General features: G+C 30.5%; 3 protein-coding genes across 3 annotated transcripts in view; all 3 read right to left on the bottom strand.

The window, feature by feature from the left end:
* Nucleotides 1-10,822: 10,822 nt before the first annotated feature.
* Nucleotides 10,823-15,895, bottom strand: LOC137806478 (probable alpha,alpha-trehalose-phosphate synthase [UDP-forming] 10). Its single transcript, XM_068606617.1, has 4 exons — nt 15,654-15,895; nt 12,064-14,093; nt 11,671-11,944; nt 10,823-11,581 (listed from the first exon to the last, which is right to left on the bottom strand). Exons 2-4 carry the CDS (start codon nt 14,049-14,051, stop codon nt 11,270-11,272), a joined length of 2,574 nt encoding a protein of 857 aa, XP_068462718.1. The 5' UTR covers nt 14,052-14,093; nt 15,654-15,895; the 3' UTR covers nt 10,823-11,269.
* A 22,056-nt stretch (nt 15,896-37,951) lies between these two features.
* LOC137806477 (potassium transporter 6-like) lies at nt 37,952-44,391 on the bottom strand. The gene is made up of 8 exons (XM_068606615.1): nt 43,834-44,391; nt 43,235-43,727; nt 43,093-43,146; nt 41,891-42,151; nt 41,756-41,808; nt 39,713-39,836; nt 39,365-39,619; nt 37,952-39,063 (listed from the first exon to the last, which is right to left on the bottom strand). The coding sequence occupies exons 1-8, from the start codon at nt 43,870-43,872 to the stop codon at nt 38,024-38,026; spliced, it is 2,319 nt and encodes a 772-aa protein (XP_068462716.1). The 5' UTR covers nt 43,873-44,391; the 3' UTR covers nt 37,952-38,023.
* A 23,990-nt stretch (nt 44,392-68,381) lies between these two features.
* Nucleotides 68,382-72,089, bottom strand: part of LOC137806476 (putative potassium transporter 12) — a 5,872-nt gene continuing 2,164 nt past the window's right edge. Inside the window, exons 5-9 of the mRNA XM_068606614.1 lie at nt 71,618-71,878; nt 70,898-70,950; nt 70,676-70,790; nt 70,290-70,544; nt 68,382-69,530 (exon numbers count right to left, since the gene is read on the bottom strand). Of these exons, the coding sequence (XP_068462715.1) occupies nt 68,476-69,530; nt 70,290-70,544; nt 70,676-70,790; nt 70,898-70,950; nt 71,618-71,878 (1,739 nt within the window). The 3' untranslated portion in view covers nt 68,382-68,475. The remainder of the gene's footprint in view (nt 69,531-70,289; nt 70,545-70,675; nt 70,791-70,897; nt 70,951-71,617; nt 71,879-72,089) is intronic.

Here is a 72,089-nt window from a genome sequence, read left to right as displayed (position 1 = left end):
ATTGCTATTACTCAAGTATCGTTCGACTCTTAAGTGATATATGCAGGAAACCAAAAAATGTTATGACACTAAATGGTCTAGTAACCATTAGATGGTTTACCACTCATTAGATAGTCTCGTGATACAAGATTCTATGAGTTTTAATAATAGCAAACATTATAAGATGTGTTAAGTATTTCAACAAAGCTCACTAATGCGCAGAACAAGTTAAAGACATGTCAGACGGTCTATTAAGGTAAAACCTGTTAGACAGTCTTGCAATGTTAAAACTCTTAGACAGTCTCTCAGTGTTAAACTCATTAGAAAATCTCTGAACGTTTTTGTGTTAATGAAAGAATAGTCAAACTAGAAAATGCTGACCAATTAAATAGTCCAATTATAAATAGACGCACTAGACAGTCTCACAGTGCATGGACGTGCCAGAAAATCTCATCAGACAGTCTCTAAATGGAAAAGTTTGTCGATACAATGCTCATAGACACACTAGATGGTCTTTGGAACTTGTACATGAAATATGATCATTTCGTCTTCTACACGTTAGACAATCTTACATATTAGGGAGTGTCTAACTTGAATTTTACATTCTAAGACTTTTGACAATGCATTAACGTTTCTTAACCTTATTTGGTGACCTTCGTTCATATAAAACAAAGTTTGAAAATAGATAATTGATGGAATGAGTTTGGAAAGTTTTCATAGTTGTGAACGTAAAATAGGGTATATCAAAAACTCCAAATATTAAGTTTCTTAATGATTTACGAATGAAATGCACTTTCTATATTGATTAAGAACTATTTCAAGTACAATTATGCCTTAAGGATTAAGTTTAATTTGAGATTGTATTAGAAAGTTTTCAAAATGAAAAATTTATTATTGCAAAGATTTCAAAAATAGAGGCACACATATTCACTACATTAAAGATTTTTTCAAAAAATATATTGTGAAAATATATCCAAGTTAAAATCTATGTCTCAATGTTTAAATCTGAAGATGAGGACCTTGAAGATGAAGAATCATATATATTACAAAGTGGACTTTAAGCCTAACTCAACCCCATAAAACCGACTCATCAGGTTGAGGTTTGCACCCACTTATATACAATGAAAGGCTCTAATCTCTAGTCGATGTGGGATCTCCAACACCCCCCTCACGCCGAGACTGCCAACTCGTGCATGGGACTATATATTATGGGTGGTCCGATAGCAAGTGACACAATAGGCCCAACACAAACACTCATTAGGATAGACTCGAAATGACTCTAATACCATATTACAAAGTGGACTTTAAACCTAACTCAACCCCATAAAACTGGTTCATGAGGTTGAGGTTTGCACTCACTTATATACAATGAAAGGCTTTAATCTCTAGTCGATGTGGGATCTCTAAAAATATACAGACCTACGAAATGCAGAAAATTAAATTGAAAGAAATATAATCATGTGTGAAAGAGTTGTGCCTTGTAAAGATTGTGCTGCTTTATAGAGCATTTAGTGAGTTGTGTTGTGTGCTAAACCTTTGTAAATCCAACACTTTGTGAAGTATATTTTGTGTTTCCATTGTTCTCTATGTAAAGAGTGTTTTCTCATATCTTTGAGAAGTCTTAATCTTAGGGAGAGATTATAAATGGTTTGCTGGAGAGGTGTTGAATACTCATTCTTGGAGAGGTGCTAAAACTTGTGTGTTAGAGATATGTTGAATACTCATTCATGAAGAGGTGTTAAAACTCGTGTGCCTAGAGAGTTGTTGAATACCCATTCCTGGAGAGGTGTTAAAACATGTTGTACTTTGAGAGGTGTAAGAATACTTGTCATGGAGAGGTGTTAAAACTCGTGTGCCTGGAGAGGTATTGAATACTCGTTCCTAGAGAGGTGTTAAAACTCGTTGTACTTGGAAAGGTGTAAGAATACTTGTCATAGAGAGGTGTTAAAACTCGTTTAGTGAAAAACTCTTAAGTGATTTACTTAAGGGATTGGACATAACCCAAGTTGTAGGCTGAACCAATATAAATTTGTGTCTACTTCTCTTTACTTTATACGCTTTTAAACACTGAATTTGTTTGTTTGTTAATTTGCAAATTAAGTTCATGCTCCATTCAATCCCCTTCCATTCTGAAACCAGTTGCACCTTCAAAAAATAATAAAGTCATGGGAGAATTACACCATCAAAACATTCAAATTCTAACTTGTCTAATACATTTTAAACATCACTATAAACATTTTTTCCACTCTAGCTTGCATATATAATATGTCAATCAAATTATGACACTGAAAGTAAGTCAAAAATAAGATAAAAGAGATCAATAATAACACCATCAATTCCAATATTATAATTTTTAAAAGTACCAATCCAAATTCACAATAGTCAATAAATTTCCAATATATAAAAAAAATCATAATTATAAGTTATTTTCCTTGTATGAAGGTTAGCTTGATGCTTAAGAAATCTTGAAAATAATAAAAATCTCCCATTATACACACTATTCTTAAAAAAAATTATGATAGTCTTTCAAAAACTTCAACTAATAAACACTTTATACTTATTCATATATAAGAAGATATTGTTTGTCAATTGATTCACATAAAATGAGTATAACATTATCATATAAAAAAAAGAGCAACAAAAATAAAAACCAACTATATGGTAAATGGAAAGCTTATTTAGATTAAAATTTTAACTAGTACAACTTAATTTATTATGGACCATCTCCTCAAATATGTGATCTAGGGATGGTAAAGCGGGACAGAGTGTGCGGCCGACCCGCTGCCCGCTGAGAGAAACACGGGATAGGCTAACTATTTCAACCTCCTGGCTTGAGTAGGTCCGCCTCACATAACCCTCAGTCCACACAGGCTAAGTGCGGGATAGGGCGGGCTGACCTGCATAACTTAAAAGTTAAAAAAAAAAATTTTGTACCCCCATATTTTCTTCATGCAGCCTCATATTTCACATTCTGAAAATTTTACTCACATCTTATTACGCATGTGTCATGAGAATAGTATTGTGAGACCATTTACCTAATGCATCTAAATAAAAAAAAGAATTAAATTTATTCAAAATTTATTTTATTTGTTTTATTAATTTTTTTTAAAAAAGTATTTTTTATGCAGGTTGGCTCGCGGGCCAACCCTTATGCGGGACATGCTAGTAAAATTAGTCCGCATATTCTATACAGGACAGACCAACCCGACCCACATTTTGCGGGCCAAATACGAGATGAGCCTATGCAGAACGGACCAACTCGCATTATCATCCCTAGATCTAAATGAAAAATGGTAAATTGTCCATCGAGAAACTAAAGTTATATAGAATTTATATTTCTAGAAAAATAGAATTTGATAATAAATAAAGAATGAAAAAACATTTTAAATCTATTATTTATAGTTGTGTTTAAAAGTCATTTTTTCCTACATTTAATTGTAACTTTATTCTCTAAACTGAAAAAAAGTGGTTCTTACATTTAGTTATACATTGATTTTTGTTTTCATACAAAAACTCTAAATGCATTTTAACAAACAATTTAAATTGAAGGTATAATTATAGTTTCTTTTGGATCTTTTATGTTGGAGATAAATGCTGGTAGCCAAAATTGCACTTGCAAAGATCTCAAACATCTTGATATTGTGATTGAACTGGCAGTTCAAACCATGATTATATGATCATGTTATATGAACACCAACATGATCATATATGATATATAACATGAAAACATTTTCATATACCATCCAGGCTTTGAATAATGGTTTGAACATAATCTAAGCATTTCTGGGAGCTAAGATTTTACCCGACAACAAATTGATTCAATTCAAATATTCAGTTATAATATGATAAATGAAGTTGGTTAAATTTGTGGTGCCACCAACACATTCCTTCATTAATTTCAGCCTCTGATTGCAGTTGTGACATCATTAGGATTATGATTAATTTGTAGGATGAAATGAAGATGCAGATATGCCATGCAATACCATCCAACAAAATTCCTCTGCACAGTGGTGGGATGTGTAAGAGGGTACAACCAGGCACCAGCAAAACAAAACAAAACAACCACACTGGTTTAGGACAAACACCAATAATTATAATAAAAAACCATGAAACATTATTATTGTTATTGTTTTGAAGGTCAGACTGCACCTGACACTATGTATTGGTTAGTATTATCTAACTCTATTCACCAGAGCAAGCTGACAATGATGCCATGCCATGTGATGACAGTGTTAGCTTTGCATCTAGATATATATAACTGTTTCTTCTTATTTTCTCATAATTATATTAGTGTTAAGGAACATCAACTGTGGATTAATCTCCATTGAAATCTCACTAATCTTTATTTTTTATAAAGTCTCTTCTCTAAATTATAGCTTTCAATTTACAAAACCTCAAACTTACAAATCCCTAAGAAAACAAAGAGTTTACAGTACCTCAAGACAAGCGTGGCCTATTTTATATTCCTCTCTCACAAAAGCATATCTTTCATGTTAGCTGAGGGATGTCCACTGAATCATATGGAAGAAAACAAGACAGAAAAAGTTGTTTGCATGTTTTGTACAGATAAGTTTCTACATTGCTTGATTATGACTTAGTTTTGATAATGGTTTTAATCTACTCTTGTAGAAGAACTAACTAGATCAAATAGATCACTTTTTGTTTAGATTAAAATAAGTTTTTTGAGCTATGTATTATTTTTCCTTTTGAATAGAATCATTAATCCAAATTGAACTTATGAGTAATACTATGGAGATATGTTTAGATACAACAAGCTGTATTATCTTTCTGCAGGAAATTTATGAGGTTGGGGCCATTTGTTCAGGGTTTTTGGATGCATTTGTAGGTGTCAAAAGCTGCAGCCCTATCATCAATAGGTTGCTTTGTCACAAGCATTCATCATATCTTGTAGACAACACATTCCATCTGATATATTCTGCAGCTAAATTTGGAAAAACAAAGATGTTGATGACAAATGCTCAACCTTCTAATTAGCAGTAGCAGACAAATAGTAGGCCATGATTTATTTGTTTTCCCAAAAAATCTTAAGAGTGAGGGAGGAGTGTGTACTCCTTTGCACAAAGGGAATTTCCTATTATGTCTCTTGTTTCCATTGGCTCATTCACTCTTCGTTTCCTATGCAACCAACTTCAAAATTTAATGAAAATAAAAAATGCCACCAATCTATCAGTATACACCAGATTTAGTTCATTAGAAAAAGTACAAAATTCACTTAACCTAGTGCCTATAATTTATCTTATGTGTAGCATACTTTAATGGTGATTGGTAATGTAAGCTACTTCATCAATATATTTTTACTTATTTTTATTTTGTTTCTTCATTTCTTCTTTATTTTTTTAATCCAGCACTTCAGTTTGTTTTCCCACTTACATTCCCTCTTCCCTTTTATGCTCATCTAATTTTCTCTCTCTCTCTCTCCTTTCTAACATAATTTTTTTTTCTTTTGTAGTTCCTTCGGGGGTTTAAGACTACTAATGTTATAAGATTTTCTAGTAGTTATTTCGATAAGTTTTTTTAATTTTATATTTATTTATTTGTGTATATTATACTTATGTAAATTTACATTAATAATGATATTTTCAATAACTCTATGTAATATGTAATCTTTTACAATTTGATTATTGTTCTCGAACGATGTTGGAACTAAGAGAATGATTCATATCATATTTTGATCAGTTGGTCTACACTTCCTTCCTCCTTCTCCTAATGGGTCCATCTCTCCTCCGTTACTCTCCCTCTTGGCCTCACGATCCCCAGACTCGGATGATACCTGCAAAAGGCACTCTGATGCTTAAGAGAGAATTCGGTATTCGACACTCAACGCTATTAATATTGTGAAGTGACGTACCTGATTCTTGGAATCTGTACCTATTTATATTATTATCATGGGCCCTCTATTATTGGACCAGATTAGGGAGTTGGGTCATGCTTAGGAATGCATTACCTAGTGTTTGATCGCTAATTAGGCTCATTAATCCTATTTAGGCGTAATGGTCTTTGTGGTTTTGGTTAGCACGCACCGGGTGCCGAGTCATGAACTCGGTCATTCCGACCCTACCAATACAATTATTGAATTATAATTATCTACTATCTTAATTGTAATTGTATGCTATATTTTAGAAAAATTAATAAAATGAGATCATTAGTTCATATTTTTTATATTTTGAGAATTATATATTATGCCAATTTTAATGAATATAAATAGGCTTTTCAAAATAATTATAGATTAGTATAACTTTTTTAACTTTACTTAAATGATGACAACTTTTAATATGAGAATAAATTATTTAATTAAAACTATTGAATGTTATAATTAATGTAATTTACACTATTAACAAGAAAACATTCATCTAAAAATATCCCACTAAGAAACAACACAACACAATAAGAGTATGCATGATAGTTAACAGTCAAGATAAAAGTTTCTACATAATCAAGACCATATTCTTGAGAGAATCTTTTAGCGACTAAATGAACTTTGTAATGCTTAATAGACTCATATGACTTTGTTTTAATTTTATAGATCCACCAAGAGCCAATAACTTGTTTCTTGGAGGAATAGATAATGAGTCCCAAGTAGTTGTCTTATAATATGCAGAAATTTTCTCTTATATATTTTGTTGCCAAAGTGGATCAAGGACAACCTATTGATAGGAAGAAGACTTAGAAAAAATATGAATTGTGATCAGTAAGCAATCAAAGGAAGAAGAATAAAGAGAATAAATAAAATTTGGTGATTGGGTGGACCTATGAACATATGGAGGATAACGAGGAGATGAAGGATCAACAATCGCATGACGTGCTTAGGAAGTCGTGAGGACATCCTAAGTCGTAGTAGTATCAATAACATCGATGCAATTCTCAATTTTAGGATTATTTACATTATCAACATTTTTTGGAAAGAGAATCAATATAAAAATAACATTAGACTGTGCAAGATTGTGGGAGTTAAAAGAGAGCGAATAGAATGAGATGTGCTCAAGAAAAACAACATGATGAGAAGTATAGAGTTTGTGATTGGTAGGACCATATCAATGATGACCATTTTGATCATCCCCATAACCAACAAAAACACATGAAGGGAGAGAACAATTTAGTATGTTTTACTTGTGGATGAAGTACAAAACAAGTAGAATGAAAAAATTCAAAAAATAATAATGAGTAACACAATTATACAACTTTTTGAAAGGGAGACATACTTGAGATAACAATAGATTAAATTTGGTTAATAACATGGACAACAATAAAAATAGCTTCACAATAAAATTCATTGGGAACTAAAGAACAATATAAAAGAGAACAAGTAGTATAAAGAATGTGGCGATGTTTTCTTTCATCAACTTCATTGTGTTGAGGAGTGTTAGTACAAGAGTCCAATGAAGAATGTTATCAATGAAAGTAATTCACAAAATTTATTAGAAGTGTACTCACTACCTAAATCATATAAAAAAAAAACATTTAATAACAACATTATCTTGAGTTTTAAGCATAGTAAGAAACATATGATATACATAAAAAAAAGTTGGAATGATGTTTCATAAGATAAACCGAACAATAAAGAATATAACCACTGATAAATGAAATATAATAGCTGGATCCACCTTGATAGGAACAAGTAATGAACCCCATACATCAAAATGAACCAAGTCAAAACGTGCATGCGAGGTGGAATCACTCTTGGTAAAAGATAAAGCAGTACATTTGGCAAGTGTACAATCACAACTGGTTTGTAACTTGCCTAAAACCTAGTGGAGACTAAGTAGTTTAACCTAGAGGAAAAAATATATCTATTGAGTTAATGCCATAAATAGAAACTAGATGATGTGAAATTATAATGAAAATATAATAAATTAGGTCCCAACAACTAGAACCTTTAACTCATCTAACATATAAAGTTTCTATGTCTACAACTTGTCCCGATCAGCTTCGCGGATTAAGGATCATGCACATAAAAATTAGTGGAGAAAAACAAAACAGAGTAACTACAGTCACAAAATTGACCAACTGAGACAATATTTAAAGTTATAATAAACACCTAAAATGGACACAATATATGTGGAGACGAATATAAGGCCTGCTAATGGCATTTAAGAGCCATCAAAAGTCATAACATATATAGATGGGATACAATTTAAGAATACGTGAAAAAAAAAGAGGAACATGATTCCTAATATTAGCAAGAATAGAAGCTAGAATATATAATGTACAACAAGGATATAAATATGACATTATAAAGGTTGTACTACCCTTAACTAATACCTATATAATATTATCTAACAAATAAAAGAACCTTATGCAAACTCATTATAACAACATCTTCCTAGTTAATATATTTCCACACAAATTATTCATCAAAGAGACACAATAATAGATCACACATGGATCTATATAAAACAAAATAATATTCTCTAAGGAATGTTTATTAATGTCTTTAGAAAAACTTATAGTAAGCATGTCCTATTAAAGACTAACACCCAAATTTGTGATCTTAAATAATTCACCGTACACAAAAATATATCATTCACAATCATTTACATTGTATCACCACTTACATAACAATAATAACTCAATCATTTATCAAACCAACAAGTAAAACATTGAATTTGTAGTAATAAGGTGTTGTTTAAGCGATAAACTCGTGCTAGCGAAAATCAAACAAAAAATATGGACTTACTCTCTATTCCATTTTGACTTGGATGAGAAGATCTCACTTAAGTGAGAAAAAATAAAGACAAGATCTAACTCTTTGTCTCATTTTCTCTTAAACAAGAATATCTTTCTTAAATCGAAATCTAACAACTAAAAACTCTTTTCAACAACTAACAATCTTACCAAAATTTAGCTAAAACATATTATATCAACTTTAATAATATTGACAAGTTAAAAAAAGGGTTGATCAACCCTAAATAACTCCATTTTCATGTTTCCAATCCATTTATTTCAAATTCTCATCCAACAATCAAACCAACTTTCAATACTTACTACACTAAGTACATATCTCATTTCAACTAAACTTGCTAGTTTGTCAAGACTCAAAACTCATTTTAGGACATGCACCCAATATTCCATCAAACAAAAATATTCACTTGTTAAAATAATTACCAACTTTATAAGGTTGTACATGCATAATTAACAAATTTTAGATTCAATTTCATCGACTTAAAATTCAATTCATTTTCATACATTGTCAAAATAATCACCAACCAACTTTAAAAGGTTGTACATGCATAATTTATATAACAAAATTTAAATTCAATTTCACCGACGTAAAATTCAATTCATCTACTTCAATTTTCACAAATCAACTAAAAATAACTCTAAAACATCATGTACCAAATTCTTATATTACATGCAATCATTTCCATCAAACCATTATTAAAAGAGTACCCACTCCCTAAGATGTTACATGCATGAACTTAAACATCATCTTCAGCCTCAAATACAAAATTTATTAACGACAGTTTTTCTGCCTCAAAGAAACACAAGAAGAGTTGAAAACTCTTATATTCTAGAGATCTAAACAATACAAATAGAAAATAACCAAACTCCAAAGAACGACTAAATTAATTGAGAACGAAGACTAAATTAATTGAGACAGTCACTTTCTTTTAAGCTAAATCAACCAAAATAAGTTTCTAACATAAGCAAAAACCAATATCAAAAGTTGTTTAGAATAAAAATTAATTTAATCTAAAAGGGAAACCGATCAAATAAACAATAACATCTCATTTAACACTCCAGAGTTTTTAAAAATTGAGTAACTGAACTTTAAATTAAAAACAATGTTATTTTATTCATTAAAACAATAAATTTTATTATATATAATAATAAAGTCTAAATTAAAAAAAATTAAAATTATCTAAATTTATTTTATAAAAAATTAGGTATAAATTATTTAGTGATAATGTGACACAATAAAAATCACAAAATTTAATGAAAAATATAAATTTTATTACAATAAAATAATATAGTTTAGACAAACATAATTTTATATTTTTTCTATTTTTAATAATCATTAAGAAATATATTTTTTCTTTATAATTGTTGTGTAATTATTTGCAGTACACTACCAATATTACTCTTATCAATATAACTCATTTTACCCTTTAAGTTTGGTAGCTGTTTTTTTAAAATTCAATTAACCGCATAATAAAAAAACTACCTATAATAAAATTATAAAAATTATTTATTTTACAATTAATTTTTACGCAAATGGTTTTTTTTATAAATTTAAAATTTTTATTTTAATAATTATGATAAAGAAAATCATAAGAAAAAAATTTACATATACACTCGTGTGTTTCTACTAGTTTCTATAATTTTATTACTTTTATAATTTCATTATGAGTAATTAACTAAAATATAAAATAATGCAATTTAGAAAATATGCAGTGATTATTTTTAAAATGGAGAATTTATTTAATTTCTTTAAAATAATAAATAAATAATTTAGTTATTTATTTTATTGAATAAATAAATTACTTTTATTTATTAAAACGATAAAATTATTCAATTAAAATATAACCGCAAAGAAAGTTAGTAAATAATAAACCATATATTTGTAGGATAGTATAAATTATCAAGGGATACAAAACACTTCTAAGCTAAAATTACCAAAAGATATTTCTAAGTTGAGAACTATAAAGTTAAATATCTGAAATTAGTTAAACTTAATCACACTAAATTGACCAAATTTACGTGTTTGAAAGAATTCACATCAAAACTTCATTGAACAGCTTCACGATAAGACTTGCATGCCCATAAATATCTGTTCAAAAGATGGGGACACACTGATTTAAACACAATATTACTACTTGAAAAATAGTAAAAATCACCATTTTGTCGATAGTGATGGTAGCAGTTATTGCATTCAATTTTCTGCAAATGGATATCCACCATGTTCAAGAGATCTCAAACCAGAAAGGCATTATGTATTGCAACAAAGATATCGTAACTATACAAGTTTGGGTGCCCCATTGTCCAGTGATGACAGCCATAAGATCTAACATTCTAAGCATGACTAAATCTCTTGATGGCACCATGTACAAGAGAAAAATTGGCAGGCATATTCATGAATTGTAGTATTAAACAAAAGCCTTCCACATGCCACGCAAACCGGTTCAGGAGCCCTACAAAGAATTAGATCCGGACAACAAGGTCGCACCATTTGTTTGTCAGGTTAAGATTAATAACCAAAAATTTTATTGATTCACAATCCTTGCAAGAGCAGCACAATGAACCAATAATGCTGTCTTAACTTGTCTATAACTCAAACTGTGCTCTCAAAGGAGACCTGAAAGTGAGCAAGATGCCTGGGTTTTGGATTGGATGAAGCAGCAAGGCCTTGAAGCAACTTTACTACATCACTAGTATCATCAAGAAAATACTTGGCCTTGCTAGGCTTCCTACCTACAGTGCAGGCAAAGATCTCTGGAGCTGATGGCAATGATACCGTCCTCAAAATGGTCTCAAACATGTCCTCATCAGACCTATCATCACCTATGCACAGTACAAAGTCTGGTGGATTACTGTTAACCATGGTCTGAAGAACCTCTTCGGCTACCCAACCCTTGCTTATTCCCTGCACAGAGCAAAGAAATTTTTTGATTTTGTCCACTCCAGCCTGAGTTTCAAGATTAAAGAACAAAGGGGAAAGACTTTGAAATATACCTGTGGCTTAACTTCAACAATATGCTGGCCTCTCGTAACAACTGCTGGTTCATTAGCAAGCACACTTTCCAAGTGATTCAACAATTCCTTGGCTTGGCAAGAACCAAAATCAGGGTCTGCATCTTGATGATGCCACACCAAACCACTTTCCTTAATTTCAATATTAGAACCATCAGTTGCTTCTGTATACAACTGCATGACAGGTTCCACTATCTTTTTCCAATCCAGATCTGCAGACAAGTGACTTGCTTCCCATTCTGAATCTTTGTTCCACCTGCAACCATAAAAAGATGAGGGAAAAAACACTTGTTTAGGCTTTTTTTAGGGAAAGGACAGGGTGGCAGATAGCGAGATATGAAGTAGCACAATCTTCCCTATAATAAAATGACATACCGTAAAAAGTACCCATGTTCTGCTGCAAGTCCCAGCTTTCGGCATGAAGTAAACCAGTCACTCAGTGAATCCCTTCCCCTCCCACTAACAATGAACACAATATTCTTGGGATCATTACAAAGAGCATTTAAGACGGAGATGACTTCAGGGCTGGGGACTTTACTGATGGAAGATTGTGGTACAACAGTACCATCATAATCAAGAAAGATGGCCCTTCTATTGGTTCTCTTGTATGCTGAAACAACATGGTCAATCGTCAACTTCCTAAAACCATGAGAAAGAGAAACAACTCTGAACCCCAAGCCCAAACCAAATCCCCAGCATCTTTTGGTGTAATGATCTGCGCACGCTCTCTCCAAATCCTGCATAAAGCTATTTGCCCAATATGCCACATCATGAGAACTGACATACCTATAGTGCTTCTCGTGGCGCAACTGCTTCTCTGAATCACTCATAGTAAGGGCAGCATACATAGCATCGGCTACGGCATCTATGTCCCAGGGATTGACCCTTATTGCTCCGCTAAGAGAAGGTGAACAACCAATGAACTCAGACACAACAAGCATGCTTGTCCGAGGAGAATCACTTTTTCTACCCAATGATTCATCTAGTCGTGCAGTTCCCTGTCTGCAGACTATATATTTGTATGGAACTAAGTTCATACCATCCCTTACAGCATTCACAATGCAACATTCTGCTACGGCATAATATGCACTCTTCTCAAAGCGAGGAACAGGTCGGTCAATGAGAATAACTGGCTGATAATTATTTTTGCTATATGTATCATTGATCCTCCTGGCAATTAAATATGTTTCATTCTTTGCTTCTTGAACATCCTTCCCAAAGCCCCTTGCAGGATTTACAATTTGAACTAGGACAACTTTGCCCCGCAAATCTGAATTCTGCTGCAGCAGATGTTCCACGGCTAGAAGTTTCAGACTAATACCCTTAAAAATATCCATGTCATCAACACCAAGAATTACTTTCTTACCCTTAAACTCTTCCTGAACCTCTTTCAGTTTAGCAGATGTAGAAGAAAGATTTAATACAGATTCAAGTCTACCCATGTGAATGCCTACAGGTGAAATTTTAATAAAAATAGTGCGGCCAAAGTAATCAAGCCCTATATGTCCTCGCTTAGATTCATAGTCAAGACCTAGCATTCTACTGCAGCAAGAAAGAAAGTGGCGAGCATAATCAAATGTATGAAAGCCAATTAAATCAGAGTTCAACAATCCCCTCAAAATTTCATCCCTTACTGGTAAAGTTCGGTAGATTTCAGATGAAGGGAAAGGACTATGCAGAAAGAATCCAAGTTTAACCTGATTATATCGCTTCCTCAAGAAAGTAGGCAAAACCATTAAGTGATAGTCATGAACCCAAACAAAATCATCATCAGGATTAATTACTTCCATGACCTTGTCTGCAAATATTTTGTTTGCAGAAACATAGGCCTGCCAAAGTGTACGGTCAAAGCGATCACCATGATCTGGACATATGGGTAACATATAATGAAAGAGAGGCCAAAGTTGCTGCTTACAAAAGCCAAGGTAGAACTTCTTCTGGAGATCATGGGGAAGAAAGGTAGGTACACAATTAAATTCATCCAGTAATCTCTGAGCAACTGCATCCTGCTCACAGAGATCTATTTCAATCTTGAGAGAACCCACATAGATTACTTCAGTATCAGAAGAAAAACCATCTTTTAACTGTAATAAAATTGAATCTTCATCCCAACTGAAGACCCATTTAGCAGTTTCTATATCTCTTTTAGCCTGCAACGGCAACATGTTTGCCACAATGATTTTCCGCTCCCTATATCCAGAAGAGCTAACATCTGAATCACCATCATTACAACCATAACCATCCAGGTCAGAAATAATTCCAGGAATGGTCATAACCCTTGGAAGAGCTCTTGGAGTGCGCGGAATATCAAGCAAGTCCCCACTAGCCAAGTCTAGCAGATTAGCATATGATCTTGAAGCCATGACTGGACAAGGGGTACCTTTCTTCAATTCTTTCTAATAGTTCTGCAAAAAAAAAAAGATAATAAATGTGAATATCAAACAAGATTCGCAGTGAGTATCCTACATATGATATAACTAGGGCCTCCAAGTAAATTAAAATGAAAAAGACTGTATTCATATGGTGTCAACAACACTAGACATCTGATGTGAATCTCTTTCTAATTCCTTTCAGGAACATTTACTAGCTTGGTTATTATGTAGTTGCTAGAACAAATTTATTGTACTCAACATCAGCAAACACTTGATAGCATTTATTTTGTCCCAGTCTTAAAAAATAATATAGAAAAAAACAGCAAAAAAGTAGCTATACTTGTGAATCGTTGACAATAAGGCCAAAAAACGGAAAGTGTAGTGAATCACTTATAACACCCAAGATGATATAATTATTTCCAGAAGATAAACATCCTCACTGTGCTATTCTCCCATTTTGGTACACGGCAAACACAGTACCATATGGAGAAAGAGAAGCAGACGTTGCGTATTTAATACTAACCCAACACAAGAAAGATAAATAAAAAATATTCATAATGCATTGTATATCTAAAAAGTTTCTGGGTATACCAAAATAATTTCACTTGTGTTAGAGAAAAATCTCTTCTAATTCAACTGTACATCCCAAATCATGAGGCACAATATCAGAAATAGCCAGATGGATTCCCTTTAAAAATGAAGATGCCAATTCGTCTCACTACAGGCACGCATCCAAATACAAACAGATTATAATCCGCGCAGATTACAGATAATGCTATACTCATGCACTAATCTTTATGGCATTGATTCCACAGTTCAAACTACACAAAACTAGTCTAAATCCAACTTCATGCACCATTATCCAAGTTCACAATATTTGTGAAACACTGAAACACAATATTCCAATGATCAAATACGATAACCCCCACATCAAAATAATACAAAATGGTCTCAAAACTTCAACCGAAATATATCGGTGGACTACATCCTAACAGTTTCCTCTTGAAGAAGGGCTGGAAGCCTCATCTAGCCGAAATGTCAAACAAAATCTATTTAAAGGAAAATCACTAGGTTTCGAATTATCTCTTCAGAAAAACTTTCCATTTCCAACACCAAACATTGAAATAAATAAATTACCGCAAACAAATCATAATCGAGGAGCATATAATATAAAAAAAAATCCGAAACATAATTTTTAATTAAAAAAAAACTTGTTACAGAAGAGAACAAATTCCATCTAAAAACCATTTGGACTCAAAACAGTTAAATCCCAACAAGATGATGACAAAAAGGCAACAGAACTCCGAGGCTCATAATCAAATTCAAGCTAGAATCACATTTTCAAACATCCCGTCTTTCATAATTCCCTTGGGAAACACCAAACTCGAACAAACCAAACAAAAACGAAGACCAGCATTCAAAACGCGAACGATCGGGCTCGTCCGGTTCCCGAGAAAACCACAACCGCAAACACTTCAGAAAACCAGGAACAAGCAATTCAATTCAAAAAACACGGATCAGAAAAAAAAATCCTTAAAAACAAACAAACAGAGTATCCTCCAGCAGTCACGAGTCACAAGCACCGAGTCTCACCTTTCCGGAGAGACACGGGGAGATTCCGGCAAAGCGATGAGAGAGAAATCCGAAAGTAGCCTCTGGAGAGAGAGAAAGAGAGAAGTTTGGTTTGGGTTTCGGAGAAGGAAGAACAAACGCGAACGGCAACTGCTAGATTTTTCTTCTTTTTTCTCTCTTTTTATTTATATCTCCCAGTTGTTGCTGTAGAACAAGGCACTGGATTATAATTTTTTTTTAAATTATTTAATTAATTTGTGTCTGCTTAACAAGTTGGATAGAATATAAATATAGATGGATAGAGACTCATGTGTCCATTAACAACAACCTTCACTGCAGTTAGCTTTTCTAACCATGGTTCACTTTTTCCCCCTCTTTTTTTTTTTATTTTCACTTCCTCTCCTTTCACCATTATACCCTTTTCTTGTGCCAACTCACTCACACTACCCATTTTTTTTTTATAAACTTTTCAAAATTAAAAACCATGCTAACTAAAATCATGCTTTATTTTTTCCATTGTTGCCTTTTTTGTGAGTATTTTAATTTATCCCTTTTTATACACCCATGTGGGTATTTGGTTTAAAATATTAGTTATTTGATGGGGAAGTGGGAATCCTTTATCCACATCCTTATCATTAAGTATGGTTGAATATCTTATTCTAAGTTTTCAAGTACAGTACAGTTCATTTTACCAAAACCAAACACCTACTCTCTCATCTAACATTTACAATTCACAATTCACAATTCACAACCTCTTCTCACTCAAATATATTCTTTTACTCTACACCAGGTGTTGTCTTCATTAAACTATTAATATCCAATTATGGTCAAATTCATACACCTTGCAACCCCTTTTTCAAATCCATTGAGTAATGGGTTTTTTAATACCTTATCCTTTTGTCAACCAGGTCCTCTTTATCTGGAGAAAGAAACTGGTAGTATTTAAGTGTTTGTGAGTTTTTATAAGTTATTTATTTCACACATCAGAAATGACCCTTCCTAGTTGTGATTCTTGAACACCCAAAAAGCCTCATGTTGTGTAAGGGCTTTTAACAACCCTTGGGTGATAGGTGTTGCCCTTTCTATTTTATTTTAGATAAACAATCTTTTCTCTCAAATCAAAATCATGCCAACTACTAATTAATTAATTAATTAATCAATCCTTAAACTATTATTTGTTTTGTTTAAATTCAAATAGTGGGAGGCTATGAAGTTCGGACACACCTCTTAAATGGCGTATCGGTGTTCGATACTCGTATCGGACATAGACACTCATATGACACATGTAAGACACGTATCCGTGAAGTGTTCAATTAAAAAAAAATATTTGTTAGATTTCTGACAATTTTAGTACGGTTCTAATACAATTTTAAAAAGAAAAAATACATTAATTTTCTAAAAATTCAAATTTTATTGTATAAATTGTTATTATGATCATAAAAAAAAATTCTTGTGAACTAGTAATGAAAAACATCTTTTATTTCAAAAAATAATCCGAAACATACTTGTGCACATAAATCTTTATTGTCAATTTATATAATTCATAATTATATATAGATTTATGTCTCCGTGTCCTACATTTTAGAAATTTTACGTATTTTTATGTCAGTGTCTGTATCGTATCAGTGTCCATGTCAGTGCCTATGTTACATAGTTAGGAGGTTAATTTTGTGGGTGTTGAGGATAATAGGGTTGAAGGGGTGGTGTTAGTTTTACAACAAAAATGTTGTGGTAAGCATAGATTAAAAAGGAGGTGAAGGATAAAGGGTATAATTGGAAAGTGAAAAGGGGACAGTGAAATGAATGAGAATTAGAAGGGGAAAGATATGAGCTGGTGGAGAGCAAGTGACAGCTAAAGGTGAAAAGAAAAGAAAAGAAAAGAAAAGAAAGAAGGAAGAGGATAAGGTACGCGTTTGGATCTGTTACAATTGCATTTGAAAAGCTCGAAATCAAATAAGCTCTTTCAACGAGGAAACAACACGCAAACGTGCGTGCCAGGCTGACTCATCTCCACGTACTCACCCCCTTCAAATTCAGACTACCACCACAATAATAAATATCATAAATTAATTACATACAATAATTAATAATTAACTCAATTTTAGTCAGATTTATTAAATTCACTTTAATCATGAGAAAAATTCAATCTATTCAAATTAGATTCACTTCTAAAATATCTTATCTCTAATCAACTTCTACAACTTTCACTTAACAACATTAAAACATCTTATCCCATTTTAATCATTGTATATTTAGTCGTTATGGAAGTTACTTTCACAATGTTTTCAAAATGCACATTAAAATTATATATTTGCAATATAATTTTATTATTTAAATTCAATGTTATGAGTAGAAGTAATTTTTCTAATTAATCATTTATTACATAAGTCATATAAATAAATTTCTGAATTAGATTAATTTTATATTTATTTGTTTATTTAATTTATTTTCTCAAAAAAAAGAAAAAACAATTCACATTTTCATTCTCTATAAACTAACTTTTGATGGGTCTTGTGGAGAAGACAAAATAGATATCAGAAAATTTGGATTTCTGAAAACTAAATTTTGTAATCTTATTGCTTAGTCCTGCACTGCAAAAAGCATTTTCATAATTGTACTTAATGATAAGAAGTTGATGGACTACCATGCTACTAGCAGGGGACCATATAGCAAAGAAAGAAAAAAATAAAACAAAAGTTTAAGATAATAGTTAGTTTTCAGAAGGTTAATATGTAACACTGTTTCCCTTCAATTAAGCCACCTACTTATTGATTTATTAATTAATTTATTTTAGTTTTAAGATAAAAAAATTCATTAATATCATTTTGTTCAAAAAATAACATAAAATGACTATTTAGTTAAAGAATATTTAGAATATTAATTTTTTAATTAAAAATCATAATGTTTTGTAATTTATTATGCTTTCTTTTTCGCTTAATTTATTATGTTTTACGTTACTTATTAGAATATTATAAATTTTTTTTAACATAATCATACTAATAACCTTTTATTAAAAATACATTAAAAAATTTATTGAGTATTTGAATAGAAAATTTCACTATTTTAAAGAAATTAAATATTAATTGTTTTAAATTTAACTTATTTTATTTGTAAAATAGTTTATTTAAATAAAAATGTTTACATTTTTTTTAAATATCAATAAATGTAAAACATGTATTTTAATATTATATTATATTTGATAAGATTAAAATATAAATTGTTAATATTTTTTTAGTAAATAATCGAAGCTTCTTAAAAAATTAAGAATCCTATAATAAATACTTCCAAATAGCATTCATTAACTTAATTTTAAGAGAAGTAGATAACATTTTTTTTCTAATTACAATAGTTAAAGTTATTTTTAATATTTTGGTTAAATTACTTTTTAGTTGGATTTTTAATCAATATTAACTGAAAATTTCTAAAATCAATTCTAATCATTCTTGAACAACACTGAAAAAAATCCAACAATTTTTTAAAAAAATAGCATGAAAAAACATGATTGACAATAATAAAATAAATAGTCTAACTATAACTAAAAAAATTATATTAATATTAATTAAGAAATAATTTTAATCTGCATTGAATTTGATTCAATAAAAAAGTACCTAATATAAATTTTAAATAATTCTCTTATTTATATTTGTCAAATAATAACCTTATTCATATTAATAAAAAATTATGGTTAACATTAATTGTGGAATCAATTTTATCGATACTAATTAAGAAAATATTTTTAAAAATAATCTCAGAATTTATGTTGTTGAAAAAATTATTTTTATTTATTTATTATTTGTAGAAAGAGTTACAATATGTTACAATTCAATTCAATTTGTAACTTGAGACTTACTTTTGAGGTGGAAGTCCCCGAAGGAATACACTGTATTTAACAAAGGGCTGTTTGTCAGTATGATTTTTTTTTTAGTACTAAAAATTTATTTATTAAAACTCTAAGATATATTAGTTTTTATTATTAATTTATATACACTAATAATTTATGTTAAAAAAATATGTATTATGATAAATACTCTGATCCTTCTCATAAGACTACCAAATTAAGAGTGATGTTTACCAAACTTAATTTTGTTTATAAGAACTAGTTAAAAAAATATATTCATTCATATTTAAGATATATTTAATGTTAAATTTAAATAAGTAACTTTTTATTAATTTTTAATTTGAATTTATAAAAAAAAAATTAATTATGTTTAAACATTGAAGTGAGAGAAAAAAAAAAGAAATGAAGGGAATGAGCGAAAGCACGTGGTGAAGGCGATAGATAAACCGAATAGAAGATGTGGGTCCCACTTTATCCTATCGCCGCGTCTCACGGAATTGATGGTTATTGGGAAAATTTTACATCGTTTTGTTCACCTTTCAGCCAATCGCTTTTCTGCGCGTGGTTTCATCCCATTCCAAACCCTATGCAATCGAATGTTCCAAGCGTGTCTTTCACGCTATTGTAAAATTACCTTTTTCTCTTTCTTTCTTCTAAATTACTGTTGTAACTCTTATTAGTTATAAAATAAATATTCACCACTGATTCATATTTATTTCTCATCTTAATTGACTTTTTTTTAAGAAATAATTTTTAATTTTAGTAAAAGATAATTTTGACTGTTATCTTACAGTACTGATAGAATATTATCAGTTTTTCTATTATTATACTAAATATTTTCTCCATTTATTTTGAAGTGGAATAATCAAAATATATAAAAGTAAAAGAGAATCTAATTAACATAAAGACTTCAAATATATTAATAAATTAAATGATATTTTTCAAATAATTATAAATTTTTCATAAATCATATATATATATGAACGTTTTTGAACTATTAGTCTCTAAATTATTTGTCTTAGATGATTCACTCAAAGAAATAAAATTCCAAATATTCATTAAAAGTGTATATTGAGTACTTTTTAAAAGAATTATCTTCTTATATATAAATATAACACCTATAAGGTAAAAACTCAAGAACTCACCAACTCTTACAAGGTAAAAACCTATTTGACATCAAGATTAACTTGTTACATTATTAGTAATTGAACACATCCTTTGTTAAATTCTTTTTAAAGAATAATGTAAGGTTAAAAATAGTTTTTGATCAACTGTAAAATTAATAATTTATTTATTTATAAAGTATGAGTACAGGTAGTTTGTTTATGAGATAACACTCATTACAAAAAAAATCATAAAATAGAAACCAATTTTTAGAGATCAAAATAATTAGTTGCAATAGTAACTAAATTAGAGACCGTTTTAGAAACTAAAAAAAAATTGATTTTTAAATTAGTTTCTATTATTGTTAAATAGTTTCTAAATTTGTATTTAATTAGCGATAAGGTTTTAACTACTAATTATTTAGTTTTTAAATTTAGTTTCTAAAAACTTGGTTGTTAATTAGATACCAATTTAGAAATTATTTAATAATAATAATAGAAACTAATTTATAAATCAATTTTTTTTTTAATTTATAAAATGATATCTAATTTAGTTATTATTGTAACTAATTATTTTAGTTTCTAAAAATTGGTTTCTATTTCATAATTTTTGACTAATTTAAAGAAGCTTTGAATTGAAAGAGTTGGAGAAAGATACTCAACAAAATTCATGTTGAAAGAGTTTAAAAAAATTGTTAAAGTCATAATTGATCATACTTATATTGTAAATTTTAAAAGTAGCTTCTGATCGATTATGTTTGTTTAATGTTTATTTTCATCTAATCTTATGAAGTATTATTTTAATATAAAATACTTTGTGTACACAGTCTTTCAGTGCGTAAATAACTTTTGCTAGACACTTTAATCTGCTGCTTGATTGTTTAGTTCTCACTAGACCATCTATTATTTTTATAAGTTGTCTGAAACCTTCTCTTTTTTATCAGTGTGTTTTTCTTTAGTGTTTGTTTGTTGTATATATACCCATGTTGGCTTCCTTTGACACAAATGAATCAGATCTTCATGTTCTATTATTTTGTTTGCTTATGATTTTTCTATTTTCTCTCTTTTTTTGCTTTATACAGTGTGACTTGTTATCATGGAGAATTCCATGAATTCTTCCAATAATTTTTCAAAGAAGTATATCACATACCATGTTATTAAAAAATACGATTCAATCTCTCTTTCACTTTTTGCTTTTTACAAAAATGGTGTTTTATGAAATTTTGAAAAAAAAAATGCAATCAGTTCAAAAAAATATCTCAAAACTTTTAAATTTATATTTTAAAAAAAACATATAATGTTTTTTTATTTCAAGCACTATTTTTTTAATTACACACACTTAAATTATATATATATATATATATAAATTTAGAGTTTTACCAAAATAAATAATAAATATATATTTTATCACAAAAAATATTTGTTTATTCTCATCTCTCTTTTATAATTTTTTATTTTACTATGTTTCTAACAACATTTTTTAGTAACTTTTAAATTATTTGGATGGAATTGGATGTTAATAGTTGTTCATCTTTATTTTTACTCAATAGTATAAAAAAACAATATTTACTAATTGTCTTAGTAAAATACATATAAAGACTGAAACACTAATTTTATTTGAACTTGAAAATAAAATAGGTGTAAATATCGGTTGAAAATCAATCATTTATATGAACAAATGAACATCAATTCAAAATATAAAAATATTATAATATATCCTATGAGTTTTCATTGTTCTCTCTGAACCAGAGTCTTCTTATTGTATGAAAAAGGTAATTGATCTCAAGGGGAAAGTAGGATATTGTACCTGAAGAGGCAGAAAATACTTAGAGAACCTGTAGAGATTGAAAATACTTGTTAATAGAAGGCTTTTGAGTGGGTTGTTGCTCAAGAAAACTAAAGATGACCCTTGTTGGTGGGTGAACTAGTATAAATATCTATGTATCTCTCTACCTATTCTCTTTGTTTGGATTACTTTTTTGAATTCTAATATTTCAGGAATGGAGTGTGTGCTCCATACAAGTCCCCCTTCTAATATCAATTGAACCTTCAATTGGTACGAATTAATTCTTAAAAGGACTTGAGGTAAGATCATTGGTACACTCAAATGGAATTCAAAACAAAAATCATAGATATACCACATTTTTTAAGAAAAAAAATTATGATATATGAAAAGAAAAGATGATCAACTTTTCGGACTATGAAAGTCTGGTGACCATCATCCAGGAAGGTATTCCATCTCTACTTAATTACTCTGAGAAATTGCTACCTAGAGAATCCAGAGTGAACAATAGAAAAATAAATATAAACTCAATGTTAATGCTAGATACATTCTTATATGGGCTCTATCTGAATATGAGTTGATGAAAGTTATTTTTATAACAAGTGACAAGGAGATATGGGATACAATTGCTCTACCACACAGAGGATTAGAAAGCAGTTTAGACTCATTCGATAACTAAGCCTGATCATGTTTTTTTAATGAGATAACTCAGCATTGCAAATAATTGATGAGCATGCATATTAGAGTCCTTGAGAAGTTGTTGTACTATCAACTGCAAGGAAGAAATAAACATTTTTAACTTATGTTCCTTTAAGAAAGCCTACTAGTAGGTCATTGTTATTAATTCTCAATTAATATCTGCTTACAAAATTTATAAGAAAGAAATTCAGATACTTAGGAAAAAGGAAAATAAGAATAAATTTGGTGGAGAATTAAGTATTCACAAGGAATATTTTTAAGAAAACTTGGAAAACACAAACTCAAAAAGAACTAAAAAAGTAGAAAAATATTATCACCAACTCTTATATCATTCCATTAAAGAAGGTAAAAATCCTGAAGAGGTCATTGGCATAAAATCACTTTAAAACAATATTTGGTTATGAAAGTAAAAATCTAACATTAGAATATAAACCTATAACTCCTATTTCTAAGGGTTGTTTCGAAGAACATCTACTAAAATAGTTTTTTTAAAGAAAAACTAACACAAAAGGACCCAACCAAGCATGGGAATCAAAGAGTAAATATTCTTTTTATACAGGTATTGAGAACACTAACAAGACAAATATAGATTGGATATCTAAAGATCATGACAAAAGAATAAGTCACATATTAAAATAGAAAAAATATAACATTACATGTTATGTTTTTTTTAGGAGTTATCACAACTCCTACATGATTATATCTTTATAATATGGACAAAGAACCATACAATTGTGATTAATTCTTTGACTAAGATTATAGACATTAGCTTTTTACCATTCAATCAACAATGAATACCTGGGATTTAATTCGGTTTTAATTTAGTTTTAGGATTTGATTAGTCATGGGCAATTTTGTTACTGTTACTAGGGGTAGTTATAATATTTGTTAGGTTATTATGTAAAGGCTATATAATCGTCATCTATTATTCAATAAAAGTGAGTACTTTCTCTCATTATATCCACTCTTAAAAAAAGGCTTATCTGGTTTTTAACATTTGGTATCAGAGCTCCTCCATTACGGGGCCTGATTAAACCTATAAGCAACAGTCTTCTACGAGAGAAAATCATGTGAGAAAGTTCATTTGTGCAGCCAGCAGTTTCGAAATTTGATGGGCACTATGATCATTGGGCAATGCTCATGGAATTTTTTTTGCGCTCTAAAGAGTACTGGGGCGTGGTTGAAAATGAGGTTCCTGCAGCAACAGAAGGTGTTAGCCTCACAAATGCCCAGAGAAAACACATTGACGATCAGAAGTTGAAAGATTTGAAAACATAGAACTATTTATTTCTAGCATTAGATAGTTCTATCTTGGAGACGATCATTTATAAGGATACAACAAAGAACATATGAGATTCTTTGAAGCAAAAATATCAATGTTCATCCTGGGTTAAGCGTGCACACTTACAAGCTCTTCGAAAAGAGTTTGAAATTCTTCACATGAAGGAAGGCGAATCTGTGAATGAGTATTTTACTTGGACCCTTACCATAGCCAACAAGATGAAAGTAAATGGTAAGAACAAGGGAGATGTTGTTGTAGTTGAAAAGATTTTAAGATCCTTAATTGACTCCCAAATTTGATTATGTTGTGTGTTCCATTAAGGAGTCTAAGGATACTGACACCTTGACCATTGACGAGTTGCAAAGCAACCTGCTCGTGCATGAACAACGCATGAGTTATCATATAGAAGAAGAATACACTTTGAAGATTACTTATGCAACACAATCTGGAGGAAGGGGTCGAGGTCGTGGCATAGGAAGAGGACGGGGATGAGGTAGACAAAGCTTCGACAAGGCCATAGTAGAGTGCTATCATTGTCACAAGCTAAGCCATTTTCAATGGGAATATCCAAGCTAGGAGGTGACCAACTATGCAGAAACTGTGAAGAAGCAATGTTACTGATAGCTTACATGGATATGAATAAAGCACATACAACATATGTGAGGTTTCTTGCCTCAGGGTGTAACAATCATATGTGTGGGAAGAAGGAATATTTCTCATATTTTGATGAAAGTTTCAGAGAATCAATGAAGTTGGGTAACAACACAAGCATGGTCGTATCAGGCTGCAAGTAAATGGAATAACACAGATAATTACAGGGGTATTCTATGTTCCAGAACTGAAGAACAATTTGTTGAGTATTGGGCAATTACAAGAAAAAATGGCTTACGATTCTGTTTCAAAACGGAAAATGTAAGGTGTTTCACCATGAGAGAGGCTTAATCATGGAGACCAAGATGACTTCAAATCGAATGTTTATACTTCATGCTATATCACAACCTATAACATCTACTTGTTTCAATACAATTACAAAAGATATAGGGCAACTTTGGCATTGTAGATATGGCCACTTGAGCTTTAAAGGCTTGAAGACTCTATAACAGAAGAAAATGGTGAATGGATTACCACAACTTAAGTCTTCCTTAAGACTTTGTAAAGATTGTCTGGTGGGTAAGCAACAATGACACTCGTTTCCAAGGAAGAGCACCAGGCGAGCTTCACAACTCCTCCAATTGGTGCATGCTAACATTTGTGGCCAGATCACACCCATTTCTAACAGCAAGAAACAATATTTAATTAATTTATGATGATTTTAGTAGAAAAACATGAGTCTATTTTTTAATAGAGAAATCAGAAGCCTTTCCGATTTTTAAAAATTTTAAGGCTCATGTTGAGAAGAAAACAAACTCATTTATTAGAGCCTTACATACTGATCGAGGAGGAGAGTTTTACATCACAAGAATTCAATAATTTTTGTGAAGTAAATGGTATTCGCAGACAATTGACAACTGCATGGAATTGAGGAACGAAAGAATAGAACTATTACGAATATGGTTCGTAGTATAATTTCTGCAAAGAAACTTCCAAAGAGTTTTTGGCCTGAAGCAGTCAACTGGACCGTGCATGTATTGAATCGCAACCCAACATTGGCTGTAAAAAATAAAACTCCAGAAGAAGCTTGGAGTGGAGTCAAGCATTTTAGAGTTTTTGATTGTATTGCTCATGTTCATGTGCCTAGTAGCAATAGAACCAAGTTGGATGATAAGAGCTTAAGTTGTGTTTTATTGGGAGTTAGTGAAGAATCAAAGGCTTATCGACTTTATGATCCAACTTCTCAAAGGATCATAATAAGTCGGGATGTTGTATTCAAAGAAGACATGAATTGGGATTGGGATAAGATCTATGAAGGATCCATTATGTGCGAGTTGGAATGGGGTGATAGTGAGGAGGATACAGTTGCATTTGACGAAAATGAAGAGAGGAATCAATCTGATAAATATGATCTTGAAGCTAATATAGAAGGGGAGAATTTTTCCTCTGAATCTTTGGCGGACATGAACTCTCTCCTAGCTTAACTGATTTTAAATATTTTATTTGGATAAAATAGTTTTTTTATAGAATGTTTTAATTATTTATTAGAAGAAAATTGTTTTAATTATTAAATAATATTTAATAATAATATTTATAAATTTTTTATTAATGTTAATTAAGGTTATTTTTTAGTGAAAAATTGCTATAATATTCTATAGTAATATATATAATAATTTCTGTATATGAATCATCGAGGTGATGTTTTATTCGTGCTGATTACAATTATTTTAGTTTTTAATTAGTTACTTTTTTATGTTTTTGATGTTATGGGTTAAAGTAATTTTTTTTGTCTGATTTTGAACAAAACCAATTTAGTTAAAATTGAGAGAAAATTTTCAATTATATTAAAAAAAAAATTGACTACCTTAGGCAAATTTATTTTGGCATTACTAACAATTGATAGAAAAACAATCCTTATTGATATAAAAAAGTTCCTACACACTAATAACACCCTAATTAAAACCAAACCCACAACTTCAACAGAAATAATCAAATCAATTTAATAAAATTCACAATTTTGTTTTTATTTAAAATTTTCTATCAAAACAAAATTTGATAAATAATTTTACATACTTTATAAAAATAATTATTATGTAAAAGTTTTCTACCTAAATCTATTATAATTCCTATTAAAGGATATGAGAGGATTTATTGTAAACTTAGCATGCACATAAAATGCACCTCAATCTATAACCAATCCCATAAAGTGAGGTTAGGTGACTTTAAAACCAGTTAATTACACATGTCATGTCTTCTATTTTAAATACATTTAAGAAAACTTACACAAGAAAAAAAAAATTGCTCTCTCAACCATCACCTTCCTTTCTATATATCAATGCAGGTGTAGCTTGACAAATCTAGCAATAATTATAGTATTATACGAAGTCTTCTTAATAGTTTTCTTCCAAGAATTTTATGTAGGAAAACATTTTATTGTATATAAGTGGATGCATACCTAAATTTCATTGAACCGATTTTGTGACACTGAGTTATACTTAAAGTCCACTTTATAATATATATAAAACTTAAAATTAAGCACCAACAACTTGTTGGTACAATACCAAATTCAAGTTTAACAGATAAACATTTTTGTTAATCCTTAATTACATAATGCTAGAAAAATCCAAACCCTATTATGATGAACAATTTTTTTTCCACTGTGAGAAGAAACAAAGAAAGTGTTAAAAGTTAGCATCTACCCTAGGTGGGCACTGTAGAAGAAGAGGAAAGAAAATCCAAATCTTTGTCCCATTGACTTTGATTTTGGGAAGGAAGTGAATTAGGGAAGAAGCAAATAAGTTGTAAAATATTAGAAAAGTGAAAGGGACATGTAGAGGATATGCCTTTGCTCTCTTCCCAAACAGTGTTGTGATGAGTGGTTCCATTATTTTTCTCCACTTCACACCATTGATATTGGCAATTAAATGAATGTGGCAAAGTGGGAAATAGATATGGGTGCCACACCAAATCTTTCTACTTTCTACCTAGTTTCTATGCCACTTTCTGTTTATAGCCTTCTTATTATTATGGGTAAGATACCTGAAAAAGACATCACCCATAATCATTTTTTTCATTTTTTTTCCCTTTACCTTCAATTAATTTATGTCTTGTCTATTCTATTATCTACTCATTCCAAAGATATGGTTGGTTGGGATAAGTGCACAAACCAATAACTAGCAAAACTCTGGGAGTAAGACCACACTCTTTCTGGTATCTGATTCTTGTTGTTTGCATCATAGATTCATTTTAATAATTAATTTTGTTATAATTATTATTATTACTACTACTATTGCGAGACATAATTTCTCAAACAATGAAAATCTGAGACACTTTTCCTCCAACAACATAAGTGAGTTGTAGTTTAATATAAAAAAAAAGAGTATATTCAAATAGTAACCAATACCTACATGTAGCCAATACAAACCTAACAAAATTACTTTCATGTCAATATGTACTTTCATAAAGGATTCCTTTACGATATCACGCATGATGTCTTTAATTTATTCAATATACAATAATAAAATTATGAAATAAAAACCAATTTTTAGATACTAAAATAATTAGTTGTAATAGTAATTAAATTAGAAACCATTATAGAAACTAAAAGAAAATTGATTTCTAAATTAGTTTCTATTATTGTTAAATAGTTTCTAAATTGGTATCTAATTAGCAACCAAAGTTTTTCTACCAAATTTAGAAACTAAATAATTGGTAGTTAAAACCTTGGTTGCTAATTAGATACCAATTTAGAAACTATTTAACAATAATAGAAACTAATTTAGAAATCAATTTTTTTTCTAGTTTCTAAAGTGGTCTCTAATTTAGTTACTATTGCAACTAATTATTTTGGTATCTAAAAATTGGTTTCTATTTCATGATTTTCTTGTAGTGATAAGTGCATTTATTCTCTTAATATATTTAGCATCCGCAATTTTGTGATATTGTTAAAACTCTTCTCATTTCATGTTCATGTGGTATAATTTTTAAGAAACTCATCACATAAAAAATAAAAAGTGTCTCCATATAACACTCATTTCATTTACTATTCCATTTAAAGAATTACGACATGGATAATTAAATCTTTCATTCCAAGATAATCCATTTGCATGAAAGAATTCCAAAAATTAGTTAACTTTGATTTCCTACACATCACTAATTTGACTTGTATTTATCCAACTTTTATCCATTTTTCAATTATTTTGGTAAAAAAATAATTGTTATCAGGCATGTACATACATCTCACTTCATGTGAAAGATGTCACCTTATCTTATGAGACCCTTGGTCCTAGGTCCATTGCTTTCAATTCCTTGATGTTTCTTGTCCTTGTTTCCAAAACCTAACCACACTCTTCCTTCATGTTTTCCTTCCTATTGGAGATCCCACATCGATTAGAGATGAGAACATTTCATTGTATATAACTGGGTGCAAACCTCAACCTCATAAGTCAATTTTATGGGGTTGGGCTTAAAGTCCACTTCATAATACTTCCTTCTCTCTATCTTGCTCCCACTTTCTCTCTCCAAATCTTGCTCCATTTTTTATCTTCTTCATGACCAAATTATACCACATTGACTGTAGCAGGTTAAGGAACACACCCATCTAATTGGAATTTCAAATAAAAAGCTCTGTAATCTCTTGATCTTCAAGTTTTCTTAATTTGTGAAGTTGAGAACTTTGGTTCTTCTCAACTAACCTTTAGATTCTTTGTAATTTGTGTTTTTGGTTGTATTGAAGTTAAAAGATAGGCTTTTATATTTATTGAAGCTCTAAATTTTTTATCACTTTGATTTCAAGTTAAATTACAAGTAATTGGAGTTGACATTTGAAAGGATAGATTGGAACCCCTTACATGTAGTTTTACTCTAATTTTGAATAATGAGGTTAGGTGAAATTGGTATATAATTAACTTGATTGCTTAGTAGGTTGAATTAATGAATTTTGGTGGGTTTGATTTTGAATTTGGAAATGGTTATACATTTTAAGACATGTATTTAATTTTGTATGTTTCTTGATAGAAATGTTGTGTAATGTTTTGGATTGATTTTAGATATTATAGAACTTTCTTTTACAAATTTTACAGAATTTAGGTTTCTGGTTTATTTTTGTTTTAACGAAATATTTTTACTCAGGAAAAAATAAAACAAAAACTCATGATTATAGTTCTTTGAAATTTTTTCGTTTGACCAACGATTTTTTGCTTAAGCAAAATATTTCTCCCTTAAGCGATAGAGAGATAAATAATAAATTATTTTCCCTAATGAACTCATGCACACATTAGAAATTCTCGCTCAAGTTTGATCCTCAGCTCGAGTTAAAAATACTTACAAGAAATCAATTTTCTTTTATGTTATTCAAACTTTTCAATAACACTACAATAAAATCATTAAATAGAAACCAATTTTAGAAACAAAAAATAATTAGTCATTGTATAGACTAAATTATATATTATTTTAGAGACTAAATTATTGGTATATAAAGTAGTTTCTATTATAATAAAATTTATAATTCTAAATTGGTATCTAATTAGTTGTTATTAAAGAAATTATAAACTATGCTTGAAGAAAACATATTACTCAAATGGTATTCAGATCTCCCCCTCTAAATAACTATGAGGACATGGGAACTCCTTAGGTTCGAAATCCCTGTAGGATATAAATATAAGGAATTTGTGGCGTAGAGAAAAGATACCTACAAAATGTTTGAGCTAAATATTATGCCAGTAAAAAAAAAAGTTAAAAAAATATTTAGAGACAAACACACCTTACTATTTATTAAGTTAGATCCAATTACTTAAATATATTTAAAGTATGATTTCTTTGACTGTTTTTAAAATATCAACTTATGATTTACTTTATATTATTTTACTATTCATTGAGTTCATCTCACCTTATCTTACACAAATTTAGAAGTGAACTATTTAATAAGAAGTATGAACTATTTTTTGAGTTTTTATGCAACTTCTGTTATTTAATTATATTATTATATTTTTGAAAAGATCACTGTATATTTTCTTTTGTAAATTTGTATATAGAGTTATATGGTTTATCTTTAGTTTAATTTTTTTTTTATTAATTTAAGAATATCAATATATAACAAATGTTATATTATGTAAATGTCCCTTTGTAAATTTTATTATTCAATAAATAAGTTAAACAATATTTTAAAAGGTATGATATTTTAAAGAACTTTTAAGAGAATCTCCTATGTTTTTTTTTTCGAAAACCAAATATAATAACAAATACAAACCTAAACAATTGCATTCATAATATATAAACTCAATCTTTGGCCTAATTGGTAATTGGGTTTAATCTCAATATTCAACTCCCTAAGTCTATACAATCTCAATAATGAAATGAAGTATATTTTTAATTTTAAACAATTTTTTATAGTTTAATTTATTAAAAAAATATATAAAAGAGGAATTAGAGAACAAGAATATAAGATAAAGATGAAAGGATAGAGAAATTATAGAACATCAATATAAGATAAGGGTGGAAGGACATGAGCAATAGACCCGCTATTGATGAGAGAGAAATAAAGGATGATGTATGTATTCAATTATTTTATTTTTAAATAATTTAAATATTTTACTATTTTTCTGAAATATTATATGACCAACTATTTAAATAATAGAAAAAGATAAAAAAATTAAAAAAAGTAAAAGAATAAAAAATTGAAAAAAGATAAGGATTGGCTTATTAAAAAATGAAAATGTAATCATTACTAAAATTTAAAATAAATTAAAACTAAAATATTTTTTTTACTATAAATAGGGAGAGAGAGAGAGAAAGATGTTATATAGAAAAAAAAACATTTATAGTATAAGAGAACGAGATATTTACTATTTATTTATTTTATAATCATATTTGCTTGTTCAATTTATTTGTTTGTCTGTCTTAAAACTATCTTAGTTTTTCTTAATCTTCTTATATATATATATATATATATATATATATATTTTTTTTTTAATTTTTGAACTATATTTATCTCTAACTTTGTTATATTTACTTACTTATTTATTTATTTTATAATATTTTTCTCGATGAAATATCTTTAACCTCATCTTATTTATATATTTGTTAATATTAAAATTATATTTGTTTATTAAAGTGTATATAATTTCCTTTTATTTATTTACTTATTTATTTGATGATTTAATAATTATATTCGTGTATTGAGGTATCTAGAGTTTCATTAAATTAATTTTTATTTCATATTTATCATTAATTGATGGGGTATTAGTGACTCATCCTACCTAATATCTTAATATTTATTATTTTTCCTTGGTTATAAATAAATATTTTTCTTTTCAAAAAATTTCTTAGCTTTATATTCATATATATATATATATATATATAGAAGAAGAAGAAGAAAGAAAAAAAAATTGATAAAATTATAGTTAAAATTTTAACTTTGAAAATTCAAATAAGTATATATATTATTCAAAATGAAATAAATGTTTTGTTATTAACCATGTCAAAATTCATTTATTCTAACTAGTTAGACAATTAAATCAAATCCTTTTAATATAAAATATAATATATTGATCATATTGTAAAGGTGATATATATATATATATATATTATTTTATTATTTTATTTTTATTTTTTTTGTTTTTAATATTAAATTATTTTACATAATATTTCTTTCCACTTTCTTATTTTTGTTTTTTATACATGATAAAAATAAAAATATCAATTTAAATAAATAAAAATACTGATTTTTCAAACTCATTGTTTATAGGTATCATAACATTTATTTTACATCAATTGAAACAGGGACATAAAAACCCCGATAATCCTCTAAGGATTAATAATTATTATTTTTTATTTATCATCCACCATATAATAAAAAATAATATAAAATATTACCTCTTAAGTTACAGTTAAATTATATTAAAAAAAAAAGACATTACAACGTCTAAAGACGTGGGTTATGAAATGTAAAAGACATGAGAGAAGGAGAGTTGCAAGATGTTTTGAACACCTTTTCTATATTCATTCTATAGAAATTAATGTAAAAAATATCATTTAACATAAGTTATAACATGAATATATAGAATTCGAATGATACTTCTACATTATTTACTATATAATTGATGTAAAAAAAAATTATCAGTACAGTTTTGTCTACATCTACTATTAAATGATCATATAGAATGTCATTATCAAATACTATTTATAATAGTATTTCTTCTCTTTTCATCATTCTTTCCACCAAATATAATATATCATTCTCCTTTTTCAATGGCGAATTAAATATAAACTTAATTAGTTATGATTGATATTGCTTGAAAAATTGGATTCATATAAAAGTTATATATTAAAATAATCATTAAATAAAAATTAATTTTAGAAAAAAAAATAATTAATTACTATATTAGTTAAATTGAATATTATAGTAGAGATTAAACAAATAATTTATATTTAAATTAATTTTTATAATTAATAAAAATTTATCAATTAGTTTCTAAATCGATTTGTTTCAGCTATCAATTTTAAAAAATTATTAAATAGAAATTATATAGATATCAAAAATATTTTTAGTCTTTAAAATAATATCTAATTTAATAAATATAATAATTAATTATTTTTTACTTTTAAAATTAATTTTTATTTAATATTTTTTTATAATAAAAAGAATGAGATAAAATGAATAAAATAAAGTATACAATAACATATATTTTTTTATAAAAAAAATATATTATTTTAACAACTGTATAGTCAAAGCCAATTTACAATATTTCAAAAGTATGAAATAATTTACTATTAAATTGTCAAACATATTTAAAATATTATTTTATATAGACAATCGACATTCTATGTAAATAATAATTTGATTTGACTTTTTTTATATAGACAATCGACATATGTGTAAATAATACTTTTATTTAAATTGGATTCGACTATTATAAGTAATACAAAATGTTTTTAAAAATGTTTGATCCGTTGTTTGATAAATAAGTGATATCTTATTAAGATTATATTCATCTTTGAGATTTTTGACTTTGAGTAGGAGAAATATAAAACACACAAATGATTCCCTTGACTTGGGATTAAGAAATGGAACAAATTTGAGTACGTTCAATGAATGAATGGATTTTAAACTTTCCTCTTCCCTCAAAAAGATTAGAAAAAGGGAATCGGATTCTCAAGGAAAGTCACAGTTTACACATAATCATTCTGGATGTTAAGTGGAAGAACATTTTGTTTCAATGCAAATTTTATCTCAATAGTGTAAAGATGATTCAAATACCTTTCCCAGTGATACATAAAGTGGATGTATTTTCAAGGAATGTCTAAGTTCATATCATATTAAGAATGAGAAAAATATTAATAAGACTAATAAATATTTATTGTATTAAACATATAAATTATTTAACATTAGTTTTTAAAATAATTAAAAGGTGGTATTACCAAGGATGAGTAAGAGTCATTTGAGGTGGTGAATATGGGCTGATAAGATGAGTCGATCTCTTCAGTGAAGGATTGTCAAACTTTAATGATAAAAGTCAAGTAGAAATCTACTTGCGAAAAACTCTCCAACGCTCAAGTCAATGAGAATATGAGAAATTATGTGATTAGTAAATGATAGTATTAAGTAAGGATAAATACTTCCAGAGATGATATTTATAGGTCTTGGTAGTTTATATAATATCTCAAGTAAATGATATGATTATTGTATATTTGTGTTGAGTTCTATGAGAATGTTAGTCAGTTACTCTCTAGTGTAAGCGATATACACTATAACTACATGTGGTTGTGTTACGCGTAATAAGTGAATATTAATTGATTTGTGATTGTAATTAGTGAATGTAATTATATTACCAAATAATTAAAAACTATTAAAAATATAAATCTTGGTCAATTATTTTCTCTAAAGGATAATTATCTTAAAAAAAAATAAAGGTAATGAATAAGAAATAAAATATTTATATAAAAGAAAGAAAGAACATCCATATGTTGTAATAAAAATATAAAAATGAAAATAAAAATAACACTTAAAAATGATTATTTTCATAATAAAGGTAAAAAATATAATTTATTCATATTATATAATTTACAAAATATTTTAAGGCTTAGCTTTAGAGTAATTTAACTCTATCTTGAACAGGCAAAATTTGATAAAAAAAATTGTTTGGTTAAGTATCTTATTCTTTCTGAAAATTTGTAACAATGTGTGGCCAAAGAGAAATGAGAATATTCAGGGAATGTTCCTCGTCTCAAGAACTTCATCACAATGTGTTGGATCATGCCCTAATGATGAATGCACTTGTTTTTTTTTTCCCACTTTTTTATTAATATATATATTAAATTTATATTAAAGTGTACCTAAAAAATTATGATATTAAAATTAAATATTGTTGTCAATTATTCAATGACTCAAAAACTTTATTATATTAAGAATATATATAAAAGAAAATTTTAAAGTCTGGAGCAGTAGATAAATGGGAATATTCGCATGTTGTTCCTTATACCATTTCTAGGAGTCATGTAACCTTTATTGTTTTAAATATTTTTAGGGAATTATAAAGGTATTTTTCCGGAGAATTTTTTTTATTGTAAATAATATCCATTTTTCAAATACATTAATTTAATTTTTCTAAAAACGATGTTCTGTATGTTTCTAAAACAAGAGATATAAAACCAAACTTAAAAAAAAGGAAAGACAAATGTATTTTACTCAAATATTTTTAATAAGGCTTTAGAGTATTAAGTAATGTTTTTAATTCAAATTTAATGTATAAAAATATTAGAGATAAAATTTAACTATAAATAATCAGATAGATTTGTTGACAAAAATTAATTATAATGAAACCAGTAAATTTTACATATGTAATAAAAGCATTAAAATGTTTCTCATTTCCTCTCACTTAAAAATATATTTATTATGTTTAGATTTTTCATGTTTTATTTGAATTTTTTTAATATTTAAATTTTAATTATTTAAAGAACATTTGTAAGAGTTTCAAAATAAATAATAATCAGAGATGGAAGTGTGGATATAAAATCTAGTTTGACACATAAATCAGCCCAATCCAACTCCTCGGTGGGTTGGGTGCCAAAAAGAGAACTTTTGTTTCTGGGCAGTTTCTTCCTGCACCCCTACGTTTTTACTGCATCCCCGCATTCTTATGCAAAGACTAAATCACCCTTATTAGTTTTTAAAATTCCAAAAATATTCCTAATCGGCAGTGAGTGGTGTTTTTTTGCAGCGTGAATCCTTACCACCAGTGTGTTTCTTCATCTTCCACCAGCGGCACCTCCTAACCATTCTCCTTTCAATCTCACACATTTTTTCTTGGTGATATTCACTATTGTTCATGCTTCTACAAATAAAAAAAAATAAACTAAATCATTGCATTTCGGATCCATGAATCCATAAGTCAAAAAAATCATTCCGAATCCAACAATCCCTAATAAAAAAAGATCATTCCGGATTTAGGAATCCATAACACAAAAAAACAATTCCAGATTTAGAAATCCATAATGCAATTTATGCTTCCGAATCCACCAATCCGTAATACAATTTAGGCTTCCAGCTTCAGCAATCCGAAAAACAACAATTTATGATATTTTAACTTTCGAAACACCCTCTCATCTAGAAAACACAATTTAATCAATTCCGGATTCATGAATCCAGAATACATTACCGGATTCCGATATTTGGTAATCCTGAAATCTCTATAATCACCTTGCTGCTTAAAAAAACTTAACTCTTACCTCTACAACCCAAACAACACTTCGACAACGTTGCATACTCCTCCACCTTGCTCCGAACAATTATAAAGACCCTTCACCTTCACAGTAGTTGATATTCAATGATGAAGATGAACAGTGACAATGGAAGTTCAGCACGATGTCCCTTTTCAAATTATAAGTCAATGTTAATTTTGGGATATACAAATTGTGGGGGTGCAGGAAGAAAAACGTGGGGTGCAGGAAGAAGAAGCCTTTTTCTGAATGTTTCTTCCTCCTGTTTCCAGTCAAATTTCTTTCTGCACCCCATGAAATAGTTGAAATGACCATATGTCATATCTAGATCGCTCTCATTCTTAAAAACTCTTACTCTAAAAAAGTTATTCTAAAAAATACATTTTTAGAACGTATTATATATGTTTTAAAAAATTTATTCCAAAATTATTTTTGTAGAAAATGATTTCGAAAAATATATTTATTGAATTCATGAAAATATGTTTCAATTTTTTTTAAAAAAATAATCCAAAAATCATTTGAAAATAAAGATAAAACAGTCCTTTAAGAAATTGATGGAGTGCAGACAGAATTTTGATAAAGTGCAGGAAGAAACATTAAGTTATTTTGACGTAACTCATTAAAATAAATAAAAATATTTTTAAATACAAAAAGATTGATTATTAAAATGTATAAAAAGTTCAAAAACATATTTAGACAATGACGTAATACTACATAAGACATATATAACAGTCTTAAGTTAAATTATTATTAGTCTATTATCAAGGTGAATTGATTAATATAGAATTATTTTAATTCAAATTAGTTATGATAGGGTTTAAAACCTTTTTACATGAACTAAAACAAAATAATTATGACCAAAATAAATAAAAAATTACAAAGACCATAAAGTCAAGCAATAAGTTTTTAAAGACAAATAATAAAATATGACTACATTACAAAAATAAAAATATATTTTTGAAAATATTATTATTATTAAATAGGCTAACCTAGGATACAAACTGGGCCCGAGGAAACGCCTCCGTTACCTTTGGGAGGCCTACGACCCAATAGAAACTGTCTACCTGAGACTGTTCCCGGCCTGTAGGTCCTGACACAAGGTTAGAATTTTAACTCTTCCAAAGTGGTATCTCACTGATGACTCTGGCCTCGAGAAGAAGACCTTCTTTGCCCTCCGTTTTATAACAGTATAAAGTTTGTTTTTTTTTCTAAATTTAATAATTTTTTGAACAAAATCTTTCACTTAATTTCATATGTAAGGTTGATGAGAGTGAAAAGACTTGAGCTTGTGAAATAGTAGAACAAAAATGAGGAAGTCAAGATTTGTACACTATGGATACAAGATGATAAGATGTACATGATTAGTTACTCTACATAAAATTAAACATGATACACCATCCCAACCTCCAAAGATGATGCATGAGGAGCACTAAGTACATAGGAAGGCTCCCTGCTATTTTTCCTTAAGAATTCATACCCAAAATTTATAACCAACTTCTTCAGCATGCTGGACCTTGGTTTCACTCTCATGTAGGACTGTCCTATAATGTAGGCCACTCCAACTTCCCTGGCTTCCATCAGCTCTTTCAACTCCTCCATTGCACTAGTGTCAATTTTTGGACTCTCAGGCACAATAAACCTCACTCTTTTCTTTGGTTTCATCACCTTGTCTGCTTCTGAGGTCTCAGCTAAGTCCACATCAACCTCATCTTTGTCATTCACCAAAAGGGGGTGGCTAGTAGAACAGGTTCCAACAACTGTCATTTTTCCACCCTTTTCAGGCTCATCATTTGAAGAGTTGCATCCACCACTTTCTGCTTGTATGAACTTTGCTATGCTGCACACAAGGTCTTTCTCAAACTCGTTATCATCTTTGTGGACATCATGGTATCCATATCTCACTATGCACCTGTAGATTCTGAAATCTCTTGGACCTACACGACCAACTAGAAACCTTTCCTCAGGTCTAACATGTGGAACTGGCACATGCTTGATGCATAGGAAAACAAGGACCTGGTGGAATGCTGGTAGGTTGGTCACAAAGTGGGAGAAAATAGCGGGAATTCCTGACACTAGCTCAGTGTGCACAAGGCCAATCCCACGTACTCTTGCAAAGCCTAAGCTAGAGCCAAGGCTGAGTAACCAGCTGATTGAAACCTTGTTTTGAACATCAAATTCATACTTTTTGAGAGTGCCGTAGTGCCATATACACATGACAGAAAGAAACACAAATGCCAAAGCAACTGGCACCCATGCTCCTTCAAAGAACTTGATCACAGAAGCTGAGAAGAAGAGAGCCTCAATGGAGCCAAAAAAGAGAACAAACCCAATTGCAAGCAGAACATTCTTGTGCCAGCAGATTACCATAACCAGTGACATCAAACAAGAGGTGACTAGCATCACTGAGACAACTGCCAAACCTGTTGTGCACAGTACAGTCATAAGAAGGTATATGATACGGCTATTATATCACACTCCCCCTAGTTGTGACCCAACAGAAATGTTAGCAACACAATCTCTAACTTCATTATTGACTAAAATTTACTGAAAATCTCAAAATTTTGTAGGTCTCACTTGTTATTTAATGAATCCCACTGTTGCTTTTTTGTAGTTTCCAATGACAGAGTGTTGCTAACACTACTCAAGTAGTAAATGCTACCCTCTTAATTCAGGTGGTTCCTTATAAGTATTGCTTCAATATTAATGTAATAGTGAATTTACCTGATGCATTACCCATAAGCTTTGTGTCTCTGAAACCAATAGTTACAGCCAAACACAAGAGCATCAACAGCCAATTGATCTCAGGTATGTATACTTGTCCATGGATTTTGGATGAAGTGTGAACCACTTTCACTCTAGGGAAGCAACTCAATGCAGAGCATTGCCTGATGATTGAGAAAGTTCCAGTGATGATGGATTGGCTTCCCACAACTGCAGCAAGAATGGCTATCACAAGAACGGGCCATCTCAACTTCTCTGAAACACAAAAACAGTCAAATCTTCCAAGCATTGATGAAATTCACCATCCTTTTCATCTACACCTCCGAAAGACCAAATTATACTGCCTACCTGGAACAGATGCATAAAAGCCAAAGTGATACTCTTGCTCAACATCATGATGTCTAGAAAAATAAGCAGCTTGCCCCATATAAGCGAGAATTAGAGATGGATAAACCAAAGAGGTGAAAGCAATCTGCAGAAATTTGAACATTCATCAGACAAAATACAAAGTATGCATTTGGAAATCTATTTAACTAAAGAACTAGACAAATAATAAAAAATACCAATGTTGAAGATCAATATATTCAAAATAAAGCTCTGCATATTTGTTTCATGTGTACGTTTTGCGAAAAGCACGAGGAATCTATTCAACATTTATTTTTTGAATGTGCTAATGCTTTGCGTATTTGGAATTGGTTTCGACACATTTTTCCTACTTATGATTTCTCTAATAAGGATGATTTTCTTTCTTTTATTAAGAGTGATGGTAGTCCGTTGGTTAAATTGGTTAAGCTAGCTGTGATAACTTTTTCTATTTGTCTAGTGGGTAATTCGTCTAAAGCTTCAATGAAGAATGATATGTTCGATTTCAATGTGCTCAATTTTTTGGTATTAACCCTCTTACTGGTCAAGTTCTACGTCCTCTTCTTGGTAGATGGTAGTTTCTTTCATCAGGCTGAGTTAAAATTAACACTGATGGGGCTGCTAGGGGTTATCCAAGTCTTGCCGCTTGTGGAAGTATTTTCCGTGGGAGTATGGAAGAGTTTATTGGAGCTTTCTCTGCGTTTCTTGACGTTTTGCTTTGGTTGCTGAATTTTATGGAGTTATATATGCTTTGGAGGAAGCTCAAAAGTTGGGTCTTACTAATGTCTGGCTGGAATGTGACTCTGCCTTGGTTTGTGCTGCGTTTACTGCTAGGACAAATGTTCCTTGGATGCGTCATAATCGATGGAATACTTGTCTTAATTACTGTGGAAAAATCAGGTTTAGGGTTGCTCATATTTTTCGTGAAGGGGATGCGTGTGCTAATAAGTTGGCTAATTTAGGATTTATTCATAGAGAATCCTTTCATTGGTATAATAGACTTCCATCTAGCTTGTTATTAGAATTCTTTATTAATAAGTATAGTCTACCTATGTATCGTTTTTGTTAACATATGAGTTTTGGTCTAATCCCCCCATATTTGTGTATTTTTTTTTTTTTTAATAATACTTTTTTTATGTGATGACAAATGATTGTTGTTACTTGAGGTGTCAGCCTATCTGAGATGTCAAGTAGCATAGTGATGCCTAACATGAAAAATTTTTATAAAAAAAAAGAATTATGCCTTTCCCCATAATCCATCAAATTTTTAACAAGTAACAAGTTAACTTATAAGACGAATAAAAACGTCTATCAAGGAATTGAACGGGGAAATGGACAAGTTCAGGTGGAAAAAATAAATGCAGGAAATATTTGAGGAATAAAGTAAAAAAGTAAGACATGGAAAAGAAGAAAATGATACCTTCTAAAGAAGGACACACTGGTAGACCTAGATTCTTAGCTAAAAAGTCATTCACAAAAATTCACCAACATCTAACAATACCTATAAAATTAGTAACGGCAATGGAAAATGTTTTGAAATACTCAGAAAATATTATATAGCCAAAATTAATTTAAACAAGTAGGAGCTAAAATATCACTATGCTTAGATGCCCCTGTAAATTTCAACTTAAAACCAATCGGTAGTAGATGAAGTTGTCTAACAATACATAAGCCGCACCTCCAAAAATTATGACAGAAGAGGTGAAACTTCCCAACACCTCCTCTTCAGATGTGTGTCTAACCAGGGTAGCAATCACCAAGATGGGTTATAGATGTTAGATTTCACTTTTAAACAGATTGAAATTAAGATATCTGTCTTAAAGGAACATGGGTGACATATGATAGTAGCTAACATTCATTTGTCATGTCAAACAACAGTGATGAGTAACTACTAATTTTGGAGTGGAGTGGAGTGAAAATTTCAAGATGTCAAGCTTCAAATCAATTCATGGTATTCTACTGTTTCCATAGTGAAGCAGATCAACCACCAATCCTATTTCAACAGAAACCAATTGTAAAGTAGCATACCTTGATTGATAGCTGAGAAAAGTGCCCAAGACCAGCAAACATGGCTTCTGATCCTGAAAATTTGAAAGAATGCGTTAGGAAACAAGAAAATTGGCATAAATCTAAGTTAGTCAATCACAAAGCAAACAAATGAACCTGTTATGCACAGCAAAATTCCACCCAGGGCCATCCATCCTCCTCTCCTGGTCTTCCTTAGAAATTGGAAAACATAATATGGAGAGAGTGCTTTGTACACTTGAGGGTTCCAGTAAAAGATGTTGTATACACCAATGGCACTGATGCAGAATAGCCACACACAAACTATGGGAGCAAACAAGAAGCCAACCCTGTTTGTACCATAACGTTGAAGGGCAAACAAGCCTAATAATATGATACATGCACCTGGAACTTCTACATCTGTCATGTTTTACAAGTGCCACTAGTGAGTCATGTGACCTATGTCTCGGATAAAGGAGAATTGTGGCATTGAAGTTCTAAATGCACATAAAAAAAATACTAAATATGTGGTAAGTTAACATAAATCAAGTAATTTCACAAGCTTATAGCAGAACAGCCACTATTTTTATGATCTTATCCTTTCTCTTAAGATCTTTACACATCGACCAATTTTCAAACAGCATCAAATTTTGGGATGGACATGTAAGTCCACTTTAGCCTTGTGGTAGTCCCAATTCCCAATCTAGGAAGCAATCACAATGGAACAAAAGAATTTTCCATTGCCATATAAGATACTTAGAGTGCTGAATCAACAATATCAGACAATCCTCTGTCGACCACTCACATCAGCAGAAATGCTTTCGAAATAGTACCAATATAGCTTGATATTCTAGGAATATTAGAGTGATAATGCAGAAAAGCATAAGATTACAATAGATCTTTGTCAATATGAGAATTTCTTTATCAACATAATTTAAGTTTCAATTAATGTCTAAAATTAATCACTAAAACTTGACTAAATCAAAGCAATTCTCCCCTCTTCCTCATACCTATAAACTCATTAAGTTCTAATAGAAACTTTTGGAGGATGTCAGTAGAGAAAATCCGATCTGATAAGCTTTTTCCATGAACTGGAATAACCTATAGAGCGATTCACTTCAGTTTGCACTGAAACCATAAAAGTTTCTCTAGTCAAAGTCTAGATAGAAGAAAACTATCATTTGCGTTTTCTTAGGCAAGAAGATAAAACGAGAACATAAACACGGAGATAAAATTACTAATGAAGAAGTAATTGAAAGGAGAGAAAATTCAAGTCCCAAATAAATTTCCTTTGATCACTAAGCAAGGATGAACAAAAACATGCCATCACCAAACACAGAAAGTCTTGATAATGAACTTACATCTGTGATGCTCCTTGGACATCGAAAGCTCTAGTCCAGACACAGCCGAGAAAACTGCATTGAAACAAATAACACTATGTAACCAACAGACCCCAAAAGATCATATCCCAAATCAAAACAAAACCAAAGTTGTCATTATCACCAGAAATAGTAGGTTTAAGGACTCCAACACCAATCACCATGCTAGTCCCTAACAAAGCCAGCACCAGCAAAATCCTCTGCAAGACCTTGTGCCTCTCCAACAAGGACTTGAGCCTGGAGGCAAGGCTTCTCTCTGCTGCCACGCCACAGCTATGCTTCTTGTACTCCGATAGCTCCTCATCTGCCAATTGACAATTAGGCAACAAACCAACTTTGGCATGGCGGCACAGCAAAGAGTACAGTGCAAACGTGCCACCTTCACCATTGTCATCAGCTTTCAGCACTATGAACACATACTTCACCAAAGGCACCAATGTAAGAGTCCAGAACACCAAAGACAAAACACCATAAATCTCTTCGTTGGTCTCAGAGTGGCCAATATCTTCAGCAAAGGTGTTCCTGTACACGTAGAGTGGTGAAGTGCTTATCTCTCCATACACAACTCCAAGACTCTGATATGCCAGAGTCAGAACAGTTTTCCATGATTCTTTCCCCTACAAAAAAAACCAACATTCTGGTTCAACACTAACATGGTTCAAATTAACAAAAAAATAATACTAAAAGAAAAACTCTGCACATTTTTTAGCATGCCCAATTCACCTTAGAAGAGTTTTGAAGAATCCCACGTTCCAGATCCATGACACATGCTCTTAGAAATCTTAGCGAACCATTTTAAACATACAAACTGAAAACCATAGGCTTTTTTATAAGACCCAGTTGCTGCAAAAGCTCTCCCTTCCCAGTTAGTAGCACATAGGAAAAAAAATGACATATAAAGGAATTAATATATCTTAAAAAAGTGTGACACCTTGACAGAATAATTCTCAAAAATAAAATAAAGCTGTCTCTATTTTATATTACTTTATTCAACTTTCCAGATCCATCATGGAGTTTCAAACGCATTCAAGGATTCAAGGAGGTCCCAGTTGTGCATGTGTTTTTGAGAATTAGGAAGATACACGCGAAACATCGTTTTGATTATTTTAATACAAGAGTGAAAAAAGTTATCTCAGTTTAACACAAATCCTATACAGCAGTTTAACAGCCATCAATGGCGACAAGTAGGCCTTAGTAAGGAACAAAGCCATCCATAATAGTTAGTGAAAGAAAAATCTTATTTTAACAACTGCATAGCCAAACACATTAAAATTTTTCCATTTTGTAAGCAATTGATTAAACAACATATTTATTTAGTGAATTTAGTGAATGAGTTTAATCATTATGTTAATTTATAATTTATATTTAAAGAAATTATTGTAATTATAGGAGTGACAGAAATGAAAACTTTATAATTGTAATAAGTATAAGTTACAGTTTACCACCGAATCACGTTAAATTCTGTTATTTTTCGCTGTTATTTCGTGATTATGTCTCTTGCATTTTTTTTCATCAGTCTTAAGAATTATAATCAGTGTTGAGTCCTAAGATATGTGGCATAGTAGGGAACTTATTTCTGAAACAAGGAATCAAGAGTAGTTATGAGAAAAAAAGGAAATAAATATTTTCATATAGAAAGAAAGAAATATGCTAGCTGTATATCTCTGCATGGCACACATTTCTTACGTCTAGAAAAAGTATTTCACTAAATTATACAGAGTAATATTATTATTTTAGGATAACATGTATTTTTTACGCTTCCTTTTTTTAGAAGCTTTTCTATAAACTTCTTTAAATAGATAAAATAGAAATATAACATATAAGTTAAAATTAACGTATGTACAAAATAATTTATAAGGAAATTCTCCTATAATTTATCTGAATTATTTTTTTCTTTCATAAAATCATTTGTAAGGAAATTTGTCTGAACATCTATAAGTTATAATACTTAAGTACAAAAAAGACTATTTGTGATGACAAAATTGTTTTTTTCTAAGCATACAATAAAATTACATATCTTAAACTAAGAGAACTAGTAATGAAGCTTGGACAACTTATCTACTCACAATCAAATTCCATCATATATAATAAAATTAATCCAATATTTTTTTGTCTCCTCATATGGCCAATAGAAGTTTCAAATAGTACTGTATTAATTCGATATATTATTAGTAAGCTATTTTTTAAAAGTTAGTTTATGTTTTAATCAGTTTTTTAAATATCTCGTGTCCAACTTTAAGAAAAGTCTCTTAAATATTATTAGTACCGTAATAAAAATGGTGGTAATAAATTGAGTTGTAAAATTTATTAAAAGCAAATAAAAAACTAATTTAATAATATTTTTTGGAAATGCATGTTCTAAAAACTATGTAGTTATTTGTACGGGAGACATTATGAATATTATATTTTTGGGTGTGTTTTTATCTTTTCTTAAAGAGAGACAGAAACCTTGCGTGAGAGAAAGTGACAGAGACACACTAAACCATAGGGTGACAAGATATAGACTTGAAAGAAAGAAATTTTTTAGCTTTTGTGGTGAAGTTGTTGCCTGTGGCTTGGAAAAGTAGTGATGCACAATTTTTTAATTTTTTGAGATTTTTATTAATATGATGTAATTTTATTTTTTAATAATTAAAATTTAAAAAAATATTGAAATGGATAAATCATATCAACATCTTACAACTTAACTATAAAGAGAAGTCGTGCTAAGATAATGACACAACTTCTTATGAAAAAGTAGTGTTAATCTGACACGATTATAGTATTTTTGAACTCATAACACAAATTGAGTATAATCAAATTTTAACTAAAGTCGTATCATGTTGATACAACTTATTCATTTCGATGATTTTTAAATTTTTTACCAATTTTAATTATTAAGAGATAAAATTTTATCAAATTGGTAAAAAACCTCAAATTATTTACCTTTCTTATTATTAAAAACGAGTTAATCAAGTGTATTGAATTCTTAATTCTTAATTATATCTTTTTAACTTCATACACTGATTGTCTATATTGTTTGCTAATTAAAACCTCCTCATACAAAAAATCTAATGGGTTAATACACTTAAACACATTATATATCACAAATAAAATTAATCTTTTAACTTTTGAAAATACACATTTATTTACTTAACAAACAATTCTACAATGTTTAATTCTTATGTTGTCTAAAAAGTCTTTAAACTTTGAACCATTTACAATAATATTATCACAAACAAAATTAATCTTTAACGTAAGACCCAATTCATTTATATTAAAAGATATGAATTTACATTAAATAAAAAAATATCTTTTAAAACAAGTTATAAATAGATTTAAAGTAATTTATTTTTATTTTAAATTTATCTTTCTAAATCTATAAATTTTGAGTTCTCTATGGGCTTAAGAATTAGTTGATAATCCATCTTTTATATATTTGTAGATTTCATACAGTAGATCAAGATAGTAACTTCATTTAAATAAGTTATTTTGTCCTCTCATAGGTTGATTTTTCCCTTTTTTTTAGTGAGTTTTCTCCTATATTTGAACGAATCAATTGAGGAATAAGAATCTTCTAGGAAATCAAAATAAGTTATGGTGTTGATTTGATCTAAGTTGAAGCTTTAGAAGGTGTTTTGAAAATCTATATTATATTTTTATTAAAAGATATGGAAACAAGAGTTATAGAAGGATGTTAATATTAATTGTGTCTTTTCTATTTCGTAGTTGTTTCTCTTTATAGGGGTGAATAACCTTTATTTTGTCTTTGTTTGTCATGGTTCTACTATTTATTTATTGATTATTTATCTCTTTAGTTAGACCTAAAATGAGTGTATTGTTGGTATATATTTAGACTATTTTTGTTTTGATTCTAAGAATAATGGTGGAGATATTCATTTTCATATCCTTTGTCTTCCTTTTATTCTTTTGTTCATCTCTATTCTCTTTTGTTCATCTCTATTATATTTTATCATATGGTATCAGAGTCATTTAGAGTCTATCCTAGCGATTGTTTGTTGGGCTTATCAGACTACCCGCTATCGGGTTGTTATACCACCCACAATATGTAGTCCCACGCACGAGTTGACAGTCTCGGCGTGAGGGGTGTGTTGGAGATCCCATATCGACTAAAGATTAAGACATTTCATAGTATATATGTGGGTGCAAACGTCACCTTATAAGCCGATTTTATGAGGTTGAGTTAGACTTAAAGTTCACTTCAGAGCTCTAGTTGCTACATTTATCCATAGGTAAAGTTGTTGATCCCTCACAAGATCAGTGTTCACCTTACCATGTTAGTTCATCAGATAATCCATCCTTAGAGTTTGCAATCTACTAGCAAAGGAGGTTATAAAAACAATGCTACAACCTATGGCAGAGGTGGTGGATACGGAATAGAAAGTTTATATACTTCCAAAATTTGCAGTCATTGTGGAAAGACAAGACATACCATTGATACCTGCTATAAAAAGCATGACTTTCTACCTCATTTCAAGTTTAAAAATAGAACCATGATCAAAGTCATACTAATGTAGTTTTTCAGAATACAAATTTTAATAATAATGAGCAGAATCATGAAGGTTCAAAGTCAGAAGTGGAACTCAACAAATTGGTTTTACTCTTAAGCAGTATCAAACATTGTTAACTCTTTTACAATAAGCCAAATCCAGTGACAATGTTTCTAGTCAAGTCTTTGTTATTCCTTCCAACATGACAACACAAACTGGTAATAACTTTATTTATTGTTTCAGTTCTTGTATTATTGATAGTGATGCTATTGATCACATTTGTTTATCCTTAACTTATTTCACTTCATATCATTGAATTAATCCTATTTTTGTCAAATTACCAAATGGAAATCAAAACCAAATTGAAAGATTGAAATCTAAGCTTTCTATTTTTAGCATCTATCACTAAAAAGATAAATATATGAAGATATTGCAAAATCCAAACTTAACCAATTTAAGTATTAAAGGACAAATTTAAAAAACTATATGGACTCAAGGTGAAAAATGAAAGTAAGAGCAAGCCAAGTAATTCAAGATGTTCAAGTGATCTTGCTAAAGTTACAAAAGAGTTATAGTAAGCATCTAATCAAGCTGTCAGAGCTTCTAATCTTTTGAGTTGAGTGTTAAATCATTGTAATTCTTGATTTTTTTTTTTGAAGTTATACCCTTGTGATATTTCTTTGTTCTCTCTTTGAGAATATTCTTTGTTTTTTTTAGAGTTCTTAATCTCAAGGAGAGGTTAAGAAGGTGTAACTTAAGATGTGATAATACTCGTTGTAACTTGGAGATGTGAGAGTACTCGTTGTAACCAAGTTTGTTGGTTAATGGAAGCTCTTAAGCAGTTGCTTAAGAAGAGTGGATGTGACTCAGGTTTGGGTGTATCAAGATAAATTCTTGTGTGTTGATATCTTATTATTCTTGTTGTTGCTCATGCTTTGTTGTTTCTCTATTATTCTTATTTTTCTATTATTCTTGTTAGATGATATGTTAGATGATTCTACAAAAATGTGTTTATTATACTGTCAGTTAAATGATGAACTATACGGTCTGTTAAACAATTTCTTTCGTTTCCTATCTAAGATTCAATTTAACCCTTCCTTCTAGAGTTAATTGTATCTAAAAAAAAATGATATTGTAATGTTTGTTATTAAATTCTTTGTTTTGGTAAAAAGAACTTAAGTAATATGGTCAAATTGCATACCAAGAATCTTTTAGTGGTCAAAAGAAAGTTGATTAGAAGAAACATACTTTTAAGTTACACTTATAATAATTCTTTATAAGAGTTTTTTTTTTTATGAGCAATTTTTTTAAGAGGCAGTGATGTGAATTTCATAAACTTAATTCTATGGGATATTATATATGTGATGAACGACATTTAATAATAATTTTGCTCACACTTGTTTTAGATGGAGAGACCAGATCATATGGGAAAAGAAATTATAGAGTAAGTAGATGAACTTTTTCTTCGAGTTCTTACAATAACTAACAAATACCTAACATAAGAAAGAAAGTTTTTAGTATTATAGTAGAATTAAAATTTTACAGTATAACAATTTATTTCGATATATGTGTTTTTATTCCAAATTTATGAGTTAAATTTTTATATAACTACAAACCTACACACTCTTTTGCGCTCAATATATACGTAAAGAGATTAAAACTACTTATTCAATGTTTAACATATAATATATTGATATTTGTTCAAAATTAAATTTTCAAGAAGTTATATTTAACCTCTAAAATACACATGACAAAAAAAATCTCATATAAATATATATTTTAAAACAACAATTAAAAGTTAATAATCTTGTTACATTGGGAATTAATAAATATTTCAGCTTAAAAGAGTTTTACCATCTACAATCATTTTTCTTTGTTGGTTGTGTTACGCAAAGATGCATGTATAGTGTATATTAAAATATATAATATTTAATAATATTATAATTTATAAATGTGTATTATTAAATTATAAAAATGTTTACAAATACAAATTGTACCTTTTGAAAATTGACTCTCCATTATTTTTTGTTTGTCAATTTTCCTGAAAATTAAATTGTAAAATATTAAAAAGTGTATATTCTGCAACTGCAATGCAAACTCCAAGATGTTAGCCACTTAGATATGAAAAAGCAGTCTCAGTTTCACTAATTATCACCGATTTGTGGTTCTCTTTCATTTATTCATTCATAGGTAGATACATATTCAAATATAATGAAAATCATTGAATACAAACCAATTTTTAAAAACTAAAATAATTAGTCACAATAAAATTTAAATTAAAGACGATTTTAAAAACTAAAAAATATTTGGTTTCTAAATTAGTTTTTATTATTGTAAAATAGTTTCTAAATTGGTATCTAATTAGCTACTAATGTTTTAACTACCAATTATTTAGATTCTAAATTTGGTAGCAAAAACTTTAGTTGCTAATTAGATACCAATTTAGAAATCATTTACCAATAATAAAAACTAATTTAGAAACCAAAAATTTATTTAGTTCCTAAAATGGTCTCTACTGTAGTCACTAAAGTTATGTAGAAAATTTATTGTTTTTTTATCTCTAAAATTAGTTTCTATTTCATGATTTTCTTGTAGTGGATATTATATTTTATTAATTTAATCATTAAATTAACATTTTTAGTGAATTAAGTATATAAAATTTATATAATTGAAAAATGTTTTGTATTTTATGAATTAATTTTATTTTAATATATTTATATATTTGGTTGAAGAATTAAATGATATATATATATGGTATATTTTTTTTTCTTCATTTCATTTTAACAAATATACTCAACTGTTATATTAGAAAGTTGTAAGTTGTATAATCACAAAATACATAAATACTATATAATTTTTATTTTTATTATTTAATTATTCCTTTATGGTATCAAAATTTATCTACAATATACAAATAATATATAATTTTTACTAATTCATTCATTTTTTCTACATGATATTTGAGATAATAATTTATTTTGGTAAGTGACTTAAACGAATACAAATACAATAAAGAGCATCATAGATCTTAACTTTTTTTAAAAGACTTACATTTAAAAAAAATTATCGTGTTAAATTCTATGTAAAAACAAGTAAAAGCATATAAATAAAAAATAAAAAATATTATTTTAAAGTTTTTGAATTTTGAATTGAGAATGGTATTAAATTGATTGACTCTTGACCCTGAAAAATATTAAAGAGTCATCTCAATAGATCTCAAGCTTCGTCTTCGTCCTCAAAACATTTTGTAGTTTCGTTATGCAAAATTATTCAGTCTATTAAAGAAAGTATGGAGTTTGTGCCATCTCTCCTTCATGTTTTTTCTTCTTCTGTTTTTTACATTTTTTTTAGTAATTTTCCCCAATCCAGATTAATGTAGGGTGTCAACAATGTAATTGTAACCTAAGTCATCCAACTACCGTCAACCCTACTATTCAAGTGTGTTTCATCCGTCATGGCACTCAAAAGTCGGAGATTCATGTCTACATTCCACTTAGTGAACTCACATATGTCTCCATATGACTCGAGAATAATACTCTTCTCTTGATCCATCTTTAAACCTATTGAAAAACAAAACTCATGCAATAACAATAAATCAAAACATATATTCATTGTTTGCGAATTTGAAGATAAAACCAACATCACTTGTCACTATAATATAATTTATTACATAATATTAATTGTTACATAATCTCTCCATATTTCATTCGCTATAGTATCCCCAATGTGTGAGCCGAGCCTATATCATCCTCACAAACTTGGGAAAGTAAGACATATACATCTTGTTCCATCAACTCACAATCAACTTCTTCAAGTAAAGACTGATCGTTGTAGACGCTACGAAGAAAATTATGAAGAAGATTATATTTGTCATACTGTTCAAAGGTTAATGGGGTTCTGTTATGCTATCTATAATTGTGAATCATTTTTTTTTCATTACACCAAATGTTCATTCAATTACATTTTTAAGTGATGAATGATGATGATTACACAACTTGAGGGCAATATGTGGACTTCATTAGGAGTACTCTTTCAAATGGTATCTGATGTTGTGATATGGTGTTATTATTTGTGGTTTTAGAATAAAGTCGACATCCCTAAGGTAATATATTCCTTCAATCATTGAATTGATACTAATTAGTCCTAAGTAGTGATGTGAGTTGATTTTAGGAATTGCATATTTTATTGGTTGCTCTTTGTTTATGATTTTTTTATTTTTAGCAATCTAAGGTGGAACCCAGAGAAGATCCCCACTGGACACGAACTTAACCAAGTGGTTAAGTAAGTGTGAAGGTTCACTTCTAGAGGACAAAGAGAAAAACACAATTATATGGTGACAATGATGCAATGGTGCGGAATTGAAGAGAATAAGGCAAAGATAACCAACAATTTAAGAGACAAACATGAAAGTATAAAGATGAATGGAATGGAGGGCGCAAAGAAAGATAAAAAGAGGAAGAGATGAAGAGAGCTTATGGAAGAAAGAAATATGTCACGCAGCTTGGAGAAGAGAGGACTCCAAGAAGAGTGGTGCAAAGAGCCGCTACTTGAGATGTTACCCGCCCAAAATAAGACCCAAAAATGAGAGCTCACAAGTCTCACAAAAACACTCCTGCAGAGTTTCTTTACTATTCAATTTAAATGTATCAATACATGGAGGAAGACACCCTTTATATAGGAAGGAGTGACTTGAAGGTAAGATGAGTGAGGGGTAGAAAAGGAAGGGGAGAGGGGTTGCCTAGGGTGTTGACCATGGTCAAAACCGCACCTTAGGCATAACTTCTAGAAGTTAGGTTAAAAACCCTAATTCTAGGTGCATGTGTCATGAAAAGTGGGCTAGAAACAAGCCCATTTTGCTAAGTACACTTCTATTTATGCTATGTAAATCAACTATAGCTTATTCTTCTATTTGGACCCCTAAAGTGAGCCCAATTTATTACAAACATTTTGTCTTGTAAGAAGACCAGAAGAAAGAACATCTGATTCTCTAGTTTATGCTCAATTCTTCTTCTGCTAAGGTCCTTTCGACATTTGGTGGGTCCTTGTCTTGGATGCTGAGATGACTTATCAAAGTGTGAAGTGTCTATTTGGCTTGTATCATGCCCCCCAAGTTGGAAAGAATTCGTCATTGAATTTAGAACTCGTGCAAATGACATAGTTAGTTTGTTCACAGATAAGATATTGCGAGATGTGGGTTGTGAAGTAAACTTATGTTCTTGAAGCTTTGGGAGTTCATAGGGTTGAGTTCTATATACAAGCCATGTTTGGAAAGAATATTTGGGGATGAAATGACTTTTTTTATGAGAATCCTCTTAGAAGGTGAGAACCTTTAGGAGGTGTTTGAATTTCATCCCAAAACTTCTTTGTCCAAGTTGTCAAGTATTTAGAATTATTAGGTAATGAAAAAGAGAATAAGGAAGTATGCCTAGGAGGCGCAATTAGTCTTGTATGGGTCAACATTATTGTTTTGATTGCATGAGATGAGATGTTGAGACTCGTTTTACTTTCCTCTCTTTTTCACTTTTTCTTTTGGTTTTCATTTTCATTTGGTCCTCATGAACTTCTTTGGGAGAGAGGGGTTTTAAGATAACCTTATTCCCTTGGAAGTTGAAAGACATTTTATTTGTATGGTCATCATGTAAAACTTGTCTATCATATTGCCAAGGTCTTCCCAATAGAATATGTGTTGCTTCCATTGGCACAACATCACATAAAACCTCATCATTTTACTTTCCTATAGCAAAAGTTATGAGGACTTGTTTATTAACCATGATTTCACCCTTTTCACTAAGCTATTATAGTTTATAGGACTTTGTATGAGAGATAGTGGATAATCCAAACTTCTCCACTACTCTTGTACTTGCCACATTAGCACAACTACCCCATCTCTTATCATGGAATATAACTTGTTGATAAGGTAGCAAGTGTGGAATTTTTATTTTTTTTGGGTTTCATCCAAAGGTTTTGGAATTGTTCCCAACATTCACCTTACCACCAATAAGTCACATTCACAAGGTATCTCACATTCATTTTCACTAGGAGTTTTTGAAGGGGAAGAGGAGTTAGTCCTAGAAGATTGATCACTATGGTCAATTAGCCCCTCCTTAACCATCATGAATCTTTTGGTTGGACAATTGGCAGTTATGTGCCCAAAACCTAAACATTTAAAACATTTTGTACTTGAGGTTTTGGTTGACGATTTAACCCTAGAAGGAGAAGGATTTTTAGAAGTTTATGGGGTGATTCAACCTTGATGGCTAGGTGAACCAATTTTTCCAAAGATGTATACTCATATAATTCTACAATATCTTGAATTTCTCTCCTTAAACCACTCACAAACCTAGCTATCTTTGACTCCTCATTATCATGCATATTAATTTTGGTCAAAGTAGTTTCTAAGTCTTTGAAATATTCATCTACCATCCTAGGTTCTTGATGAAGTCGTTGGAGCTTCAACAAGAGTTCCTTCCTATAATGAGGAGGAACAAACCGCGTGCACATACATAACTTTAAATCATCCCAAGAGACCACGACTGGCCTCTTGTCTAGCTCAATGTCCATTACAAATTGATGTCATCATTGCATGACATAATCTAAAGACTTGGACCTAGCTAATAAACCAATATCCTTGGTTGAATTGTACTTACTCAGATTGGTGTTTATATCCTGTTGAATCTTCATATTCTAAGTTAAAGGCAGGTCCCAACATACTAACAATTAGTTATACCATGAGGATATCTGACACAGAGTGAGAGAATAACATTTAGTGAATTTATGACACATAAGACCAGGGGAAGGTTAGTGAAACGCAAGGGATCTTATGCAAATATGGAGTTTGTTTTTGTGCAGTTTTATCTTTACAGGTCATAGATGGAGGCACAATAACATTGAATATGGAGGAAAGGGGACAGGGAACAACTTTATTGGTTTTTTGTGACTAGAATACTGCTAATCAAATTCAAGGTAAATAAATTCCCAAATGGACCCGGGACAAACAAGGTTGAAACGGAGAAGAGAAAAACATGGACTTTATATTGCAAGAATAAATGATCAATTTTGATCATCACCACATTTTTACAATGCTAAATTTAGAGGGGGGATGTCATAGTCATGAATTAATTGGGGAACTTTTCTATAAGCTTTTTGGATTACTTGGGACTAAATCTTGTTATTTTATTGACTAATTTAGAGACAGGGACAACATATCAAGTGGAAGGACTTACTAGTCTCAATTTATTTTGTATACAGGTAGAGAGAGGCTAACTAGTTTTTGAACTTTTTATATGAGTTGAAACATTTCTTAAATATTTTATTTTATTTTATTTATAATTTGTTGATATGTATTTTTTCCTTAGGATGAGTAAAAGTAAAGTATATGAGTTTATCTTAACCATGAGTCCACTTACTTAATATATCCTTCATATTAAAGTCTAGGTTCTTCATTACTATGTAAACTTCCATCTTGAGCCATCAGAACTTGGGAGCAAGTCCACTCAACCCTTACATAATTGGTTATGACCATCTCAAGATTTTATTCATAATAAAAATATAAATAATTAAGTATGATATTTTTAAAACTTTTGAACTTTAGAGTACTCTTTTAAAAAGAGTTTTTGTGCTGGGAGATTATTTCTTCAACAAAAACATAGAATGTAAAAAGAAAAACAAAAGGCACATTCATCGTATCAAATCAAAAGTAGCATTATTAAGTGAGTTTATGTAAATTAATCATTTTCTATTTTAAATTCCCAGTTTCAAAAGTTTTGGTTCTGAAAGAAAATTATTAATAATTAAGTATATCTTGATTTAGCAATATATCCATAAAGCATGTACTTTTTCTTTTTAATCCGAGTATTGATAAAAAAAAACAAGAATTAATATCTCTATGTATCAATGAATTTGGATTCAAATCTTGTTATTAATATGAAGACTTCGTTGATCAAATTATGTGCAAATATTTTTTAAAATACTTTTAAGTCTCGGATCATATACTGACGAGTTTAGGAATGGATTCACCAAAAACCTGTCATAAAAATGTTCAAATATTTAAATTTATATAGAAAATATTATTGAAACTTCAGTTAGTTATTGATAAATAATATTTTATGTCTTAATTAAGAGTATTTATAAGAAAATAGATGAAAACAATATATTATATTTTATGTATTAAAATAGATTTTTTAATAAATCATATCTAAGTTAAATAATGCGAGATTTTTCAGCTTAATCTTACATGATGATCATATTCGGCTTGAATTGACTTCAATAGAGAATATATATGTTTTTTTTATCCACAAAAGAATAAATTAATAGAAAACATATATGTGATCTATAAAAGAATAATAATTTTATTATATAAAAAATGAATATTCTTAAATATATATAGCTAGCAAGTTTTAAGGGTTATAGGTTTAGTAGTACTTGCTGTGTGGCTAGTGTTCCTTATAACACATAATCTTTGAAAGTCAGACATTGTTTCCTTGTGTAGCTGTTCACCCGACCTATATTAATAATTCTTAAAAAAGAAATACAAACCCTAACTCTTATGTGTTTCTGGGGAAGAACAATTATTGATGAAGAACAACGTGATCTATTATTTCATATATGATCATTTTTCTTTTTTTTTAATATCAACCATCAATAATAAGACCTGAATACTATAGATAAATATCACATCAATACATAAGAGTTTGAGTAGATTATTCATAATCCTAAAGAAAAGAATTAGTCACTCATATTGGCCATTACAAACATGAGAAACAAGAAAAGAGAAAATACATGATGTTTCTCCTTGATGGAATTGCCTCCTCTAGGTTTTCTATCTCTCAATATTCTCCCAATGATGTATAGGTTATGATCACGCCTTCTATTTAACCTAAATGGGTTTGGACTAAGTGACATATTGCTTAAGCGAGTTTTATGAGAAAAAGTCCAACGTCACTGAAATGAACTCCTCAAGAGAATTCCTCTGAAATGATCTTGCTTGACCGAGTTTGAACAAGTTCTCAATGTTCTACTTTTGTCTTTTCATATTGTTTTTCAATATATATGATAATTGTTCTTCATCAATAATTTTTAGAAAATCTACACATGAATATATTACGAAATAAAATTATTTTCCATGTTATCAATGATTCAATTATAAATATAATTAATATTAATTTTACGTTTTTTTTCCTTTTGACTATTAATTAAAGAGAAAACAATTGGATTCTAACCGGGGGTGGGGGAGGGAAAACATAGTCAATGGCTGTCAAATATATAATTGCAATTTGATGTATTAAAAATAAAAACTATTTAGTGGGAATAAAATGAAATAATTGAAAGATAAATAATAAATTATCCTTATGTTCCCCAGCCACCAGTCTTATTCAAATTGGCATGAACAATTTATGAATTCCTTTGTTCAGATTCATGTAAATTAGGAGACATAGACACCAAACCAAACTCTGCATAGCAGACAAAAGGACCAAATTCTCACAGTTATTCCCATTTTGTTCTTCACTTGTTAAGATTTGAGTTCATATATAATGTTAATTCAAACTCAAAGGCAAAACTCAAGGATAAAAAATTATTTAAGTGTCAGGGTTTCTTCAAACCAAAAGAATCCATTTTGGAAATCCATAGATCTGGCATACTTATCTTAGCTGTTCATTTGCATTTTTTTTATGAATCACATGCATTTTTATTCTTATGAGAGAAAATTCTATTCTAATCAGATAAAATTACTGGTAAAAATATTCTAATATTTATATTAATGATTCAATTTTCCTCAAACTACAAAAGAAAAAACGGAAATTAACTACTAGAAATAAACGTCAACAAAAAAAACGCAAATAACATGGATCAAACCAACGATAGGCAGAGAAAAAAAAATTAATGTGGGCAAGTGAATTCTAAGTGAATACTAAAAAAAATTAAAATAAAATTCACTATCTCGAATATTTGGCTGATTCTCTCGGCATCATATCAATTCAGATTTGCACTCAACACACCGACGTGAAATGTCCGTTTTATCCTTAATGATTTTAAAATTTTTGTCTTTCGAATATTTATATCCGTAAGTCAAATTACAAAGTTTCGGATATACAAATCCAGAACTAATATGTCACTTCTGGATTTCATCATCCAAAAGCTTACTTGAACAACATAAATGATCTTCCAGATGTCAAGATCCGTAAGCAAACATGAATGAGTTTCGAATCTCAATCTTCAACACCATTTACAGCACACCATTCCGGATATGAAAATCCAGAACTCATAACTCATTTCTGGATATAACCAGAAGCTTAAGTAAAATACAAAAATAACCTTTCGAATTTTGAAATCTAGAATGTATAAAACTCACTTCCGGATTTGTGCATCCGTAAAAAAAAAAAAATTAAAAACAATGTTGAGTTTTAATAATATGGCGTAGGAAACAATTGCCCGCATATTTTCTTAATCTTTTGCAAGTATAATGTTTGTTTGACCGACATTTAGTGAGATTTTTTTTTTAAATTTTATCAAATGTGCTGGTTAGGCCGATGCATAACTTTCATATGTAATTTTTTTTTCGTGGCATAGGTAAAAATAGGAGTAAAATATTTTTTATTTATTTTTTGGCAAATTTTTTACTTTTTGTAATTGTAATTTTTTAATAAAATATAAAATTTATTTTTAAATATTTTTTTAGGAGATAATATTTAAAATTTTATTGATGATGAAGCTAAGTTAATTAAATGTAATTAAAATAATTTAATTATTAAATTAGTTAAAGTGTTAAAATTAATTGGATGTAGGATTATTTTTTATATAAGTAAATAAGAAGTTACAATATTAAATGACAGAATTTATTTACAAAGACTGTTTATAAAAATAGAACTTGTATTTTCAAGGTTTTATTTCATGCATCCTATTATTTATGAGTCAACTCTTTTTTTTTTAAAAAAAAAAAAACTACAAAAAAATCACTAGATACAAACTAAATTTAGAGACAAAAATTAATTGTTCACTATATTAATTAAATTAGATATTATTTTAGAGATTAAAAAACTTATTGGTATCTAAAGTATTTATATTATTAATAAATAATTTATAAATTGATACATAATTAGATACCAAAATTTTAGCTATCAACTTTAGAATCTAATTAGTTGGTAGTTAAAGCTGCAGATAAATAAATAAAAGAACAATATGATGGCAACTGTCCAGCCTTGAAACTTTCGACCAAGAAGATAGATGAAGATCGAACTTTAATGAAAATGTTTGTAGAGTCTTTTTTTTCTTCTTAGCCTTCTAAAAATTGTATAGAGTAGTTAGGAAGTTTTGGACCTTGTATTTTGGACCAAAGTAGGGAAGAATGTAAATAGAAAATAAATTAAAGGGTAAAATAGTAAAAGAGGGGTGAAAATAGAAATGTAGGCAAGGAAGGAATGAGGCTCCACATGTCTTCTCCTTAATGGAGAGGATTTGCACCAATAAGGTAGTGACAATTGTCACACTCTCATTTGAGAGTTTTTGAGAGACCGTCTCCTATAAATAGAAATCTCTTATACATGTATTTTTTTTAACTTGGAATTAGTAATGAAATGTTGTCTAATTTTGACCATTCTACTTGTTCTTAAGTTCTCCCTAGGTTAGTCTCCTTCAAGACTTAGCCTAGACTTTTTCCTAGTGAGTTAGCCTCACCTCTCACTCTCACAAATTCCTAACTCCATTTCAATTCATGGAAACTCCTCTTGAGTTTCTTTAATGTTTTCGCTCCTCAATACTCTTTCATCATCCATCCAAAGAAGAAATTACAAAGATCACTATTAGAATAATAACGTTTTTCCATCACAATGACTAAAGATAAATAAATAAAATGGACCAGTGCATAACTAAAGATAATAAAATAATAAAATAAACCAGTGTGTAACTCGAGATGATTTTTGGTATAATTAACTTTTTGGTCCCAACATTAAGTGTCAATAATCAATTTGGTCTAGTGATTTTACACTACAAGAAAATAATGAAATAGAAACCAATTTTAGAGACAAAAAAAATAATTAGTTTCTATAGTGACTAAATTAGAGACCATTTTAGAAACTAAAAAAAAAATTGGTTTCTAAATTAGTTTCTATTATTGTTAAATAGTTTCTAAATTGGTATCTAATTAACTACCAAGGTTTTAACTACTAATTATTTAGATTCTAAATTTGGTGGCAAAAACCTTGGTAGCTAATTAGATATTAATTTAGAAACCATTTAACAATAATAGAAACTAATTTAGAAACCAAATTTTTTTTTAATCACTAAAATGGTCTCTAATTTAGTCACTATAGCAACTAATTATATTTTGTCTACAAATTTAGTTTCTATTTCTAAAATTGAGTGGTTGAAAACTATTTTCACATTTTTTTTGTCCATTCAAAAGTTTGACCTTTCTTAGTTAGTTGGGTTAATGGCATAACTATTCTAGAAAATCCTTCATTGAGTCTTCTATAATATCCTACTAGACCTAGAAAACTATGAAACTTAGTCACTATTTTGTTTGGTTCCCACTATAAAAAAATTTCTACTTTGGTTTGGTCCATTGGTACATCTTCTCTAGAAATTACATGTCCCAAAAGTTTTACTTCCTCTAACCAAAATTCACACTTAGACAACTTAGCATACAATTGTTTCTCTCAAAATTTGAAAAAAAGTTTAAAGATGCTCCTCATGCTCCTTAATTGTTCTATAATAAATGAGAATATCATATATAAAAACAACTACAAAATGATCCAAAAATGAGTGAAAAATCTTGTTCATATAATCCAGGAACACGACAAGGGCATTGGTTACACCAAAAGACATCACTTAATATTCATAATGCCCATACCTGGTTTTGAATGTTATTTTTTGTATGTCTTCTGTCCTTACTTTAATTTGATGATATCCTAATTTTAAATATATCTTAGAAAATATAGAAGCTCCTCTCAGTTGATCTATCAAATAATCTATCCTAGGAAAAAGGTATTTATTTTTAACAGTGAATTTATTTAACTGACGATAATCTACACAGCTTGAAACTTCCATCTTTCTTTTTTACTAATAAAACATGAGTTCCTCAAGGTCGCACACTGGGACGAATGTGTTGAACTTGATGGGAAAAACGCATGCGGAAGCAACACACACAATCACGAATTAACTCCAGAAAAATAAACAACACATGATTTAACGTGGTTCAGTCGCCAACTGCAACCTACATCCACACGGGCAACTATTAGGTTTTCATTATATCCTGTTGCACACCAATTACAAGTACAATGATCTCTTTAAATAGAGATAAATAGAGATAATAAAGGGACACAATGATTAAGCCCACTCACTAAAACATGGTGTCTACTCAGCCCAACCCAATTGGTCCTGGCTTCAAACCCAACAATCTTCCACTTGAAGTCACGGAACAATGTTCACCTGCGCTTCAACTGTGTACATGGTGTCTTGTCAGCCCAACCCAATTGTTCTTGACTTCATACCCAACAATCTCCCACTTGAAGTCGCGGAACAATGTTCACCTACGCTTCAACTGTGTACATGTACTTCTTTAATTTGTCGACGGAACTCAATGTTCCACCTCTAGTTGCCACCAGCCTTCTTAATCATTTTGAAGACTTCGTTAAAATTCCCCTGGTTTCAACACGTCAGTCACTGACTCGTTCTCTGTTCCTACCGACTCCCACTTACAGGAACTGTCGGATCCTGGAACAACCTGAGAACTAACACTCTCCATATTCAACAAGAAATTTTTTGGAGAAGTTTCAACCGCTGGAATACTGGTTCTCCTAACCCACTGCCGTCTAGGAACCTTATTTGAAGCACAACCCGTGCTTCCACTGCCACAAGTACCTTTGACTGGTCTTCTTGAACCTTTCCATGCTCGTTCATCCTGAATCTGACCTGTGGCTCTAGGTTTCTCTCTTGTAAAGACAACCCTCTTCTGCCCACGAGATTCTGTGAACCGAACTTTTTTTATCTTCTGAACTGGGATGGTCACTCCCTCACACACGGTAATCCGACTATATACAACGAACCTCTCTTTCTTCCGCAAGCTATGACAAGAGTTCCCTTGACGACCTTCCACTGCTGATTTCTGAACTTCACTTCATGTCCCTGTTCGTCCAACTGCCTAACAGAAATCAAACTTTTCCTCAAGCTTGGAACAACTCTGACATCCTTCAAAGTCCAGAAACCAACTGGTGTCTTCAACACTATGTCACCCATGCCTGTAACATCAAGAGTTCTGTTGTCCGCTAGTCTTACCTTTCCAAAGTCTCCAATAACTAGATTCTGCAATGCTTCAGAATCCATGACCCAAGAATCCACACTGTTATCCACACAATAGACTAAAAAGTCCTCGTCCGCGAAGTCTTCTGCAATGTTGACTTATTTATCATTAGGGAATTGATTCTTGAAATGCCCCACCTCCTTGCAGTTCGAACATGTTACACTTGAGCAATCCTGAGTCTTTGACTGACTCCTTCTTTTGTTCTTGCTCCCACTATCTCTGATATTTCTCTTACCTCTGATGACATATAGCGATTCACTAGATAATTCCCCATAACTCCTTCTTCGGACATCCTCGCCAAGAATGAGATCACGAATCTTCTCAAAAGTGAATCAATCAGATCTCGCTGAATTGGTAATTGTTGTAATCGTTCCGGACCAACTATCAGGCAAAGACAATAGCAATAGTAAAGCTTGAACTTCATCGTCGAACTTAATGCCCACTGACATAAGTCTGGCTAAGATCATATTGATGTGCTCAGTAACTGAACTCGCCAATCCTCAATTTGCATTTTCCACCAACGAAAATTTGTACCATCGAATTTTCAATTCGGAACCTCCTTTCTTCTGCCATCTCAAATGACTAGACGAGATATTCGGTACAACTAATTTCAGATCTTGGCAATCCTTTTTTTTTTAAATCAAGACCACAAAAATTGCACCACCCAAAATCAGTCACCAACAGACCTGGTCGTAGTCCCCAATGCACGAGCGCTCCGTCGCACTGGACTGCAGCTGCCAAGACACGCACCGCCGCTGTTCGCGCTCCGCACCACCACCGTCGCTGGTCACCGCTGTCGCACTGCACTCTGTGCCGTCTCAGACCAGCACACCTGCAGAATGTACATGCAACCCTAACTTTGGGGTATCGTTGTCGCCCCTGCGAAACCCTAGCTTTGGGATGTTGTTGGCGCCTCTGCGAAACCCTAACTTTGGGACGTTGTTGCAGGCCCTGCGAAACCCTAGCTTTGGGACGTTGTTGCCGCCTCTGTGAAACCCTAGCTTTGGGACGCTACTGCAGCCGCAATTTTCAAGTCTCGTTGATTAATTTCTGCTGATCAGATCTCTGGTGTGTAAACGAACCAAGGCTCTTGATACCACTTGATGGAAAAAAACGCATGCAGAAGCAACACACACAATCACGAATCAACTGCAGAAAAATAAACAACACATGATTTAATGTGGTTTGGTCGCCAACTGCAACCTACATCCACACGGGCAACTATTAGGTTTTCATTATATCCTGTTGCACACCAATTACAAGTACAATGATCTCTTGAAATAGAGATAAATAGAGATAATAAAGGGACACAATGATTAAGCTCACTCACTAAAACATGGTGTCTACTCAGTCCAACCCAATTGGTCCTGGCTTCATACCCAACAGAACAAGATGCTTTGATGTCTCCAAATCCTAGTGGAAAGCTTGAAGACCTTACTATTGTTGTGTATGTGTGTCTAGTTGTTTGAAACTTATTAATTCACTCCTTAAGTTGATCCAAGCTTAATTGAATCTTTAACATTGGGAAAAGATGGATTTTCTAAAAGGAAGTGAAATTTCAGCAAGTTGAAATTTCAATTTAACAGGTTGTTTGACATAGTGGATATTAAACTTTGTCTTTGTCTTTACTGTCAAACAAATTTCAATAGGTTGAAATTTCGTTTTAACAGGTTGTTTGACACTTAGTAGATTTCAAACTGATTTGGAAAAGCTCTGTCTTTACCTTTGCTGTCAAACAAATTTTAACAAGTTAAAATTTCGAAACAACAGGTTATTTGACACTTAGTGATTTTGAATGCTGTAAAAAAACATTCAATCAGTTATTTCGAAAAATCAACCGACTGTTTTTCTGAAAACCTTAACAGAATGTTGTTATATGGTTTTTCTGTTATGAATGATTCCAACTGCTCTTGGGCTTTTGTTCTAAACTATTTTAACCATTTGATTGAAAGATAAAAAGGTGTTTTTTACGCTCCTATGTTTGAACTAAGAAAGAGATCAATCAAAAACAATTTTGAAAGAGCTTTGGATCATCTCAAGTGTGTGGAATAGGATTGGGTCTTGTATTTTGTTCTTTGATCTTGTGATTTACCCATATGTTTTCTATTCCCTTCCTTCTTAATAATTGTATTTTTGTATTGGTGTTTCCAAGAAGTGTTGTGTGTTCTTGAGGGGATCAAGATCAACATTCTTGGAGTGTGAAATCCTGTAAAGTCAGTGGGATTCTGGCTTGAGGTGTGTGGTGTTGTAAAGAGGGTGAGTGGGCTTTGTGAGATTCAAAGTCACCTCTTTGTGGTTGTGTAATTTGTAACCTGTGACTGATTACATAGTGAATTCTCAGTGGTTTCTGAGGACTAGATGTAGCTCAGATGTTAAGTGAACCAGTATAAACATTCTGTTTGAATATCTCTATCCTTACACTCTTTAAATTGCTTTAAATCCGTTTTGATAAAACTGTTGATAAAAACAACTAGTTATTTTGTAAAAACAACAGGTTGAATTTCTACATCAAGCTTAAAACAGTTTTATATTTGGCTGAACAGTTTTTCCATTGATTAATTCTTCATAGTCTTTCACGTTACCTTCAACACTTGCGAAAATCTTTCGAAAACAATTCCACCCCCCACCCCCCCCCCCCCCCCCCCTTGTTTTAGCCCTATAATTCTAACAAAATGAATTGTTTCTGAAGTAACTCTTCTAATTGTTTCTTTAGTTATGCTAGTCCAGAGGGCGACATTCTATATGGTGCTATAGAAATTGGTTCAGTCCCAGACATCAAATCTATTGAAAATTCAATTTCTTTGTTGGGTGGTAAACCATGTATATCATTAAGAAAAGCCTCAAGAAAATTTCGAGCAACTATTATATTCTTCAAATCGACTACCTCTTTTAATTCCATAGAAGACAATAACAAGTATCCTTGAATTTTGTCATTTAAAGGTTCACTTATAGAGTTAGTAGATAATTTTGAAAGATCGTCATTATTAGAAAATATTACAAATTTATTTGCATAATTTAGAAGGACTTGATTGGAAACTAACCAGGTGATGCCTAAGATTACATGTAATTGTGTTAAAGGTAGACAAATTAAAATAGAACAGTCCTTTAAGATGACAGTGTTTGGTATAATGATCTTGTCCACACTTGAGGCACCTAATCTAATTATTTATAGGCCTACTTGAATTTTTTGAAAAAAAATTGACTGGATGGGGATTTCCATTAATGACAATTGTAAGGTTTTCCCTTATTATGTCTTTTTTTTGTTTGGTCGGGGTTCAAAATATCTCAACTTATTATTTTGACTATTTTTAATCTTCCAAAAATTTACACTTGTAAATAAGTGTAGGAAAGTAAAAAATCTCTAATAGTCGTACTGTTTTTCTAAATTCAAGCCTAAGTCCATTTTCAAACTTTATAGACTTCATTCTCTCATTTAGGTGATAAAAGAAAATAGAATATTTCCCTAGTTCCTCAAACTTTGAAGCATATTCCCCTACTGACATACTCCCTTGTTTTAATTGCATAAGTTCTATCTCTTTTGCTCTTCTCACATCACCGGGTAAGTATTTTCCAAGAAACTTTGTTCTAAATATTTCCCAAGTAATGGTTATTTCTCCCCCTTCTAGTAATGTTTGGATATTATCCCACCAGTACTCCGATTCTCCTATCAACACAAACACAACATTGTTTATCCTTTATTTATCAGAACAATTCATAACTCAATATTTTCTCTATCTCCTTGATCCATAATTCAACATTATCTAGGTTGTAACCTCTAGAGAATTGTGGAGGTTTATTTCTCCTAAATTCTACTAAACCTTGTGATTCAATGGTTCCTTCAGGCCTTTGGTTTAAAAGTGTAGTGGCCATGTCATTGATATCCTGTATTGCTTCTGTCAACTCAGTGCTATAAGTTGTCATCTAAAATGGTACAAGTTAGTATAAAAATCTTATTATTGATGTATTTCATAAGTCTCACATGGAACGTTGCTCTGATACTATCTAAACGTAACATCCCTTCTAAAATTAATAAAATCAAAGATCAAAAGGAAGAAATAACATAAAGATTAATTTACATAAGTGTGTATATATATATATATATATATATTACATACTTTCCTACTTGTCCTTAGATAAAGAGAATGAGTTTTGTTGATGTATAGTCCTTTCTTTTCTTAGTATTACATCTATTTTACAATGGAAGTGGAAATATGTTAATCAATGGATTGACTGGATTGACTTGATAGGTAGATGGTAGATAAAAGGTGACCACAATAGGTCATTTTAGAATAATAGGAGCATCCATGTCTAAGACGAATGGTAATGTAGAATGTCTCATTCCCCGAAAAGTGACTAAATTGTCTACAACATTAATGTTCGAATTTGTCCCCAGGAAGATTGCATTGATAATGGTAGAGAATGGATTCGGATAATTCACATTATCCATCTATTGAGATATTTCAAATGTGCACAATTTGTTTTCATGTACCAAGAATAAAATGGAAAAGTGAGAACAACTATCATAAAAAACATAATATCAAAACAATATAAAAAATCAGTCTTTGTGATTTTATTTTATAATCTACTTTTATTTCGTATAAAAAAATTTGAATCAATTTCTGTAATGACTAGTCAAAATAAACAAGTTTTATCATGGTTATCAAAATAATACAAGATGATCTCATCTTGAACAAGATTTAGTCATTCAAATCTTCAAGGTCAAAACCTCCATCTACAATGTATTCAAATCTTTATTAAAGTAAAACAAATAAAAAAATTATAATAAAAAAATACATGTTAGTGAGATAATGTAGATAAAATGAACCAATGCATAACTAGAAATGAATAAAATAAATAAATAAGAGGAACCAATGCAGAACTGGAGATAAATAGAATAAATAAATAAAATAAATCAATGCATAATTAGAAATAATTAAAACAAATAAAATGGACCAGTAAATAATTAGAGATAAATAAAATAAATAAACAGACCAGTACAAAACTAGATATAAATAAATAAATTGAATGAATAAATAAAATAAAATTAGGACACCTCATTTAGATAAGAAATTGATAAATAAAATACATAGATGATAGATGTCACATTTTGGCTTACTTAGTGAACTAGGTGACTTTTTAGTTTGAGTCTTTTAAACATTTTTCTCTCTCTCTTCTTTCTCTCTTCCCGTATCTCTCTCCCCCTTTTCTCTCTCTTCTTTCTTTGCCCCTCTTTCTCGTAATTCTTCTAACGATAACTTTATACACAAAATATATTATTATTGTTATCAACATTAAATGTCACTAGATAAAATCTACTCATGCCTATTTGTCTCCCCATTTTAAGGGATAAGAGATACCAATAATTTTATTTTTAATTTTATTATCCAATTAATACTTTTTATCATATTTATTATTATTAATATTATTCTGAAGTTAATATATTATTATTTTAAATACTTTTTACTATTATTAGTATTTTGAAATTAATACTCTTTCTTTTTTTAAAATAATGTTTATTTTATATTTAAAGTTAATACATTATTATTATTATCATTATTAAATAATTATTTACTTCTTTACACATTCTTCAATGTCTGAAATAAGACCCAATCAAGAAATTTCTCACGTTTTTTTTATTGTAAGGTCCAATTTAAAGTCTTTAGTAACTCTAACTGGACATGATGCTCATATACTAGACGATATGTAAATGGATAAACCATTTATCTTGGTCATTCTCCCATTTCTTCGAAATCAAAAAAACAATCTATTGCATCTAGAAGTTCTTCTGAAGTTGAATATACGGCTCTTGTCTCAACAATCTATGAAATCCAATGACTCACCTATTTAATGCAAGATCTTCCAATGACACACAATTGTCTCTCTTGTACTTCGCCTCAACCTAGTTTTTCATGAACACACCAAGCACATAGAAACTGATTTTCACATTATCAGAGAAAACTTCATAAAGGGGTTATCAAAGCTTTGTCCATTTGCTTATGTTTTCAACAACCCGACATTTTGACCAAGGCTATGCCTCCTTCAACGCTTCATATCCTTTATTCCAAGCTTGGAATGCTAAGTAATTACTCCCAACTTGAGGGGACTGTCAAAATTTTGTTAGACGACTGAGTATAGATGATCTAGAATCTTGTTGAATATAGGGAGTGTTTGTTTCTTGAGTAGACTGTTTAGTGTATGTTCAGGGTAGACTATCTAGTATGTAGACCGTCTATACTTAGTTTTTCTTTCTTGTGTCTTCTAGTTTGACGGTTACTAGTTTTTTGGTAGTTAGAGCTCTTTCATTTGTGAGTATAAATGTTATCACATTACTCAATAAGATGTTTTTCAGTGTTACTCTGTTTTCTTCTTTTTCTTCTTTATGTGTTTTTCGAATTTTAATTTCTTCTTGTTTTTCAACCAAATTCAACATGAAAAATGTTTTCCAAATGATTTCACAACTAAATCAAAGTTTCAAGACACTAAGAAAATTTGAACAATCACAGTTGACAGAAAGAAAAATACCAATAACAATGTGGTCCAGACTGAGGATGCATTGCATAATATGAAAAGAACATGGCCATGTCAAACCATATATGTCATCCCAACTTGAATGATATTGGTGTGAGGTACTCTCATGTTTGCTGTACCTCCTCGGCAGTTATTTCTGAGAAATGCATAGAAATAATTTATCATTAGTTTCTTAAAGAAAAAAGAGTTCTTCTTTGCCCTCACATCTCCATGTCCAAGCAAATAGGTGAATCCTGATTCCGTTGCTTCTCTAAGGGCTGAAAGCTCATATTCAAGACTAGGGTCTTCGTCTGATGACATGTAACTAGATGGCAATGCTGATGCAACTTCTTGAGCAGCAGAAGTTCCTGTTTCTTCCATTTTCTGATCATGCATCAGTGGAATCCTAAGCTCCTCAGCACCAGTACCAACAGGAAGATCAGAGTCCCTTGTATTTGCTGAGACACTGTCCACGTCATCAGTTAAGTTGCCCTCGAACTCCAAGGCTGTCTCAAGAGCTTCCCTTCTCAAGAATTTCTCAAGACTCTCAATAAGAAGTTGCTCAAATGCTTGGTGATCTTCCTTCCTTACATCTTTGTAACCATATCTAGCAACACAGCGGAATATGTGGTAATCTTTGGGGCAAACTCTTCGAAATAGAAATCTTTCCTCTTGAGGAACCACAGGGACTGGGACATATTTAATGCAGACAAAAACTATAGTTGAGTGAAGAGCCGGAAGGTTCAGCAAGAACTGCAAGAAAATGGAGGGAATGCCCTGCACAAGCTCATTATATAGCAATCCTATTCCGGGCACTCTTACTGTTCCAAGATTGGAGCCAAGCTCAAGCATTGTGTCCACTGAAACCTTCTCTCTAACTTCACTTCGGTACTTCAATACACTGCCATAGTTCCAAGTGTACATCACAGATAGGAAACAGGTAGCAAAGGCAAGTGGAAGCCAACCACCCTCAACGAGTTTGGATAGGACAGAAGACATGTAAATTAACTCCACTGAACCAAATCCAAGACAGAAACACAATGTCAAAAGCAAGTTAGTCTGCCAAATTAAAACCATTACTAGGGTCACCAAGATGGTGCTAACCATCATGACACCAACTTCAGCAATGCCTGCAACAATGATATTAAAATGCATTTAGTAAAGATACACTACAAATGATCTTCAGTATAAGGCCTATTTGATGTATGTAATATTTTAGAAATGTAATATTAAACCATTTTGTGTGTCTTCTTCACCAAACAACTTAAACTTTTAAGATAGTTGGTTCGTGAAGCATCTGGACCTGTACTATATGACCAAGTCATCTAAAGTTTGCTCCTTGCTGCCCCCATTTTTCTTACAAAAATGTTTAGTTTCAGCAAAAGGTAGAAATATTGTTCACCCTTCAAGCCCAAATGTATTGTGTGAAGGGACATGGTAGAAATATAATATATAATCATCCTTGAATATTCAGTTAACTGCTTAAGAATATTTGGTTCATAACAACATCAAAGTGCAAGTTAGTTTTTGAAACGCTACGACAGCAACAATCTTATCTTTCAAAAGTACTCACAAACTATTAATGTTAAAGATAAAATCTTGTCCTCTATCCTTTCTACATCCACCACATTCTCCTTTCAATTCTGGTGTACAATAATATTCATTCTATTCTTTCCTAAAACTTTCCACGTGTAGTAAAATTTATATCCTGTAAAGTTTAGCTTTCAAGTTTTTTTTCTAACCCATTTAGTTTATTGAAGACACATAATACTTCTCAGAGTCATAGTGTCCACCACCTCTAAAGCTTACCTGTGTACACCAGTTGTCACCCCAGAGCAAAAAAAAAAAAAAAATATTACTCTAAGAAAATTGAGATCAGAGACACTAACCATATGCATTTGCAATATCAGTTGTGCTTTGAAATATGGAAACCACAACTATGCACATGATCATCAGAAACCAGTTTACTATGGGGATATAAATTTGGCCCATGAACTTTTTTGAGGTGTGAATTATCTTGAGCCTGGGGAAGCATCCCAAAGCCATAGATTGCTTTATGCACGAAAATGTAGCAGATATCATTGCTTGGCTGGCAATCATAGCAGCAAGTGTGGCTATCACAAACACTGGCCAGAACAGACTCTCTGTTTCACATAAAGCACAAACAGCAGGTATCATCACAATTACTATACATAACAAAATTATCTTTATTATAGTTTTAAGGGCAGTGACTTATATGTATCACATAAGCAGTCATTGTCTTAACAAATATCACCTGGAACAGACTTGTAGAATACATTTGAATAAAAACTTGGGTTCTTCATCAAAAAAGAAGCTTGGCCCATATAAGCAAGGAGGAGACAGGGAAATACCACACAAGTGAAGGCAATCTATACAAGAGATTTAAGAAAGGAAATTTAAATAACTATAGGAGACTTAATAACACTAATTTAATGGTTTTCTATTAAAAAAGAAAACCAATTGAGGATTCACAAACCTGTATTGATGGTACAGAAAAATGACCCAAATCTGCAAACATTGCTTCTGCACCTGCAGAGGAATACACAAGCAAGTTCTATAAATTTTGTCACCTTGTCCTTAAGGGGTAAACTTCTCATTAAGAACAAAATTGGGTTTTGAATACTGAAAAAAACTCAAAAAATCAAAATTTGTGATATTTTCCAGATAATGTAAATAGCTTCTATTGCTTTTGCTGGAAGCCAGACTTAAATTGCAAGAACAAACAAAAATGCTCACTTGAGAGTAAATTATCTTGAAAGAAACCAACTAGTATTAATTTTCTAGTCCAAGTATTATAATTAAACATGATATCCATCCTTCGTCTTTTAACCATTTGTGTGATACATCTTTGTGCAAGTGTTTTAGAGACAAAGATTTTGGGAAAGGGAGGGGGAGTCTGTGCACCAAGTTCTACATGCGCCTTGCACACAAGTGCTTGTCCTCAGAGCTATTTTACAATAACATATCCTATCAAGCATGGGTAAATGAACCACATACAACTATGATCTCATCTACTGGCTCATAAATCACAATGCTATGGTCATTGCTGCAAACACTCTAATGAGATCCAGGAAGAAGTAAAGGTCAAGTTCATAGGATCATTCAAGTCTATGTTGACAATTAAATATGCCCGAAATTATGGCAATCAATTCCAATACCTACAGGATGAAGTTATGGAAATACAAAACGATATTACCTGTAATGCACAGAACACAACCACCAAGAGATGACCATGCAGCTTTGCCATTTTTCTTGAAGAAATAATAGATATAAGCCGGATTGAATGCTCTCAGAACAGTGATATCATATTTAAGTATATTATATACTCCAATAGAACCCAGACAAAAGAACCATAAGGCAAGTATAGGGGCAAACAAGAAACCCACTTTACTGGTACCAAACTGTTGTATGCTGAACAATGCTATCAGGACTACAATAGAAATACCAACCACTTCACCTGAAAATGAGAACAACAACTCTAAGTTTTGCTGTGCAGAATGCAAGTTTGTTCGTTTCCATAGTTCCATAAGATGACTAAATGCCAACATTCTTGAAAAAATCTAAATACTAGTAGGTGGTTGTTCACATTGAACATCTTAAAGGGAAGCAAAAAGCTGAACTATCTTTAGAAAAAAAGAGAGAAAAGAAGTTAACTGGGTTTTTTGTAG

The sequence above is a fragment of the Phaseolus vulgaris genome, chromosome 3 (genome assembly GCF_000499845.2).
Source record: "Phaseolus vulgaris cultivar G19833 chromosome 3, P. vulgaris v2.0, whole genome shotgun sequence".
Classification (NCBI taxonomy): Eukaryota; Viridiplantae; Streptophyta; class Magnoliopsida; order Fabales; family Fabaceae; genus Phaseolus; species Phaseolus vulgaris.
This window is presented reverse-complemented; position numbering and strand designations above follow the sequence as displayed.

Bases quoted from the DNA above. Each gene is read 5' to 3' on its own strand.
- LOC137806478 (XM_068606617.1), bottom strand. From the start codon at position 14,051: ATGGCTTCAAGATCATATGCTAATCTGCTAGACTTGGCTAGTGGGGAC. The intron at 11,945-12,063 runs GTATGTCATTTT...TTATGGTTGCAG, and splicing joins GAACATGGGTACTTTTTACG to GTGGAACAAAGATTCAGAAT. The intron at 11,582-11,670 runs GTATATTTCAAA...TGCTCTGTGCAG, and splicing joins TTGTTGAAGTTAAGCCACAG to GGAATAAGCAAGGGTTGGGT.
- LOC137806477 (XM_068606615.1), bottom strand. From the start codon at position 43,872: ATGGATCTGGAACGTGGGATTCTTCAAAACTCTTCTAAG. The intron at 43,147-43,234 runs GTGATAATGACA...GTTTCAATGCAG, and splicing joins CCTTAAACCTACTATTTCTG to TTTTCTCGGCTGTGTCTGGA. The intron at 39,620-39,712 runs GTAGGCAGTATA...TTTGTGTTTCAG, and splicing joins CTTTTATGCATCTGTTCCAG to AGAAGTTGAGATGGCCCGTT.